Source organism: Lactuca virosa, chromosome 1, assembly GCF_052849685.1.
Source record: "Lactuca virosa cultivar CGN04683 chromosome 1, Lactuca_virosa_CGN04683_v6, whole genome shotgun sequence".
NCBI classification, from domain to species: Eukaryota; Viridiplantae; Streptophyta; class Magnoliopsida; order Asterales; family Asteraceae; genus Lactuca; species Lactuca virosa.
Window position 1 is genome coordinate 70,301,612 of NC_136426.1, and position 72,089 is coordinate 70,373,700.

Here is a 72,089-nt window from a genome sequence, read left to right on the forward strand (position 1 = left end):
AATGGAAATAAATGACAAGGAAGGACCATGCATGCAAAGTGGAAGGCACGTGGGTACGCCCAGCGTAAGCTGGGTTACGCCCAACGTATAAAAGGAAATGGTCGCGGGTGTTTTTGGCGTACGTCCAGTGTCCAGAAACCCTAATTTTAAGGCCAACCTCTATATAAAGAACATAATGGCTCAAACCCTAGCCTCCTTATCTGTCCCCCAACCTCAGAGATAACCTAGAACGCCTCATCCCCTTATTCTTGTGTGGTTTTAACCTTAAGAAGCTCATTTTAGTGGTGTAAGCTTGGAAGAGGAAAATAAGAACTTGGCAAGGAAGAACTTGGGAAGTTAGACTCATAGATCTGGGATAGCATCATCCTTTGGGACTCTTTGGAGGTATAAAGTTCATAACTTTACCTAAGAATACCATGGTTGTAGAAATCGCTAATCGGCCACTAATCAGTGGACTAGCGATTAGGGATTAATCGGCTAGGCAGGGATTAATCGGGAGATTAATCGGGGACCATTAATTATTAAGAAAATTATTAAAAAATTTGTAAATCTAATTTTAATCCTACAAAAAAGCGATTAATCGGTGATTAGGTCCGATTAGGCCCGATTAGGGCAGATTAGGTCCGACTTTGACCTGCGTTGACCAAACCCGATTAGGTCCGATTAAGTCCGATTAGGTCTGATTAGGCCCGATTAGGTCCGATTAATTCCGACTTTGACCTGTATTGACCAAACCCGATTATAGTGACCGATTAGCAATAAATCTCATCGGTGGAGGTCCGATTAGCGATTAATCGCCGATTAATCGGCCGATTAGGCCGATTTCTACAACACTGAAGAATACTTAGATCTAGTGTAGTTTGGTTTTGGAGTCATTTTGGTCCCAAGAATGGACCTTTATGGTGAAATCTTGTTTGTGATCTTAGGGTTGCCACCCTCAGAGCTAAAAGGGTCCCATAAGCAGTAAAGTCTCCATCTTGAAGGTCTTAATGGGATCATGCATGCGATCTAGCCCTTTTCATGGAAGTAGAACATCATTTTTGGAGTTTGGGCTTGTTTGGGCCAAGTAAAGTCACCAAGTCAGTACTTTATGGATTAAGACGTGGAAAAGGACCAGGATCTGTGATTGTAGCTTCTGAAGTGAAGTATTAAGCACTTAATGAGAAATGGAATTAAAAGGAGGTTTACGCTGAGCGTACGTGAAGGTACGCCCAGCGTACGCACCACTTAGTCAGTACGCTTAGCGTACGTGGATGTACGCCCCGCGTACTCTGTCAGTTGGGCCTTGTGCTATTGGGCCACGGTTTGGGCCATTCTTTGGGTCTTTGGGCCTTAGTAGGCCTTCAGAAGTGAGATAATTTAGGCCAAGAATATGTTTGGGCTTAGGGTAAGGCCAATTAGAGGGATTGGGCCTAATTGAGCAAATTGGGCCATTAGTGGACCACTAGTGGGCTTGGAAAGTCTACCTAGTGTTGGGTTTTGTTTTGAGATTTGGGCCTTAGTTTTGGATCATACTAGGCCAGGGGTAAAATGGTCATTTTACCCCATGCATGGATTAAGGATTATGGTATGGGGGCCAGTTGCTAATTAGGTATATTGATCGGTATTGATGGTTTAGGAAGTGGGCGGGGCAGCAACTAAGTATTTCTTCAGGAAACTTCTGCATTCGAGGTGAGTCTTCTCACCATACCAATGGGTCTAAGGCACCAAGGTCGACCCATTTTATGATAGTTGGTATACTTGCTGTGTAGAGGTGTGTGGCATTGTTATGCATTGATATGTGGTAGAGATAACTTTTACAACTAGTGGTAGAGATAGCCTCCAAGGCTAATGGTAGAGATAGCCTTCAGGGCTAGTGGCAGAAATAGCCTTTAGGGCTAATGGTAGAGATAGCCTTTGTGGCTAATGTTAGAGATAACTTTTATAGCTAATTGATATGCATTACGTGGTAGAGGTAGCTTCCTAGCTAATTGATATGTGTTATGTGGTAGAGGCAGCTTTTATAGCTAGCATGTTATGTGGTTTGTGTGTGGGGTATGCTCTGGGGAACTCACTAAACGTCGTGCTTACAGGTTTGTTTATGGTTTCAGATACTTCAAATTCCAAGGGCAAGGGCAAGGCGTGATGGCGCAACGTGCACTCTCTCTCAAACATTTTATGGGACGCTCTGATGTTTGGAATAAAAGTTGTATTGGACTTATGTTTTGAAAACAATCATAACTGGATCTCTTAATGTATGAGAATATGTTTGCTTATTCTAAAATGAAAAATTTACTTTGAAAATTGGGTCGTTACAAGTTGGTATCAGAGCCTTGGTTTGAGGGATTCCGGCACACTCTCGGGTGTGTCAGGACTCAAACTAAGGAAATGGTAAATTTGTTTTAAAAAAATGATATAAAAAGCTTTTGAAAGAAAGGACAAGATGAGAGTGCAATGCGCGTGATCAGCCGAGCCAAGTAAGTAGTTCCCCAATGTGCTAGCCATGTTATATAACTGGATCTCTTAATGTATGAGAATATGTTTGCTTATTCTAAAATGAAAAATTTACTTTGAAAATTGGGTCGTTACAAGTTGGTATCAGGGCCTTGGTTTGAGGGATTCCGGCACACTCTCGGGTGTGTCAGGACTCAAACTAAGGAAACGGTAAATTTGTTTTAAAAAAATGGTATAAAAAGCTTTTGAAAGAAAGGACAAGATGAGAGTGCAATGCGCGTGATCAGCCGAGCCAAGTAAGTAGTTCCCCAATGTGCTAGCCATGTTATTATGATATTTGAGCTTTGATGATTGATGATATATGGTCCATTGGCATGGCCTAGACTGCTCCAGCGCGCTAGCCTGGCCTGGCGCGCTCCTGATAGCCTGGCCTGGCACGCTCCTGCCAGCCCTGCCTGGCGTTCCCTTGCCAGCCTTGCTGGGGACTCCCTTGCCAGTCCTGCTGGGGACTCTCCTGCCGGCCCGGCCAGGCGCTCCCTCGCCTGGCACTCCCCTGCCATCCTTTCCTGGTATGCGCCCGCCAGCCCCGCCCGGTGCCTCCGGGTGGCCTTGCCCAGCTCCTTGCTAGTTGGGCCTGAATTGGGCTGGCCCAAGGCCTGACCCAATTCCCCTTGACCTAATTGTCCACTATAAATAGAATAGTGCCTCCTCCATGAAGGAGGACTCCTTCCCAAGTGGTTCAGCCGCCACTAGACCTTCCCCCATGGCTCAGCCGCCGTACTATACTCCGGCCGGGTGGCTCAGCCGCCACCCGCCGCCGTCAACCACCATTAGCACCAAGATGGTTCTCTCCAGCTATGGAGGACCATCTCAGATCTTCTAGCTGATCTAACTTAACCGTCGGAGTCTGCTCCCGGGGCACAGTCCCTGGGACGGCTCTAACGACTTTGCACTGTGATATCCAGATCTCCGCCGCAGCAGAAGACTAGAAGAGTCGTCGGAGGTCGATGTCACATCATTTGGCGCCATCCCAGACTTTAACAAGTAGCCATCACCTTGTTCTTCCTAGACCTGTTCAGATCTGTTGAGTTCCACATCAGGTTTTCTCAGATCTGTCCATTCTTATCCCTCTTTTGTTCAGATCCGTTTAGCTTTTGCCAAGATCTGTTCAGATCAATTTGGTTCTTGAAAAGATATTTTCAGATCTGTTTAACCATCATTTAGATCTCAAGAACTACTTCATTTTCAGTTAAGATCTTTAGATTTAATCTCGTTTTTATGTTCAGATCTCAAGATCTGTTCAGTTTTTAGCTCATATGAGCATTCACGAAGTTTGCATAGACACTTTAGATCTGCTCTCGTTTTTAGCTCAGATCTCTAGATCTGTATGTTTTTTGTTAACTTCATCACCTCTAAAGTTTAAAAACATCAAATTAGACCCGTTTTTACTTATAATCTCAGAGTGGAAAGAGGTTCTCACGAGTTTTACTCCATCTTTGTTCATATTTTGATGTTTTATCCAGCCAACTTGAGAGTTGAAGAACTTTTTGGTAAATATTTACTTTATTCTCAGTTTATGTTGTGGAGAAATCACCTTCAGTTTGTGGTTTCCTTTACAAACTCTTTTAAGGCTGTCTATTTTCTTTAGATGCTTAGAAAAGGAAATGAAAATTTCTCAGTTCTGTTTGTTGTTGATACTTTAATAGCTTGTTGAGCAAGCTGAAAAGAAAAAAAGTTTTACAAGAAGAAATCCTTCTTAAATCCGTTTTTGTTTATATTCTGGTGTTTGCTCAGCAAGTTTAAGAAGAAGACAAGTTTTTTTTACCTCATTTTAAGTTTATATTACCAAGAAAATCTCTTTAGTTGATCTTCATGCACAAAACATTTGCTTGTAAACTCAGCTGTGATTTTTATACATCCCAAAACCAGTTAAACCATATTTTTTTATCTCAAAGTTACCCCATATTTTAGTTACCATTTTAATAATGGTTTTACAAAAGAAAAAAAAGGGGGTGTATATATTTTATCGAAGGAAAAAGAGACGTTCAAAATGGTGATTCCTTTTCACCTCAACAAAAACAAAACATCAATTACAAGAGACAACTGTTGCTGTCGTTTCTCGGCCTAACAAAACAAAAAGATGTGAGGGGGTGGTAACTAGTTGTAGCACCTATACCTATTACTCTAGAGCTTACAGACAAAAAAAAAAAGAAAAAAAAAGGGGCATATAGTGTATCCACTATGAAAGAAGACAAAAAGCAGAAATGTTGGTGGGGCCCAAGCGGTTTGAAAATCTACAGAAGAGACTAACCAGGACCCATTTGGTCAACTCTCCTTGGAGTCATCCGACTCATCCCTTCCAGTCAACCACCAGCAATCCCAAATCAATTCACCGGTAATCGGAGCCCATTCATCACCGACTGCCATCATCTTCGGTTAATCGAAGCTGCCGCCCTGAAAAATAACTCTAACAGTGGCCACCGGTGTTACTCCTTCGACCCGCCACCAACAATTGGAACCAAGATGCCACAAGCCGACTAACCCTTCTGACCAGCTCATCCCAGGGCTGCGAACACCTTCAAATAGTGACTTCCGGCGAAACATAGCCAATCACCGATTTCCTGCAGCAACATCCCCTACAAAGTAGCGTTTGCCAGCTACCTGTCGGGCTGCCTGACGTCTCTTGGCAACAACAACCTAGCAAGTCATTGTCGGCACCCCTACCTCGACTACAGTCGACCAATTTCAATACCGTCAATTGTTGGCATCATCAGGGGAAAGAGGGGCCTCCCTCTTCCTCGATTCGCTGCAGCCAAGCGACCACCGTTGCCCCACAACCTGGCAATGCAAACCCCGACCAGTAGAACCTGATTAACCATCTCTTTCGATGGTAACTTTCCCCGTAGCGCCAACAACGTTTGTTGGTCCCTGTTTCTTGATCCAATGACAGCACCTTCAACACCGGTGACCCAACGGAGCAGTTTGGTGCCAACCACCACTGTGCCACCTCCTGTCGACCATTGCCATCTCTGGCCACCTTCAAACTTTTATCCAACAGAATCGTGTCATCATAGGACGTTGCTCCGATCTCCTTAACGCGACGAGCGACCTCCGATCTTTACAGGGGACCAAAAGGAAAAGAAGAGTAGTAGAAAAAGAACCATCTCTGATCCTGTCGACGTTTCTCTCTTTTGGGCACCTCATGACCCAATTAGCTAACCCTAATAACAATTGGGCTTCCTCTAGAAAACGGGTTGTATTGTTATATTTGGGCTATAACATTCGGTTGGGCTTCTCACAAATTGGTATCTGGGCTACCTAAAAAAACATTTTCAGAACACGCGTTGTGGCCCGGATCACTCGACATTTTCAAAAAAAAAAAAAGAGGGGGAGGGAGAAGAGTAGTGCATTATTGCTACCACTACTACTCGTGAAGCATTTCGAAAGAGCCCTGGAAGAAAATCAATTAGTTTATGATTTAAATAAAATACTAACTATTTGATCGAGTTGTCTTTTCAGATAATCGTTCCAGCATCGCGACACTCAGAGCGCGCCAACAACAAACTCGCGGAGCAAAGCTCGGACTGTAAAGCATTTACAGGGGACTTGTGAAGTGTGCACCCCTGACCAGTCACTCAAAGTTCCCATCCAGCGGGCATAGAAATATAAATCCCCACCCGGTGTTGGTTGTGTGTCTCGTCCCCCTCACCGAGGTGCGCGCGCGACGCTCAGAGCGTCTATTTCTATTAACAACTTTCAGCTGTGACTGGAACGCGGGAATCATGGACCAAGTGCGTTGTATCTATTTACAGACTTTGGAGCTCGACAACAGTCTTAGAGACTGTATGGCAAGGTTACACCTCTTAGCTACCCCGGCCCGACATTCCATCGACATCAGTGTCGCGTAACACTCTTTAGCAGCCTCGGTCCGCATGATCGCAGCAACAGTTACGTTGCATCGCACCGATCGGCTTGCACTCCTCTCAAGAAAGGAGTATCAAGTCAGCTCAAGCTGCATAAGCAATGTTTGGCTCTTCGCACAACCCCACGACTCTCGTGGGCGAGGTTCAGTCATTCTCTCTATTATTTAATGCTTTGGTGCTTTATCTAGTCCGATCTGATTGTCAGCAACCCAATCGCATCAGACTAGGGGGACTTGACGACGCACAATTTATATGACTAGTTCCAGTCCGATGTCATTGGCCGCGTACCAATAACACCAGACTGGGGGGACTTGATGATATATGGTCCATTGGCATGACATAGACTGCTCCAGCACGCCAGCCTGGCCTGGCGCGCTCCTGCCAGCCCTGCCTGGCGTTCCCTTGCCAGCCTTGCTGGGGACTCCCTTGCCAGTCCTGCTGGGGACTCTCCTGCCGGCCCGGCCAGACGCTCCCTCACCTGGCACTCCCCTGCCATCCTTTCCTGGTGCGCGCCCGCCAGCCCTGCCTGGGGCGCGCCCGCCAGCCCCGCCCGGCGCCTCCGGGCGGCCTTGCCCAGCTCCTTGCTAGTTGGGCCTGAATTGGGCTGGCCCAAGGCCTGACCCAATTCCCCTTGACCTAATTGTCCACTATAAATATAATAGTGCCTCCTCCATGAAGGAGGACTCCTTCCCAAGTGGTTCAGCCGCCACTAGACCTTCCCCCATGGCTCAGCCGCCATACTATACTTCGGCCGGGTGGCTCAGCCGCCACCCACCGCCGTCAACCACCATTAGCACCAAGATGGTTCTCTCCAGCTATGGAGGACCATCTCAGATCTTCTAGCTGATCTAACTTGACCGTCGGAGTCCGCTCCCGGGGCACAGTCCCTGGGACGGCTCTAACGACGTTGCACTGTGATATCCAGATCTCCGCCGCAGCAGAAGACTAGAAGAGTCGTCGGAGGTCGATGTCGCATCAATGATCGTATGGAACTTGCTATGTGTATGCTTTTAAAATAATATACAGTTAGGAGCTTATAGCCTTAGAATGATTGATTTGGCCTTATTTCCTGTTCCTTGTCTGGTTGTGGTCCTAGGGTAGAATCTTTTATTCGAAAGTCTATTTGATCCTTTCTGTGTATAATTTGCATGCATAAAGGCAACCTGTTATGATTGGTCTGATTGATATAAGTAGAGAAAATCTTAGGACATCCTGAGATTGATGTATGCGGTAGTTTGTGGACTATGGTTTGGTTTTGGGATGAATCAGAGTTATCAGGTAGAGCATTGGGGAAAGGTACAGGTAAGTGTGGAAGGTAGTATTGGGCCCGTACTACTAAAAGCACAGGACCTGTACCCGAACCAATGTTAGATCTGACGACTTCAAGGAGGACCGGTGTGGGAAGATCCCTTATATGGAAATCCAGATCGTTGTGATTTATGACATTTCAGTTCAGCATGGTGATGACACGATTTGGAGCAGGGGGATCAGGATCGGGATCTAGATACGGGGCAGGGCATGCGACACTACCGATGTGATTGATGAGAGGCTGTGCGAGCTTATTGCAGCCGAGGTTACAAAGGACATCCTTGACGCTACCCCAGTCATCTTTGGGACGGTCAAGGAGGGCATGCTGGAGATCATGGAGGAGAGATTCAGGGCATTCAGGGCTGAGATTGCTACGGGTCAGGTTGGGGCCCGAACTCCCTCATTACGGGATTTCAAGGTGTGTGGGGGCGCAGAGTTTTTCGGGGCTAGGGACCCCATTGTTACCCGACGTTGGGTGGTGGAAATCGACAACGCCCAGCGCACGAGTTCTTTCCCGGATGCGGCAAAGGTGGGATTTGCTTCTTGTATGTTGAGAGACAGGGCCCGGGATTGGTGGGGCGAGGTTACGAGTCAGGTGGGGGTAGCTGGTGTGGATGAGATGACCTGGGCCGAGTTTTTTCGGTGATTCGACTTGGAGTTTGCACCAGCCATTGAGGTGCAACGACTTGTGAGGGAGTTTCATGACCTTCACCAGACCACCGAGACTGTGGCGGAGATCACCGCCAAGTTTCAGGAACGAGCTTTGTTGATCCCGCAGTATGCTACCGATGAGGAGATGCGGAGGACGAGATATCATTCCATGCTAAGGGATGATATCCGGGAGTTTGTGAGCTTTACAGGGTGCAAAACCCTGAATGAAATGGTAGAGAAGGCCCGGGAACGGGAGATGGATTTGGACTTCCACACCAAGCGGAAGCCGGAGCAGACGCAGGCAACAGGGGGTCAGGTTAAGAAGCCTAAGACCTCAGACACTTCCAGCAGGGGTCAGCAGGGTCAGGGCCGATGTGCCAAGTGCAGTAGGGTGCATGGTGGAGCTTGTCGTATCACAGGCACGGGATGATATGCATGTGGCCAGTAGAGCCACTTGAGCAGGGACTGCCCCACGAAGGGCTTGATTTGTTTTCACTGCAACCAGACTGGCCATAAGCGGGTCAACTGTCCGAGGTTGCAAGGAGGAGGAGGAGTGATGACGGCTCCTGCAACCACCATGTTGAGGATTACTGATGGCCGCCCTGCAAAGACGGATACTTCAGCGGTGAAGAGCCGCGCGTTTCAGTTGACCACTGAGGAGGCTCAGACAGCACCAGACGTTGTGGCTGGTACATGTCTATCACTCTATGCTCTTTATTATTCGTATGACTTATGTGTACGTTATGTTGGTATAAGTACCTTGTCGGTCAATGGTATGTCGGTACATGTTTTGTTTGATTCGGGTGCTACCCGATCGTTCTTGTCACTTGCGCTTAGCAAGAAGTTCCGGGACGCGCCTGGAACTCTGGATTCCTGCACGAGGTAGAGATTGCGGATGACCGCACGACAAGTGCCGCGAGAGTGGTATTAGGTTGAGCAACTAGAGTCATTGGCATTGTTGGGATGCGAGAAGTGTTAGCTGGTTTTCAGGAGTCATGTTGTTTGGAAGAGTTATTCATGGTGCTTTAGCTCTGTTAGGCGCCGGCCGTTAGCAGATTGTCGATTGGGACGGGAGAGGGTTTGGGGAATCCTTCAATTCTCGTGTGTCGAGCGGACTTAGTTGAATCTAAGTGAGGGAGAATCGTTTAGATATCCAGGATGGAAGCGAGTGTGAATCGAGGATGCGTTTCACATCCCCATTGGGGGAGGAAAGGTGGCCTTAGGGGTCGACTGAATGCAGGATATCGAGGGATGGGAGTTCGGGAAACTCCCCAACATTGGAATCGCATCTTCTTGACGCTATATAGCAGGATTTGGAGGGGGAACCAGGTAGAGTTCCAATCAGTATTTGATTTCAGCTGGGAGGATGGATCGCATGGGCGCTCAACGCTGAGATGCGTTCGAATTCGTTCAGATGACTTAGACCAGTTCGCAAGGTCATGGGGAATCCACAACTTAGGTGGAATCAGAGTTGGAGATGATTATTTGATCGGATATCTGTGGGCGAGTACAGATGGTTATGGGAATTCAGAATGGAATTGGTAGAGACTGTTGAGGCAAGGGTTGGGACCTCGAGTTGCAGGATCTTGTGGATAAGTGGTACGTGACGCAGGAGGGCTATGGCTGGGTGGTCCTGATATTTGATCTCTTGGGAACATGGTGGTTGGACCGGGTGGAAGACTGGTAATCTCGAGGATCGGCTAAGGGTATCTATTTACCGGTCAGGTAAGGGTAATCGGATGTTATGATGCATAATGGATCTCAAGGTAGTGGTGGAGTATCGACCCATTTCGGAGAGGACTCCGAATCGGGGTTCGCGTAGATTCAGTACAGGATTTTGATTCCGTGAGATGGGATTTGGGAGCATAAGGATGCCAAGGCCATCACATGCAGTATACCAGGGTAATGAATGGGTTTGGTTCGATGGTAGCTCAAGCCATCACGATGTGTCTCAAGTTGGTTCTATCAGTAATGGGGCCACAACATGTTGGAACTGGGAAAAGACGGGCCAAAGGAGGTCAGGTATGATGTAAAACTATAGTTGTTCTTGTAGCATTCATCTTTGCGTCAGATTCAGTGGCGATAGATTGTCAGCCTGTCATGATCGGATGGATCAAGGATTGAAGGAGTTGAGAGAAGAGGTATCGGCAGGGCAGTTATTGTCAGACGAAGTGTCCTTCGGAGGTCATGTGGTACTGCTCAGCGTGTGTCTCTGACTCAGCAATGGGGAAGGTGCCCGATGTTTTGGATAGTTGGCAGGCGAGTTGGGACCAGGAGGGTCCCGACCGTTCTTCAAGAAAGCAGCCATGTGGCAGCAGGGGGAGTGGGAGCGACTTCAGTGATTTGGAATCTGTGTGTGGAATTGCGGGTTATTCGGTAGTCGCAGTTGATCGGTGACTTTTGTTCTTTAAGAAGCCTCAAGGTATTACGAGTGGGAAGTATTCTATCTAGGCTAGTCTCTTGTGGAATCAGTTCAAGGATGATTCGATGTGGGTAGTGATGGGTTTTGAGCATTCTAACACTTCCTAAGTGTACATGCAACCCTAATAACCTTGGATCTATGTTTGTCTAATTTTCATGCAAAGTTGATTTCCAAGGTTATGATTCTATCTAGCATACATGGGGAACAATTTTAACTTGAATGAAAGATAGAACTACATACCTTGTTGTTGATTTTGATCCTTGAAACCTTGTGAGCCTAGCACCCCAAGTGTGATGCCTCAAATGCTTCACACAACACCAAATGCTATGGAGTAAAATTGGAGAGAAAGTATAACACTCTAAAATCGGCTCTAGCCCTCAAGTATGCTTTTTCTTAGTGTAGCCTATTTTGGTGGAGAATGGGTTTCTTATATAGTGTTGACACATCTAGGGTTACACCATGTAAACCCTAATGTGTCATGACTCTTCATTTCCATGACCCATGGGTTTGTAACTCCAATGGAGCATCCATGGAGCATCCTATGGGTGGAACCCAACTTGATAATCCACGGAGCCTCTTAGCCCACTATATAAGATATGGAAGATTTACATAATCTACCCATATATTTAATTAGTTATCTTTTGATCACTTAATTAATTCTTGATCAAACTAATTAAATAATATTATTAATATATTAGAACTTATAATATATTAATAGACCATAAGTGTTATTTCTCTCATTTTAGTTTATCCAATTGCATGGTGCCATGCAACCCAAATGGACCATGCCGGGTCGGGTCAAGTACATACCAGAAGAAGTTATGGACTTAGACACCTTATCCAACAGTCTCCCACTTGGATAAGTCTAATAACTATAACTGCAATACTTCAGGAACCGATCGGCAATCGTAGCTCTTTCAAGGTCTCTCGGAACTGAGAAGATGATGATACGCCATTTAAGATAAGTGATCATATAATCCTTTGTTCTAGATATCAGCCGGACAAATACATGGAACAGTGTCTTACTCTGTGTCCAACAGTTTGTTTCCCGATTTCCGATTTGTTTGACAAAGAACTTAATTGAACACATCAACTTAGTTCTGACCGGGCCCAGTACATAGGTCAAAACAAAATCATCGAGGGGCCCAGATATCAGCTTCTAATCCAAGAAGGAACAGATAAACTTCGACTCATATGTTTGTTCTACTACTCATTAAATTATACACAAGAGCACGTTTTATAACATCGAGTTACCAATGCGTTTTCGTACAATCAATGCATAACCAACTCATAAGTAACAAATCATATATCTAGGTTTGAAGACTTATATGATATTACCGTCTCACGATCACTCGAGATAAATTCCATGAAGTGATTCCAGTGAGCGTGGGTTGAGTCCAATGCTCAGAACTTATGAGCACTCATGAGTGTTGTAGCCATGTCCAACAACTTAGACCTCTGCAACCAATCATGACAGTCTTGATTCATACCTACTTCCGACATATGACCGACTGTGGAGGTTTGAATAATATGATATACCAAACATAATTATTCTGGAAGTCAAAACATGCAAAAGAAATATAGTAAACGATCGACAAGAGATAGCAACACTTTACTCATAAATAAAACACCTTTTATTCATCATCTAATGTCAATTACACTTTACAAATTTCAAGGTTATCTAACTACTAAATCTAATATCATCCTTCCGCCCTATGCTCCGAGCATGCTGGAGATGCTTAACCCGAGTCAGTCCCTTCGTGAGGGGATCTGTTGGATTCTCATCCGATGATACCCTCTTTGCCACGAAGAGTCCTTCTTCTATTCGATGTCTGATGAAATGGTATTTTCTGTCGATGTGTCTGGATCTCCCGTGATCCCTTGGTTCCTTGGCTAAGGCAACTGCACTTTCACTATCACAGAAAATTTCCATTGGCTCTTTAATAGCTGGTACAACTCCAAGGTCTCCAATGAAGTTCTTCAGCCATATCGCCTCCTTTGCTGCCTCGCTAGCTGCTATATACTCTGATTCACAAGTTGAATCAGCCACTGTCTCTTGCTTGGAACTCTTCCAAGAAATTGCTCCTCCATTTAAGGTAAAGACCCAGCCTGACTGAGAGCGGAAATTATCCCTATCAGTCTGAAAGCTAGCATCACTATACCATACAACTCTCAAGTCTTCACTCCCACCGAGGGTAAGGACCCAGTCCTTAGTCCTCCGTAGGTACTTGAGGATATTCTTTACCGCAGTCCAGTGTGCCTTGCCAGGGTTCCCCTGATACCTGCTAACCATGCTCAAAGAAAAGGCTACATCAGGACGAGTGCAGGTCATAGCATACATGATCGAGCCTACTGCCGAATCATAAGGTACTCGACTCATTTCTGCTATCTCAACCTCTGTACTCGGGCTCTGAGTCTTACTCAGTCTAACGTTACTCTGGATGGGTAACTCTCCTTTCTTGGAATCTTGCATGCTGAATCTCTTCAGCACCTTCTCCAAGTATGTACTCTGACTAAGTCCAATTAGTCTTTTACTCCGGTCTCTCAGAATCCTTATCCCTAGAATATAGGCAGCTTCTCCAAGGTCCTTCATAGCGAAACACTTCCCAAGCCAGGACTTAACTTCCTGCAAGGTTGGGATGTCATTTCCTATGAGTAGTATGTCATCCACATACAGTACCAAAAAGCTAAGTATACTCCCACTAGCCTTGACATATACACAAGATTCATCTTCACTCCTCGAAAAGCCAAACTTTTTGACTTTCTCATCAAAGCAAAGATTCCATCTGCGAGGTGCTTGCTTTAATCCATAGATGGATTTCTTGAGCTTACACACTCTATTAGGGTACTCTGTGCTGACAAAACCCTCTGGCTGGTTCATGTAAACATCCTCAGCCAACTTCCCATTGAGGAAAGCGGTTTTGACATCCATTTGCCATATTTCATAGTCATGAAATGCAGCTATGGCTAATAGTACTATAATAGACTTAATCTTGGCCACTGGTGAAAAGGTCTCATCATAATCAACTCCTGGAGTTTGAGAAAAGCCCTTTGCAACCAGTCGTGCCTTATAAGTGTGTACCTTACCATCCATGTCGGTCTTCTTCTTGAAGATCCACTTGCACCCAACTGTCTTACGACCTGGTACATTGTCAACCAAGTCCCAGACTTGATTGTCATACATGGACTGTATCTCTCTATCCATTGCCTCTTTCCATTTAGCAGACTCGGGGCCTGCCATGGCTTCCGCATAGCTGTTAGGTTCATCCAGACCTATCAGTGTCTCATCACTGATAAGTGTATCACCTTCCGCAGTAATATGGAATCCATAGTAATGCTCAGGTGCATTCCTAACCCTTGTGGAACGCCTCAGAGGTACAGACTTGTCAATTGGCTCAACAAGAGTTTCCTCCTCAAGTTGAGTGCTAGGGTTTGAAGTTCCTTCACCACTTGACTCTTGAATTTCTTTAAGGTCAACTTGCCTCCCACTGTCTCCTTGGCTTATGAACTCTCTCTCTCGAAAGAAAGCCCTCCTAGCTACAACGACCACATTCTCACTAGGTCTGTAGAAGAGGTAACCAAAGGATTTCTGTGGGTAGCCGATGAAAATACACCTCTCACTTCGAGGTTCGAGCTTATCATGAGTCTCGCGTCTCACGAAAGCCTCGCAACCCCAAATCTTAATGTGGTCTAGTTTGGGTACTTTACCAGTCCACATCTCATGAGGAGTTTTGGCAACTTTCTTTGTGGGAACTAGATTAAGGATATGGGCGGCAGTCTCTAAGACATACCCCCAAAATGAGATTGGTAGCGAAGCTCGACTCATCATGGAACGAGCCATATCCAACAAGGTTCGATTACGCCTTTCAGCTACACCATTCAACTGCGGTGTCCTGGGAGGTGTCAATTGTGAGACAATCCCACATTCCCTAAGATAGTCGAGGAACTCTGAACTAAGATACTCACCACCTCGATCGGATCGAAGCATCTTAATGTTCCTTCCCAATTGATTCTCGACTTCCTGTTTAAACTCTTTAAACCTCTCAAAAGTCTCTGACTTATGCTTGATTAAGTAGACATATCCATATCTACTATAATCATTTGTAAAAGTCACATAATAACGATTAGCATCCCTTGTGGCATGTTTGAAGGGTCCACACACATATGTGTGTATGAGATCCAACAAACCTTCACCTCTCTCACAAGAACCTGTGAAGGGTGACTTTGTCATTTTTCCAAGTAAGCATGATTCACAACTATCATCTGATTTTAGGTCAAATGATTCCAAAACTCCATCCTTTTGGAGTTGGCCTATACGTTTCTTGCTTATATGTCCAAGACGACAATGCCATAATGATGCTTTATCCAAGTTATTATCATTAGAATCAATACACAACACATTATTTCCTAAGTTATTTACAACAGACACAGCTTCATACACACCATCACAAGGTAATGCTTTAAAATAAAACACATTATTAAAGAAAGCATTTATTCCACCATTTTCATTATCAAAGGAAAAGGTAAAACCTTGTTTATACAAAGCATGAAAGGAAATAACATTTCTTGCCATTTCTGGCGAATAACAACATTTATTCAAATCTAAAGTAAATCCACTACTAAGCAACAAAGTATAAACTCCAATCTTGGTGACAGGTGAAACTTTCCTATTCCCCATGATCAAGTTTATTCTTCCATGCTCCACATTCTCACTTCTTCTTAGTCCCTGCAAATCAGAACATATATGAATACCACAACCGGTATCAAGGACCCAAGAGTTAGAATGGGGTGAGTTATTAGATAAGATAGTGTAAATACCTGCATGGTTGGGTTTAACTTTCCCATCCTTCACATCTTGCTGGTACTTTGGGCAGTTACGCTTCCAGTGCGCCTTTTCGTGGCAGTAGAAGCATTCAGCCTCTTTGGGATCAGAAGAAGGTGTAACGAAACCTTTCTTGGTTCCGCTAGAAGATGATCCATCAAGAGTCTTACCCTTGGTACCCTTCGAAGGGTTCTTCTTCTTCTTCCCTCTACCTTTCCTGATTGCCAGGACAGGTGCTGAGTTTGGAGTAGTAGTAGGAGTGGTCACAACCGACTTACCTTTAAGACCTGATTCTGCGGTCTTTAGGAGTCCTTGAAGTTTGCTAAGTGTAACTTCCTCCTTGTTCATGTGGTATGTCATGCGGAATTGATCATAACACGAAGGTAAGGAGTGCAAAATAATATCTATTGCTAACTCCTCAGGGAAGTTCACATTCAACTTCATCAATCGGTCCACATACCTTTGCATTTTCTGCATGTGGCTTGTGATGGGTTCACCATCTTTCATCCGGGTTGTGATCATAGAGGAGATGATTTCATATCGCTCTTGACGAGCACTCTGATGGTAGCGGTCCATCAAATCCTGGTGCATCTCAAAAGGATAGTAGTCCTCATAGGACTTTTGGAGCTCGGCTGTCATAGTGGCCATCATGATGCATGCCACTTTGGTAGCATCTCTTTCATGTGCCTCATATTCAGCAAACTCCTCAGGAGTAGCAGTTGGCTCGGGTACCTTAAGCTCCTTATCGAGAACATATTCCTTGTTCTTGTATCGAGTGACCATCCTGATGTTTCTGATCCAGTCAGTAAAGTTGGATCCATCAAAGATGACTCTCCCACAAAGGTTCATGAGACAGAAGGAGCCAGTAGGGTTTGAACCAGGAGTGGCAGTGTTGGAAGACATCTGAAAAGAAGAAAACAAGTTTAGTTTAGATATAGGGATGGTCCTTAATAAAACACCCAAATGTAATATTAAGGCTAGGATCCAATCACAATATATTATAACTTAGAAGAGGGATGCCGTAATCCAAGCTATAACATATTTGAAAGGTAAGTGAATGACGATTCACCAATTTCCACCATGAAAACGAAATATGAATTATTAGGTTTTATTTGGTTTTTAAGAAATTCCTAGATTCTTTTGAGATTCATTGAACTTTTCAATGGCATGTTTCAATCTCGAGTGTGCCCTTCATGTTTTGTGACTGGGATACCGAGGATCACAAAACAAGGTGTGAAGTAACCATGCAAATTACTTGGTACCCTTAATGTTTTTCACTTAATCGATGTGCCGGTAAACCACACGCGCTCCACCGACCCTATGGAAAACCTTAAGTCACCCTTTGCCTACCTTGTTAAGTCCAAGTTAGTGTGCCGGTAAACCACACACGCTCCACCAACGACTTAAACAAAGTGCAAAGTGTAATTTCATGGATTAGCACCTTATTCACTTTTTTTCCTAAAGTAACTAAGATTGGGAATTTAATAAAACATTTAGTTACTTTATAATATTCATCATACTTTTAATGAGAATTTATAAGTCATTGTCCTACCCGTTCGGCTAACGACCCTCCACCAGTCAAGGAAGCGGTGGGTGAGAGTGGACACCCATTAAGTTGTCATTTTATAGGCAACAACCTTATACCCCCCTTATAGACCGGCTTCGTGAATGAGGCGTACTAGCGGTAAGACGACTTGATCTTATACATACATATATATATATATATATATATATATATATATATATATTAACTTATAATATAAAGTATAAGGGTTGAATATATATTAACTTATATATATATATATATATATATATATATATATATATATGTATATTAACTTATAATATAAAGTATAAGGGTTGAATTTTAACTTTTAAAATTCTAAGGGTTGGAACTAAAGTTTAAATATGACTTTACTTGTTCCAAAACTTGAGGGCAAGTTTTGTAAACTTTCAAAACTTTTCATTTCTCATAACTTATGAATTTTATTAGAGTATTAAAATGAAGACTCTTCATTTTCATAACTCTTGTGTTCTTTTAATGGTTATAATTCAAGTGCGACTCTTGGTTTTCCATAACTTGAGGACAAGTTATGGACTCCATTAAAACACATTATGATCAAGAATTAAACTACCAAGTAGGTTACAAAAAATTCCTATGATCATCTAATCTTCATAAGTTCAAGAACATGAATATGAACACTTTCAAGAATCATAAATTACACTTAAAACTTGTAATTTTGATAATAACCATTGAAAATGGATTAGCATAAACATTACACCAACTAAAACGAGTTTTATAGTACCAAAACAGCTTAGGGTAATGTTTCTAGTCCGTTTCCAGCAGCAACACACGAGAAACTGCATTCTACAAGCTAAACTCGTCGAGTTTTGCAGTCTGTGCAGTTTTTGGTTTTGAAAAATCAAGTTTTGCATCAAGCATCATACAAACAAGCCTAGGCTCTGATACCACTGATGGGTGAGCATTCTAACACTTCCTAAGTGTACATGCAACCCTAATAACCTTGGATCTATGTTTGTCTAATTTTCATGCAAAGTTGATTTCCAAGGTTATGATTCTATCTAGCATACATGGGGAACAATTTTAACTTGAATGAAAGATAGAACTACATACCTTGTTGTTGATTTTGATCCTTGAAACCTTGTGAGCCTAGCACCCCAAGTGTGATGCCTCAAATGCTTCACACAACACCAAATGCTATGGAGTAAACTTGGAGAGAAAGTATAACACTCTAAAATCGGCTCTAGCCCTCAAGTATGCTTTTTCTTAGTGTAGCCTATTTTGGTGGAGAATGGGTTTCTTATATAGTGTTGACACATCTAGGGTTACACCATGTAAACACTAATGTGTCATGACTCTTCATTTCCATGACCCATGGGTTTGTAACTCCCATGGAGCATCCTATGGGTGGAACCCAACTTGATAATCCACGGAGCCTCTTAGCCCACTATATAAGATATGGAAGATTTACATAATCTACCCATATATTTAATTAGTTATCTTTTGATCACTTAATTAATTCTTGATCAAACTAATTAAATAATATTATTAATATATTAGAACTTATAATATATTAATAAACCATAAGTGTTATTTCTCTCATTTTAGTTTATCCAATTGCATGGTGCCATGCAACCCAAATAGACCATGCCGGGTCGGGTCAAGTACATACCAGAAATAGTTATGGACTTAGACACCTTATCCAACAGGTAGTCTGTTAGGGAGACATACCATCCCGAGGCTTGAGGTTTCAGATGGAGCGGATGTGATCAGGTTTCAAGGAAATCGTTCATCTTCAGATTCTAGAACCTTGCGAGGGTTGGTTTTGATTGCCTTGGGAAGACGAGGGTATTCCCGGGTTTATGGCCATGGCGCCCAGGTAGTCTGGTATGTCGGGAATGGCGATGCATGACTTCGAGGACGAAGTCTAGTTTAAGTGGGGGAGAGTTGTACCACCCTGTTTGAAAGTACTCGGTTGAGGTCTCGGAAACCAAAGGGTTGGGGCGATTCGGTCTTTTATGGGTCCCGGGTTTCATCCGGAAAGTTTTGGACTTGGAGGTGTCGATGGGAGTGTAGGGCTTCCCGCCACCTTTTCGTGGATATAAAGTTCGTCGGAAACGGACTTAGAATGAAGGATTTATGACTCTTTGAAGTTATTGGCGAAATGGCCCCTAATGGAAATAAATGACAAGGAAGGACCATGCATGCAAAGTGGAAGGCGCGTGGGTACGCCCATCGTAAGCTGGGTTATGCCCAACGTATAAAAGGAAATGGTCGCATGTGTTTTTGGCGTACGCCCAACGTACATCCAGTGTCCAGAAACCCTAATCTTAGGGCCAACCTGTATATAAAGAACTTAATGGATCAAACCCTAGCCTCCTTATCTGTCCCCCAACCTCAGAGATAACCTAGAACGCCTCATCCCCTTATTCTTGTGTGGTTTTAACCTTAAGAAGCTCATTTTAGTGGTGTAAGCTTGGAAGAGGAAAAGAAGAAGTTGGCAAGGAAGAACTTGGGAAGTTGGAGCTCATAGATCTGGGATAGCATCATCCTTTGGGACTCTATGGAGGTATAAAGTTCATAACTTTACCTAAGAATGCTTAGATCTAGTGTAGTTTGGTTTTGGAGTCATTTTGGTCCCAAGAATGGACCTTTATGGTGAAATCTCGTTTGTGAGCTTAGGGTTGCCACCCTCAGAGCTAAAAGGGTCCCATAAGCAGTAAAGTCTCCATCTTGAAGGTCTTAATGGGTTCATGCATGAGATCTAGCCCTTTTCATGGAAGTAGAACATCATTTTTGGAGGTTGGGCTTGTTTGGGCCAAGTAAAGCCACCAAGTCACTACTTTATGGATTAAGACGTGGAAAAGGACCAGGATCTGTGATTGTAGCTTCTGAAGTGAAGTATTAAGCACTTAATGAGAAATGGACTTAACAGGAGGTTTACGCTAAGCGTACGTGAAGGTACGCCTAGCGTACGCACCACTTAGTCAGTACGCTTAGCGTACGCGGATGTACGCCCCACATACTCTGTCAGTTGGGCCTTGTGCTATTGGGCCACAGTTTGGGCCATGCTTTGGGTCTTTGGGCCTTAGTAGGCCATCAGAAGTAAGATAATTTAGGCCAATAATATGTTTGGGCTTAGGGTTAGGCCCATTAGAGGGATTGGGCCCAATTGAGCAAATTGGGCCATTAGTGGACCACTAGTGGGCTTGGAAAGTCTACCTAGTGTTGGGTTTTGTTTTGAGATTTGGGCCTTAGTTTTGGATCATATTAGGCCAGGGGTAAAATGGTCATTTTACCCCATGCATGGATTAAGGATTATGGTATGGGACCCAGTTGCTAATTAGGTATATTGATCGGTATTGATGGTTTAGGAAGTGGGCAGGGCAGCAGCTAAGGATTTCTTCAGGAAGCTTCTGCATTCGAGGTGAGTCTTCTCACCATACCAATGGGTCTAAGGCACCAAGGCCAGCCCATTTTATGATAGTTGGTATACTTGCGGTATAGAGGTGTGTGGCATTGTTATGCATTGATATGTGGTAGAGATAGCTTTTACAGCTAGTGGTAGAGATAGCCTCCAGGGCTAATGGTAGAGATAGCCTTCAGGGCTAGTGGTAGAGATAGCCTTAAGGGATAATGGTAGAGATAGCCTGTATGGCTAAGGTAGAGATAGCCTTTGTGGCTAATGGTAGAGATAGCTTTTATAGCTAATTGATATGCATTATGTGGTAGAGGTAGCTTCCTAGCTAATTGATATGTGTTATGTGGTAGAGGTAGCTTTTATAGCTAGCATGTTATGTGGTTTTTGTGTGGGGTATGCTCTGGGGAACTCACTAAGCTTCGTGCTTACAGGTTTGTTTATGGTTTCAGGTACTTCAGATTCCAAGGGCAAGGGCTAGGCGTGATGGCGCGGCGTGCACTCTCTCGCAAACATTTTATGGGACGCTCTGATGTTTGGAATAAAAGTTGTATTGGACTTATGTTTTGAAAACAATCATAACTGGATCTCTTAATGTATGAGAATATGTTTGCTTATTCTATAACATATCAGGATAACAATCCAAAAAGGGTCGGCCTTAGTGCCTTCGACCCTTAAGTATAGTGAGGAAAACTCACCTCACACTGCTGAAATCCCACGGGAAAAAACCCTAGCTGCTGGATGACAGATTCCCGAACTGTCGATATCAAACAACACCTAATTAATAATTGGATTCTAAGCCCAAGGTCCAACTCACACTCCAAAGGCCCAATAGTGAACCAATGGAACAAAGCCCAACATACGGAAAATTGGGCCCAAACCCTTCACATGGGCCTTACCTTAAGGCCCAACCACCTATTTTGGTCCAAACACTTGGCATTCCAATGGTCCAATATCTCATAATCATAAAGGCTCAATTATGGCCCATCTATGGCCCAATTTTCCAAATTGGGTCCAAGTCCCTCACATGGGCCATACCCTAAAGCCCACCCAAATATTTTACTCCATTTACTTGTTCTTGGATAGCCCATCAATAGCCCAATCACCAAAGCCCAATAGAAAGGTCCAACTCAACGCCCAAGCAAAATTAGGGTTTTCACATAAAATGACGATTAGGGTTAAGTGTTCCTACTTAACCCATTAAGGACTTAATCCATTAAGTCCAATATTGTCTTAGGTTAATTGCAAATGATTATTAATTAACATTTTCAGTCTAATAAATAATTCCAGTGCGAGTCCCAATCAAATCCCCAAAATTAGGGTTTCATGACATTAGGGTTTTCCAAACCCTAATTAGGGTTTCCAACCTAAATACTAGCCCATTAGTCACATGGTTAGGCTTTTAGGTCAAATAGGGCTTCATTGGGCCCATTACGGTTAAACAAGTCGGGCACCACCCACTACCACCTCGGGTAGTGGTGGTCAACGGCGGCGGACACCACCTCGTGGTGGTGGTTATGACTTTTAACTAAAAAAATATCCAAGCATCCCAAAATGACAATCAGACACACAAAAGCACACAACCACCCAAGGTGGCGGTAGAATGGCCACACGAGGTGGCAACCACCACCTCACGGTGGTGACGGGTTGTTTTCTTTGATTATTCTGGCCATACAATACATTTTACAACAATATCCAAATACATACACACACATAAAATAACACACACACACACACAACCGCTCTGTGACGACAGGCGGTGGTCGGAGGTGCTAGTCACCACCTCACGGTGGTGGTGGTGGTCCTCTTGTGATTTCCGGCCAACTAGCCACACACACACACTGACACATCTTTTCTTTATATAAGGAACCCATCCACCCACCTGGTGGCGTACGGCGGCGGTTGTGTTACGAAATGGCGGGTAGCAGCGGTGTTGACGGCGACGACCACCATGGTGGTTCTTCACGGAATTTTTCTCTGGCCAAACAAGCTTCCACAGTCGAACAACAACCACAAAACGCACACACGCAAGATCAGAACACACCGAGCTACTACAACTGATTCATGGCTGTGGGTGACGACGGGGTGACGACGAATGACGGGTAGTAGCAGCGGCTATCGGCGGCAGTTGACGTTGGGATGAAGCAACAGGAGAGATGGGAGAAGGGAACGTACGGGAACCATGGCGAACAACAGCGTTGTAAGCAACCCCGCACCTCCAATCTTCCCGGCTGACTCACATCGGTAGTACAGCAGTGGCAGTAAGCTTCCTCGGCACCAATAAGAGGAGGTGTTGGGTCAAAAATATGGTTTATACTTTGCTTTTCTAAACATTTATTGTTTTTATTATTTGGGCCGAAAATAGTATAGGATTAATTGTAGCTTGGACCGAAAACCCATGTGTTTTCGGTCTAGCATTGGATTATTTGTATTTTGGGCTTGGCCTTAGGTCTATATATATATATATATATATATATATATATATATATATATATATATATATATATATATATATATATATATAGGGTGAGTAGTGCATGAGAGGAAAAGAGCCAAGGAGCTTAAGTGTGTGTATTCTAAGGTGTGAGAGAATATAGAGAGAGAAGAAAGTGTGTGTGAATCTTGTGTATTGTTCATCATTCCAATCTTGAATACATCATAGATTCATCTTCTTCTTCTCCTTCTATTCTATTAGATCTGAAATCATCCGTTTGATTGGGATTCCGCACCATCAAACGAATCTGATTGATACACAAGCAGATTTGGGGACTTACAAGTGCTTTTCGGTCACTTCCAACCGAGAACAATAGCCTAGACCGAAAACGTCAAATACACACAAAAGACTCCAAAATACATTGACAAATGCCCTAACTCATCTATACATTGTTGCCTAGCCCAAACCATATATATTGGCCCTTCAATCTCCCCCTTGGTTTGGGGTTAGCATGATTCAGTCTTTATCAACCACCAGCACGTCTATCTTTCCCATGGCTCCATTCCACATCTCCTTTTGAATAATATCAGCAACCATGGCAGTGTACTCCTTAGCAGCAGACTCAAAAAGGTCTTCAGCCACCTTGATCTGATGATGAAAAAGCTGATGTATATCCCACCTTCCAAACTGTAGCAGATCCCTCTTGTCATACAAACGAATACATCCATGTTCAAGTTTGATGACAGCGGAAGCTGTAGTTTCATCAAACACCCAGTATTGCATGGATTTTAGAGATCCATCTGGATGGTTCTGAAGGATAGGAATCTGCTTTACTTGATTAGTAGCAGGCCACATCACAGACCGAAGAGGCTGATTGGTTTTGGGATCAATGACACTCGGGTATATCTTGATGATAGACTCTGTAGTCTTCATTGAGGGAAAGCCCTTTGCCACTTGACCTTCCAAAAATAACTTGAACTGTGTCGCCTTGGGTTCATTTGATGGATTTGCAAAAGGAGCCTTAGACAATTTCGTAAGATCAACCCTGGTCCAAGAGTGGAAGTCGTGAGCATCTTTATACAATTCGGTATTTCCACTCTTCCTTCTCACGATCCACATTTTCAGAGTGTCGTGGAATCCCCATGAGATGATCCCTGGCCTATCACCATATACGTCCCTGAAGCGATTTTCTCCAAGATCCGTAAAGGTGATGTTTGGTTGATCCCCGGGAGCATTCTGATCCGAGCTCCTCTTGAATAAAAATTAACCCTTCTCAGCAGACTTGGCTAGTTTAGCACGTTTTAACGCCACGAAATTTGGAGCCTGCGCTGGTTCTTTGTCAAAACGATTGACAATCGTGGTTGTTCTTGTAGGAGGTGGACTTACGGGAGCGTCTTGATTGGGAAGATAGACCCTTGGCTCATCGACAGATGATTTGAATTTGTCACCAAATTCTTCTTCCAGCTTCTTCTTCAAATCATAATAGCTGGCGGTCAACAAACCAAAATGTGTCTGAAGATCGGTGATCTGCTTTGTCTTCAGAGCTTTATCTTCAAGAAGATCGGCAACTTGAATATTGAGCTTGGCGTTCTTAGTTTGGAGGTCTGCAACCTTGATATCAAGCTCGATATTTTTCTGGTTCAGCATACCAATCTCCTTTCTCAGGTCAGGCACTGAGGCATCATCATCTCCAGATATACCTTCCTCAAAGGATATTCCTTTTCCGCATGAGGAGTGAGTTGGACTTGATTGCTGGACCAAATGAATGGCTAGTCTCTTAGAGACAGCATCATGATAAGGCCTTGGAGGAGACGATCTCAGGCCAACAGACGAACCACCAGTTTCATGGATAGAGCTGGGATTCTCTTGAATGGGCACAGATGAGGAAGGGGCAACTGTTGTAGATGGAGGAGTCTCTGTGGTTTGAGTTTGATCAGGAAAAATTACTCCCACCCTTGGATCAATTCTGCGTCTTTTCATCGGGGGCTGGGAGGTCAAGACTGTCTGGGTATCACTTGTAATTGGCTCGGATGTAGGAACCACATTATCAAGGGGAGGAATCCCTGATGATGTGTCCATATGAGTTGAAGAATCAGCCACTTGAACGGTAACCGAAGGCTCAACTTCTCGATCGTCAGCTTTCTCCCTTATCTCCGGTGTTAAATTGGCACCATCATTGATATCTTTGAGGAAGTCATCGAGGTTTTCATTTGACAATGGGTGCTCAAGTCCAGTAAAATGCATCGAAACATCATCTTCGTCGTAACCAGATAGATCAAGATTCTCATACTCATCCTCTTCTCCTCCTTCAGTCTCAGTGAACTCTTCTGTTGTACCCTCGCTAAAATCACTCTGAACTGTCACATTCGTTAGGTCATGCTCCTCAGTAACAATGATGAACGGAGCAACAGTTTCTTCCTCATGGTCTGACGCATCAATAACACAGTCATTCACGTTTGCATGTTCTAACGATGCTTGATCAGTTGACATTTGTTCAGACGACCCATGGGATTCTGAAGAGTCTGACAACTCAACAAACTTTCCAAATTTTATGAGAGGGTACTTCCCTTGGAACATTATTTTCTCCTTACGGTTCTGATTGATTAGCCCCACAGTGTTAGGTCCGAAAGCTTTCATGTCAAGTATTTCTCCTGTCTTGACCAGATCGGGAAATAGGCTGTTGATGAAGATTTGAATAAATCTTGGATAGAGCAGGAATTGATCCTTCGACTTCTTGTTAGCATTAGTAACCATCTCCTCCAAGATAAACTTTGAGAAGTTGAAGTCAATCCCGGCAGCCAATGCAACGATCGCCTGAGTATTTCTCGAGGATATTTCGTCTGAACCACCCTTTCTCCCAGATATGCAGTTGACAAAAACGTGAGCTAGAAACCTGCAGTAGGGAGGTAACAGCTTCTTTAGGGTTGGTGGAAAGACTCCTTCGTATCCCATCTTCTCGAGATACTCATCAACTAGTCTCAGATCTATATCAGTCGGATAAGCAGCTTTGTCATCAATCTTTAAAACATCTCTGATGATTTGCTCAGAGATAACTACTTTGCAACCCCTGACAGAAGCTTCAATTTTCACTGATCCAGTGTCTCCATTCTTGACACTTGCAGATCTCCAGAAATCATTGATCAGGTTCAGATAAACAATGGGGTTCCAAGTAAGTGCGGTCGAAATGCAGCATTCCCTTAGCCTGTACATCATTGATTTGAACTTGTTGTGTGCTACTGGAGGATCATCAAGAAGAATGGACACGTTGTGACTGTCTGCGATTTTTAGACTTGCCATTTTACCTGCACAAAACTGGCCAGGTGAGAAAACATTTGATAATAACAAATTAAAAATTATTTTCTCAATTATATCAATTAATTTTGGCCATTTCATATGAATTTTATTAGTCAAAAATTTGGTTCTCGGTCAAGACAGTCAGACCGAAAGCTCATGGACCGAACACTAGTGTTGACCGAAAGCCATTTGGGACCGAATACAGCTCAAGCGAAAGTCGTCTGAGCCGGCTTGACCGAAAACGGCTCGGCTTGACCGAAAGCCGGGAAGGACCAAAAGCTCGCCGACAATCATGTTTTCGCGATTTTGCTTCGATTTCACGGTCGATTCTCGGTAAAAGTTACATAAGCATGGTCGAAATCTTCATACCTTCAAGAAAAACAAGTCGATTTGAAGAAATAACACAAAATTGTTTTGAGGGTTTGAGAGAAATCTTAGAGGTATTCGGTCAGAGAGGATGAAATGAGGGAAGAACTGAATTCGGTGTCCCCTTTCCCTTATATACCTGGCCCAAACCCAGTTCTTCATCCATGGGCTGATCCCAATTTCAATTAGCATTAAGCCCAATACTCAAAAATTTTAAAAATAAATCATTTTGAGGATTAATTTCAAAGTAAAATAAAAATTTTCTAAATTTTACCAATCCTAAAAATTTAAAGAATAAAAATAAAAATAAAATAAAATAAAAAAACATTTTCTAAAATTTATCAATCCTAAAAAAATGAAAATAAAATAAAATAAGATAAAAATACCAAAATTTTTAATCCAAACTAATTTTAATCCTCTATCTTGAAATTGATTAACTTTTTGTGATATGGGATCAAAGTTGTTAGACAATCATTTTCCATTTATCAGTACCTCTCCTTTCATGAATAGATCTGGTCGATCGCCGGTATTGTGGTCCACTTAAGCACAAAAAATTGTGACAAGTTTTTAGGAATGCTATCAGTGACTAGACAGATTGATCCTAAGTTACTAGATAAAAATTCCTAAAGACCATTTATCTGACGACGACCAAGGATATTGTTGTCCACCTAAATTGAGCAGCGAGATCTACAAAAAATCTAGAATTGTTCAATTTTAAGTGTACTAGAACATGTTTCCCGCTTCCTGACATACCCTAATAATCAAGAACTTCCGAGATACTCCTTACTTTAGGTGAGCAGACGATTATTCATAGAGAGGATAGATTTAGATTGCATATGCTGTACACTCAGGTCGGATCTTTCAATCACGCAGAGAGTGAAACATATTACTGACTAGAATTTCAGAGGGATTGAGAAGTAGAAGGTTGCATATGCTGTGTACCAGGTCGGATTGTTAATCACGCAAAGGAGACAGCATATGGCTAACAGATAGGAAGAATTGCCTAGATAGAAGATGCAGAGAAATAGAGTTGCATATGCTGCATTCCAGGTCGGATCTTTCGATCGCACAAAGGATTCAAATGGACTAGACATTGATTGACCATGAAAGGACTAGACAATATAGACTTAGATAGTTTCATTTGGACTGACCATACGACGCTCGGGTAGATTGAGCAGTGAGATAAACATGGGAACCTGCGAGATACACTAAAAGTTAATTATCTAGAACTATTGCTCAATATTTCCTTGATGTATGGACTTATGTCCTTAATTCCGGTATTGATAGGGCAACTGGGGGGTTCTGATAAAGTAGGTCTGTAGGAAATTATTTTCTTGCTTTCTATCTGTCAGTCATATGTTGCTTCCTTTGCGTGATTGGAACATATCCGACCTGGATTGCAACATATGCAACTCTAATTCTACGCACCTCCTTATCTATGAAATTCTTTCTATCTGTTAGCCATATGCTGTCCCCTCTGCATGATCGGAAGATCCGACCTGGGACACAGCATATGCAACATTCTACCTCTCAATCCATCTATCTCTTTTAGTCATATGTTGTTCCCTCTGCGTGATTGGAAGAGATCCGACCTGGGTGTACAACATATGCATTCTAAATCTATCCTCTCTCCTAATAATTGTCTGCTCACCAGAAGTAAGGAGTATCTCGAAAGTCCTTGATTATTGGGGCATATCAGGAAGTGGGAAACATGTTCTAGTACATCTAAAATTGAACCATTTAATAGGTTGTCTGTAGATCTTGCTGCTTAATTTAAGTGGACAACAATATCCTTGGTCGTCGTCAGCTAAATGTCCATTTAGGAAGATATATCACAATGTCTTGTCACTTGTAGTATGTCCTAAATTTGTCACTATCTTTCGTGTTTAAGTGGACCACAATACCGGCGATCGACCAGATCTATTCATGAAGGGGGAGGTACCGATGAACGGATTAAGGCTGTCTAACAACTTTGATCCCAAATATTTTTGTTTTTGCTAAATTTGTTCATAGTTTTTCTCTATGCACAAATTTAGGGGGAGTATTAAAAATTAAACAAAAATCAGAAAATTCAACAATAAAACAAAATTCAAAAAATTCAAAAATCAAACAAAAATCAGAAAATTAAAAAAAACCAAACAAAAAATCAGAAAATAAAAAAAAAATTAGTGTTACCTCTATTTTATTTCTTGTTCAGAAAAATCAAAAAAAAATTTCAAAAATATTGTGTGCTAACCTTGTTTTAGTTTTGTTTTTATCTTTTTGTTTTGTTTGTCTTGAAAAGTGAATCCAGGTGTAGATGAGACTCGTGGAGACTGTATTGAAAATTTCTGAGCCGAGGCTTCATCCGTGAGCATCGAAGAATTCTCATTCGAAGGAGCAAGAAATGAAGATTATTCTTTCGACATTCAATGTTTCAACCCCAGAAGCAAGGTGAAGCTACACTTGAAGATTGTGTGACAGATTGCATTGAAGCCTCCTCAATCAATTTGCTGATATCTATGTACCTGCTGAAGTGATCCAGAAGATTTGTTCTCTCTGAAGATTCTCAAGCTGAAAGCACTATCTTTCAAGAATCTTTTCAAGAAGCCTCCTCACCCAATGCGCGTTCAATGTCAAAATTTGAAGATAAGCCCAACTGCTCCAGATGAAGTCATTGATTGAAGATTCATCAAGTTCATCTTGAAGTTGTGAAGAATTTGAAGATAAATGCTGAAGCCAAGCTCACAATGAAGATTAACAAGAAAAGCCAGCTACCTTTTTAGGGGGAGCTTGTTGGGTCATTTAGAAAAGAAAGCTATAAACCAAGGGGGAGATTGTTGGGTCAAAAATATGGTTTATACTTTGCTTTTCTAAGCATTTATTGTTTTTATTATTTGGGCCGAAAATAGTATAGGATTAATTGTAGCTTGGACCGAAAACCCATGTGTTTTTGGTCTAGCATTGGATTATTTGTATTTTGGGCTTGGCCTTAGGTCCATATATATATATATATATATATATATATATATATATATATATAGGGTGAGGAGTGCATGAGAGGAAAAGAGCCAAGGAGCTTAAGTGTGTGTATTCTAAGGTGTGAGAGAATATAGAGAGAGAAGAAAGTGTGTGTGAATCTTGTGTATTGTTCATCATTCCAATCTTGAATACATCATAGATTCATCTTCTTCTTCTCCTTCTATTCTATTAGATCTGAAATCATCCGTTTGATTGGGATTCCGCACCATCAAACGGATCTGATTGATACACAAGCAGATTTGGGGACTTACAGGAGGTGGCGGTGAAGACTGGAGGGAAATCTAACGAGCAAACGGCGGTAGCAACGCACGCAACTTTGTTTTCCCGGCGTTAGGATGAGCACGAGGTGATTGGCTCCGGTGGTTTGGGACCTCAACCGAGGTGGTGGCGGCCGGAAGTTAGGAGGGTGGCAGCTGCAACATAAACTAGGTTTAAGGTTTGGGTTTGAGAGGGTAGCGGGTTTACATACCCCGACTGCCTTAGAACATTATTCCATAATAACGAAATCAGCCCCTCCATCTTCTTTTTCTTTCAAATTTAATCCAAATGTTACCAAACGGCCCTTCCTATACAAAACCCTTTTCAATTTAGGTCCAGAATTCACCATTTAGTCCCTGCCCCCAAGGATCTATTCAATGTAAGTCCAAATGATACCAAACACCCCCTGACTACTGAAAATCTTTACAAAACAAGTTCTAAAATTACACTTTAACCCCCGAAAACCCAATTTATATCGTTTGGCTCCCCGAAACCAACACCCCGCTAAATATTATGGGTTTTAGGGCTACTGTTCGCTTATAAATTTTTATCCATTTATTTATTTAATAAACGGGATGTTATAACTCTCCCCCACTTAAATTAGATTTCTTCCTCGAAATCATTCCTTATCATTCCTTACATGCCAGACAACTGGAGCTACATGGCCACAACTACAAGCATACCCCAGCCTTTCCAAGGCAACCATATCCAACCTGTTTGGTTTTAGGTACTATAACACTCCTATGGTGCACATACAACCCTAATAGCTTTGGATCTAAGTTTTCTCTAGTTATACATGCAACAAAAATTTCCAAAGCATGAAGCCTACAACTAGTATACAATTTGACATATGAATCATAAAAGTAAGTTAGAAGATTACCTATTTGTTGTAGCTTGTAGAACTTGGCCTTTCAAGAGCTTAGTACCCCAAGTGTTGTGCCTCAAAAAAGTCACAAACACCATGAACAAGTGGTGGATAATGAGAGAGAGGTTAGGAGCTTAAAATCGGCTAGGTGTTAACCTTGGAGTACTAGTGGCTGATTTTGCAAGTTTAGGGGTTCAATTTATAGTTTGGAATCCTTAGGGTTCAAACTTGTAAACCTAATTCACTTGGGCTTTTAATCCATTAAATCATTAGCCTTATGGACTAACTCTTCATGGACTCACATAAACATTTATTCCATACCTAATCAATATGGATCATTAGCCCAAACTATAAATATCACTAATTTATATAATCAGTCCCTGTAAATTTAATTAGTCTCTTTTGATCACTAAATTAATTCCAAATTAATTCTTGATCAATACTAATTAAATAATATGATTTCTCAATTAATATATTATACTTATAATATATTAATAAATCACAAATAACCTCTTTCTAAAATATCCATCCTATCAAATTGTCCTAGTAAAGGCAACCCGAAATGGATCATGCTACTCTCGGGTCAAGTACATAACAATTATAGTTATGGGCTTAGACACCTAATCCAACAGTCTCCTACTTAGATAAGTCTAATAACTATAACTGTAAGTACGACTTCACTAATCGACTAGCAATCGTAGCTCTCAAAAAGCCGCTGTCGAGCTCTGAACAAATCAAATGACGCATCTATTAGATAATGGATCATATATTCCTCCATTCTAGATATCGTATGAACTGAGACATGGATTATAATCATTTTCTCTGTTCATGTGTTGTTTCCCGATTTCTGATTTATGACGACTGACTAATTGAACAAATCAAATCAGTATAGGCTTGGCCAAGCACTTAGTGTTGTCATCGCTAAATCATCGAGGGGCCCACAGATATCGCTTTTATCCCTCCAAGGGTAAAAGGAATGGATAAACTTCGACTCATATTATTGCTCTATTTACTCATCAAATCACACACAACAATATGTTTTATAACACAAAGTTACTCGTGCGTTTTCATATTATCAATGTGCAACCGACTTGTAAACTGCAACTCATATCTCTCAGTTTCAAGAATATAAGATATTATCATCTCACAATCACTCGTGATAAAATCCATGAAGTGATTAAGTGAGCATGGGTTTAATCCAATACTCAAATCTTATTATAGGAGTACTCATGAACACTGCAGCAAACTAGACGCTATGTCAAAACACCTTAGACAATCTACAGTCGGATTCATGACAGTCTTGCTTCAATACCTACCTCCAAAGTATGATCGACTATGGATGTTTGAATAATCATATTATTCGGGAAGTCAAAACATGCAAAGTGAAACACAAGAATAATCGAATCCAATATGGTCTCAAAACTTTTGAATATAAATAAAACACATTTTATTTAATCACCATATTGATTACACATTATTCATTGTATAATGTTTCGATTAATCAACTTAATACTTGAATTAAAACAATAGTTATCCCATGCTCCAAGCATGCACACTATGTTTACCTATGGTTCTTTCTTTGTGAAATAGATCAATTAAAAGCATTTCAATGATGCTCATTTCACAATTCCAAATCCTTATTACTTAGTGTAAGAATGCCTAATTCTTGCCACTATAATAACGTGTTCGATTCTAAACTATCATGCAATGTACCTTTTGTAATGCCATGGTACCAAAGTCACAAAGACTTTGCCAACGATATTTCAAAGTATTCCACTAGAGATTGATAACAAAACAATTCCAAGGAAGTGAAGTCTCACATACAAAGTACATTCCTTTGAACATCCTTCTTTCACAAAAGTTTCTAACTTTCACATAGATTCTTAATATCCAACTCCCAATGTGGAAACATTTCCATATTTTCCATATGACAACTTATTATTAATAGAAACCTGTCTATTCATAATAATATCAATATGGTCCATCCATTACTATACTTCCAACTGTCCTTAAGCGACCAATCCTTGGCGAGCCTTAGATTGTCCTTAACAGTTGTTTAACCAATTTAGTCATACCGGTTCTAGTCATTTTTACCTCTTAATTCCCTAGGCATTTGGCAATTTAGAACACGTTAATATTATAGCATATGCAATCGATCCTATACCCGAAGTATATGGACGCGATTCATAATGTCTTACATAAAGACGTGAGTCTTTTGCTATAATACTTCCATATATAGAATTTTCAATGTTGAAACATTTCAACATGATATTCATATACACTCATGACTAATTTTGATTAATACTTCAATCTAAACTTTTAGATTCGAAATAAAGTAAAAGTATCCTCTACTTTATTATAGCGAAACAACTTTTCAAATTTTGCAACTTTGCAAATTTGTAACCTTTGTTTCCTATAACTAGTATTGCTAGCTTGCAACACTTCACATAATAATCATTCTCCAACTATCATGATAATTATATTTTTACCAGAATAACACTTATGTTCCCACTAGCTTTAACATGTACCCAGAAATCAGCTGGACTTCCAGAAATCAATACTTATTGACTTCCTTACCAAAGTTCATATTTCTGATACGAAATGCTTCGATAAGCCTTTATCTAAGCTCATACACCTTTTATAAGAAAGCTTATATATGTGTCTAAACTATTTCAGAACTTACAACAATAAGTCCCGAATGTTCAAACTATTTTCCATTTCTCACAATTCGAACTATGATGAGGGATGCCGTAATCGTAATCGAAATTGAGAATGCAATTAACACAACTACTATCACCTCAAATCTACTTAGTGAAAGTGTTTCCTCACAATCATTTTCATGAATTGGAGAGAAACCTTATGTCACTTAGATTTTATGGTGTATGTGTTCCTATCCATGTGAATTTGTCATTTCCAACCATTACCATAAGATAAGGTCTATGATAAATTCAAACTCATATGGACTGAACCTGTTTAATCTTCATTTCTTTCCACTTGGCAGCACAAGGGCCTACCATGTCTTCCAATTTGTTGAGCAGATCACCCTTATTGATGAACTTTCACTGATCAAGGTGCTTTGCCTTATGCAAACCATTGAGAACTCATAGAACTCACATGCATAGTCAACTTTAACTGGAATGAGCACAGAAACAAGAATATGTCAATACGATAGGTTATAAACCTCAAGTCGTGCGCTAGTGTTAAACACTTGGTTTATTCTTGATTAGTTCTTGAAACCTTTCAAGGTCTTTAAGACTCCCACTATCCTCTTGATATATAAGATTCTCTTGTCAGGAAACATTCCTTGACAAACAAATATTCAAGAGTTAGTGCAGATTCTTATCAAGAATAACACTTCACATAATTGGTCTTAGTTGGTCTTTGTTTTATCCAAAACATCACAACTACCAATTTGAATGTGTTATAACCTACTTAAGATATGTCACTCAAGGCACAATCTCGGAGTATGACTCTAAGACTTGATTTTGGAACGAAGTATGATTCACCTTAATTGATTTAACCATTTCAACAATTCCCGATTCCTCTTCTTAGCCATATAAATGCACTAAGGTGTCCTAAGAGGGTTAATTGTGATATGGTTTTCATAATCATTAAGATGATCATAAAACATGATACTAAAGTATTCTCCTTTCCTTTTAGACTGGAGAAACTTTCAATCTTTCTGTCTGTTTGATTCCTTTTATTCGTTCTACTATATATTGAAACTTTTTCAATGATTCAGAATCACACTTAAGCATAACCATATTTACCAAAATTTTAGTAAATCATAACGAATAGTCTTATTGTTCTTTGTGGTGGACCTGACCAGTGCACAATGATGTGTACTAGATCCTTAGTCCTTCACTTTACTCACATATACATGTAAACAAGGAATTAGTCTTAATTTCCCAAAGACAAAGGTTCTCATTCATCGCACAATACAAGTTGCATGATTCCAAGTTTATATCCAATTGAAACTTGGGTGATGAGAATCTTTCCTTATTTGGTAAATTTTTGACACTACCACAAACGAAAGAATCAAATCCATTTTATTGCTAAAGAATAGATACATACAAACATCAATTTTCACAAATGCCATTGTAAGGAAATATAAAATAAGATAAAAACAAAATTTTTCTATATTTAGAAAAATTGCGTAAAACTTGTCCTTACAATGCAAATACATATGAAAACTATGTTACTAAAAATTTCTAAGCAATCTATCATAACTCCTAAGTAGCAGCTCAAAAATCTGATCATCGAACCATGCGATTGAAATCCATCTCTTCGCGGTCAAACTCTGCTTACTCTTCCTTTAAGTTTCCTTTCTTTTCTTCAATCCTACAAAAACGTTAAAATGCAATCTTATCACATCATGTATTAAGAATCTATAAATAGGAACTTAATAGAGTTAGACAGTGGGCTTACCTGAAGCAGAGTCAAACATTTTGACTTTACCAACCTTGTGGTCCTTCAGGTAGATACGTCAGCTTGGCAACCAATGCCCCTTCTGTTGGCAGTAGAAGCAAACAGACTCTTTTGGAATGGCACATGGAATAATCTCAGACTTAGCCTTTCTCTTTACCATTTGGTCAAATGGTTTGACCATGGCCGATCCCTTTCCATTGGGAAGAGAAGTCTTTTCTGGACTTCCAATGTTTCCATTGTCAATGTCCATGGAAGTTTGGGAAGAAGATCTTCCAATCAAATTTGTTTGACCAGTGCGTCAAATCATTGTTGATTCAACAGCAATTAGCAAATATGTAAGATCAATAAGGGTCATGTCGCGGTCTGTCATATAGTAGTCTTTAATGAACTCACTATATGACTTAGGAAGTGATTGAAGATCAACAACCAACTTCCTTGACACAACGACCCCTATCATTCCCAACCTTTCAATGTGTGACTTCATCTCCAAGACATGTGCACACACAGACCTTCCATCTTGGTGTTTGCTTGCCAATAGGGTTTGAGTGACCTTAAACTTTTCAAGTCAACGAACATGTGGGTTAGGGAGAATTATTGGAGGAGGTGGAGGAAGTGAAGTATGATATTGTGGAATATCATCTTCATGTGGAAAGCTTTTTCCAAAAGATTCAGGAAGACCATAGTTGTCAGAACTCGACATCTACAAGAGAGAAATTTAAGTTTAATTGATTTAAGTCAATCCTTAATATAGCACCCAAAATGAAATATTAAGGCTAGGACCCAACACAATATTCCATAATTCGAAAGATGGATGCCGTAATCCAATTGCAGAATATTTGATGGTAGGTAAATGACGATTTACCAATTTCCACCATAAAAAACAAAAATGAACATTAGGTTTTAAATGAATTGAAATTCCTAGATTCTTTGAGATTCATTGAACTTGTCAATGACATGTTTAATCTCGATTATGCCCTTCAAGTTTGTGACTGGGATACCGAGGATCACAAACAAGATGTGAAAAAACATGCAAATATGCTTGGTACTCTCGATGTTACATATCACCTAATTAATGTGTCGGTTAACCACACACGCTCCATTGATCCATGATTAACATCAAGCTACCGTTAACCACCCTTGTTAGTCCCAAATTAGTGTGACGGTTAACCACACAAGCTCCACTAACAACTTAACAAGGTGCAAAGTGCAATTTCATGGAATAGCACCATTTTCACATTTTTTTCTAAAGTAACTAAGATTGGGAATTTATAAAAGTTTAGTTACTTTGTATTTCATTATACTTTTAATGAGAGTTTGTGTCCTATCCTACACGTTCGGCTATCGACCCTCCACCAATCAAGGAAGCGGTGGGTGAGAGTGGACACCCATTCAATTGCCATTTTATAGGCAATTTCCTTATACCCCCCTTATAGATTGGCTTCGTGAATGATGCCTACTAACGGTAAGACTGACTTTTTAATTATACATATATCATATATTAAACTTTTAATTTTATATAGTATAAGGGTGTATTTTAAACATTTAAAATACTAGGTGGTTTAATCTATTAATTAAACTAGGCTTTTAATTTAATTAAACTCAAACCATATAATTATGGATTTATTAATATTCTTTTAATTAATCTTTTAATTAGTTATCAACAAGCCATAATTAAACCCTTTAATTCTCAATTTAAGTTATGAAGTCAAAAGGTTTAGTATTTAATATTTCTCAATTAAAACTTTTTTAATCAAATTTTAAAATTCCAAAACTTGAGGGCAAGTTTTGAAACTCTCTTTGTTCCATAAAATAGACTTTCCAAGCTCCATAACTTGAGGGCAAGTTATGAAACTCTTCAAAGCCATTTATATCAAATTTGTAACCTTTCAAGACTCTTGGATTTCATAACTTAAGGAGTTAATGTTACATAATTTGAGACTTTTCACATCCATAACTTATGGAGGTTTTATAAACTCTTTAGATCAAACTTTTAAACTAATAAAATAATCATATCATTCTATCTTTTACTAAATTGGCCTAACTCAACTTTTGTAGCAAAATGATTCAAATTTTACAAATAATTAGTTTTTCACAAAATCAAGTAATTATAAATTTTTTTTGGCAATCATCATGTTATTGGATGGGGATACTCATTACCATATTAACAAAATCAAATTTTATGAACCAAAACAGTTTGTGGTAATGATCCTAATCCAAAATAGACCAAAAAACTTGAAAATCCTGCCTACAGACTGTCCAAGTCGTCGAGTCAGGGCATGGACTCGACGAGTTCATCCCTAGATGATCCAAATTGACGAGTTCCCTTATGGACTCGTCGAGTCTAGCACTCAGAATGCAGTTCTTCAATTTTTCCAGCTTTGAACAATTAATCAAGGAACAATATAACAAAAAACTACCCATGGCTCTGATACCACTGTTGGGTTTTAGGTACTATAACACTCCTATGGTGCACATACAACCCAAATAGCTTTGGATCTAAGTTTTCTCTAGTTATACATGCAACAAAATTTTCCAAAGCATGAAGTCTACAACTAGCATACAATTTGACATATGAATCATAAAAGTAAGTTAGAAGATTACCTCTTTGTTGTAGCTTGTAGAACTTGGCCTTTCAAGAGCTTAGCACCCCAAGTGTTGTGCCTCAAACAAGTCACAAACACCATGAATAAGTGGTGGATAATGAGAGAGAGGTTAGGAGCTTAAAATCGGCTAGGTATTAACCTTGGAGTACTAGTGGCCGATTTTGCAAGCTTAGGGGTTCAATTTATAGTTTGGAATCCTTAGGGTTTAAACTTATAAACCTAATTCACTTGGGATTTTAATCCATTAACTTATTAGCCTTATGGACTAACTCTTCATGGACTCACACAAAGATTTAGTCTATACCTAATCAACATGGATCATTAGCCCAAACTATAAATATCATTGATTTACATAATCAGTCCCTGCAAATTTAATTAGTCTCTTTTGATCACTAAATTAATTCCAAATTAATTCTTGATCAATACTAATTAAATAATATGATTTCTCAATTAATATATTATACTTATAATATATTAATAAATCACAAATAACCTCTTTCTGAAATATCCATCCTATCAAATTGTCTTGGTGAAGGCAACCCGAAATGGACCATGCTACTCCCGGGTCAAGTACATACCAATTATAGTTATGGGCTTAGACACCTAATCCAACACAACCCTCACAAGGTTCTAAACCTGAAGATAAACGAATTCCTTGACATATGATCACATTTACTCCGTCTGAAATCTGTAGTCTCGAGCTGGTCTGGCTCCCTGACGGACCGCCCACACTGAATCATTGTCGAATTCATTGCACTTATCTCCCAACTGGATACTCAACTTCTGATAACCTGAGGTTCCTACTGGAAGACAGAGTCGCATGCCAAATTTCCCTGCAATACACTTATACTTGACAGAAAGCTCATCTGGAATACCGGATTCCTGCCCGGTTGTTGAACCAACGAGCAATCTTACAGTCGCTCTACGCGACATCCGAAGGAAACTTCGACTAGCAATAGGTACCTGTAGTGACTAAAGAACATGGTATGGCATGCAGAATTAAATATTGCACAATGAACATTGTGATTTGGGTGATCAAGAGATGTATTGAATATGTATGGTGTTACAAAAAGGGACATAGATCTACATCTACATAAATAACACACACTCACACACTCAACTTTTACACCTCTCAAGCACACCTCTACAAGTGGACTAAACCCACCTTATATAGAGGTGTTTACATGTCTCTCTCTCACTCTCTATCTCATAAGTCAAAAGGCTAATGCACCACATGCAAGTGGGTTTTACAAAAGTCAACACATTACAAAGTCATACATGGAAAACTTTGCACCCCAACATTCTCCCCCTCAAAGTTAGGAATGGATGACCCACTTCAATTCTTCCAAAATCGAGCAACTACGTGGCCCGAGCCTCAAGGGTGACACATGTCGAAATGAACTTCAAATCTTCAATTCTTCCATGATTCTTCAATTTGGAATCTAGGATGTGAGACCATACAAACCAAGCATCAACGAATGATCAAGAGCTTCTCAAACTCCAAATAATCACCCAAAAGTTGGGCATAAAAACACACCCCGAAAATCTTCAATAAAACCAAACCCATTTCGAAACGAAATCACTTCCAAACTTCCAATTGCATCATTTCGTGTACTTCAAAAATTCAAGGTCACTTTGGTCTTCAAATCCGCGTAATATGAAAAATTCAAGTTCGAATTTCCATATAAATTTCTCCCCCTTTTTATAATCGAAATTTGATTACAAAACCTTCAAGGAAAGAGAACGTGCTCTATTTGGAATTTTTCGTGTCAAAACTCCCCCTTAACACGTGGCATAAACTTTGTGCTTCAATCTGCAAAACCGAAAAAATCTTCAATTTTTAGCTTCGTTCACGGACCGCCTTTGACAAAATTTCTCAAAAATGGGTAGAAATTGTCAATTTCAAAATTCTGCAGTGACCCGGTGCGCCCAAAACAGCCAAAAATGCGAAACTTTCCCCCTTTTTCAAAGCTGGGTAGAAATCGTCAATTTGCATAAACTGCAGGGGCCTGAAATGCCTTTTCTTCAATTTCTCAAAAAATCAGTCCATTTTCGAATTTGGGCAAAAACTGCCAAACTTTCGAAACTTTAATGACTGATTTCGAAAATTCTGCCTTTTGTCCTTCAAACATTCGAAAAATACCCCAATTGTCGAAGTTGGACAAAAACTGCCAAACATTCGAAAGTATAGGGACTGCTTATGAAACTCTTCCTCCTTTCTTCAAAACTAACGAAAAATTGCCTATTCGTACAAAAGTTTTAAACTGTGTCAAACTGTCGAAACTTTAAGGGCTATTTACGAAACTTTGGGTTTCTTCTTCCCTTAACGAAATTATAGGCAACGTACGGAACTTCATCCATTCGTATGAAATCATCTGCCCATTTTCGTTAATCAGCAACAAAAAATTTTCTTCCCTAATTTCGTTAGTTTCAATCACGAATTCACAGCCCATTCTAACGAAAAATTTTCCAACACCATTTTAACGAAAACACAAACTTTCGTTAGTCATCTCCTTTTTCGTTAGTAGGTACCGAAAAATTTCATAGCACCATTCGTCAATCCCAGTGAAAGAAAACCTTCGTTAGTCAACATAGATGCTCAAATTTTCGACAGTAAGGCGCGATCAAACAAAAAACTTCGACTATCGCGATCAAAAATCTTCGTTAATTGATATCGATTCCCAAATTTTCGTTATTACCCGTCAAACCAAATCGTGATTTCGTCTGCCTTTGTCTGCAATCAACCAGAGTATCGATCAACGAATCCCAGTCTTCGCTTTTAACAAATCTCCATCGACCATCTACCCAGGTTTCGCTTTTAGTCAACAGGTTTTCGAAATCAAGAACTTACAACCAACAATCTTAAACCTCCGATTGTTCATCTCGTTCAGTTAACAGTCGAGTTTATTGAAAACTAAGGCTTCGTTAACAAGCCCATCGTTGTTAGCCAAAAACCATCGACATCATGTTAGGACTTTAATCATCGAACCCAAAATCAGTCATCACACAAGATCGATTCCTTCATCCATTGAAATCGAATCATTCCTTTTTCCAAAACGAATTCAACTTCAATCCATTCAATTTTCAAATCTCGTTCAAGAAGCAAATATGAACGAACTTACAGTGTTCATCATCAAGAACACACTCCCAATCAATATCAAAATAAAACTCCAATTAAACCCGATTTTGACTTTCACAGCCTCAAAACAACTTGTATTAACCAATTTCAACTTTCAATTCACTGAATTAACGCATAGAAGTCGAGTTTGACTTTTTCTGGAATTGACTTTTCGAAGTCAAACATTAAGAAACACGAAATTGAAGATTCCAATGCCTAATTTCAGATCAAAACTAGTTCAAAGACATGAACTAAACATGTTTTTGACAATAATTTGAGATTTCTTGATCAATTTCTTCAAACTCAAAGATTCAGTTATCGACTTCTAAACAAGACTTGAAAAAATTTATTTGAAGATCGAACATATAACACAAAATCGATTCAGAAAGCTATTTTACTGATCAAAACAAATGGCAATCGATCACCCAGAATGATAAATTTGATGGAATCGGAACATTGGAAACAAGAACACAACAAGTCAAGAACATACAACTCTTTTATGCATATGATAATATCGACTCAATCAACAAATCGTAGAAATTGGATGGAATTAATCACCTCTTGGGCTCGTTGTTTGAAGATATTGGATTGAAAACAAGTTTGGGCTCAGTATTGGATAATGAATAGTAATTGATTTCCATTTTGTGCTCAAGATATGAAATCGATATCAGATGCAAACAATTTGTTCACAAATTTGATTTAATGATCAATTAACAATAATGGATAGTTTTTGGGCCAACACTCAATTCAAATGAACATTAGCAATTTTGAGAATCGAATCAAACAAACGAATATGAGATTGGATCGGACTTGATCAACGAAAATTTTTATTGGATCATAACAAATGGGTTTTTCAAAAAAAAAATTGATCCAACGAATCAAAATGATCAAAAATCAAGAACGCAACGCACGAATCATCAAGATTAAGAGAGATCATAGAGAGAGACTCACCAAAAATGCTCCAATTGTGAAAATTTTTGCCAAACCGAGAATCGTTCTTCAAAAAATCACGTTGATCTTTGAAGACCAGCTCTGATACTAATTGTAGTGACTAAAGAACATGGTTTGGCATGCGGAATTAAAGATTCCACAATAAACATGGTGATTTGGGTGTTCAAGAGATGTATTGAATATGTATGGTGTTACAAAAAAGGGACATAGATCTACATCTACATAAATAACACACACTCACACACTCAACTTTTACACCTCTCAAGCACACCTCTACAAGTGGACAAAACCCACCTTATATAGAGGTGTTTACATGTCTCTCTCTCACTCTCTATCTCATTAGTCAAAAGGCTAATGCACCACATGCAAGTAGGTTTTACAAAAGTCAACACATTACAAAGTCATACATGGAAAACTTTGCACCCCAACACTACCCTAGCTATATCACCACCCAGGGCTCCATCAATCTTTCTGGTCCATCTGATCATAATAGCCTGACAACCTGTCGCCATCGAATCAAATACAAAAAATGAATGCTACCAGAATACTGTAGTCTTACATCATGCCCGGTCCCCCAACGACCTATCGTTTCCCGATTCTAATCATGTCGTGGTCGACCCACAATCTTACGAACTGGCCCACCCTGGCCTAATCATCTGAAAGAGTCTGTGAATGCTACAATTCATCCCGCAGTCTCACAACACTTCCCACACTATCTGACCGCTAGTGAATGCTATGGCTACCCCCGCAGTCTTACAATACTTTTGCCCTAACACAACCGCAGCCCGATACCTTACCCTCAATCCATCAATCCAAATACCCTCAGAGTCCAGCACACACTCGACCGAACACCCGAACTGAACTCTATTCATGACTAGAACCCCAACCAAATTTGCTAAATTCTGCTATCAAGCACCGAGAAGATGCGTACACATGCTGGGGAGTTTTACCGAACTCCCAACTCACACAACCCTCAAACTAAATAGCCATTTGGGCCACTATCCTTCCCGACGGAAATGAGGAACTTATCCCAGTTTCAAAACCGCTCTTGCTTCTACATTCCGGGATGATTCTCCGCTACTTATATTCGACCAAGTCTTCACAATACATGAAAATTGGAGAATTCCCAATCCTTCTCACTTTCCAATGATCGATCCGATGACGACCAGCTCTTTCCAACTAGTACTCCATTACTAGCCAATCCCAAAAGATCACATACTACTAAGAACCAGACAAACACTTCCTGAATCCCAGTGAAACTGACGGTCCCTAATGCTTGAATGATCCCACACTCAAATCTTGAAGACCAAAAGATAGATGCTCCAACTAATAACTCAGCAATGAGCTACTTCCCTTGGTGCTTTCATCCGCCATACAATAACGGTTACTAAAACCACTGAATCCTGACAATGCTGAATAACCATCCTGTGGGACCCTATCTGCAGACCTCCCACATAATACCCCTCTTCCCAAGGTGCTCCAAACAAACCTCCCGCTCTCGGGCTCTGTAAATCGTATCATTCAGGGTCTCGCACCCTGACTCACTCACCAGCTCAGTCGTCCACAAATGAACTGCAGTAACTGAAGCAACCTCTGCCCTAATCTGGGCTACAAACTACTCCCAAGACATAGTCTCCAATCCAAAAAGTGCAATACATCGCACAATCAATCCTTACTGCCTGATATAAGAGATCCAAGGCGAATCAGATCTTAGCTCCTATGGGTAGGGACGGTAATCGCGTACACCTCACAAGATACTCATGTTACATAGACCCACCTGCTCTTACCCGCACTGAAATACTATCACCAACCGCTGCGACCAACTAACACCGAGCTAGAATACAACCTGACCCAGGGGACAATCCTTGCCCTAGGAAACGACATTCCAATCCATCAATTAACCATTCTACTTCCAGTTGTAAAACTCCAGCTGATCATAATCATCACTCCCTTCCGGAATCCCCGCGACTCGAATCCCAGCCTCGAACAAAACCCCCGAAGTCTCAGATCCAGAAACTCCTGCACCAGCCTCTCCCGCTCAACCCACGGAATGTAACGAGTACAGAGCATCTCCCTAATACCAAGTAACTGTAGCTCTCTGCTCATCAGAATACATCCCAGTAACAAGTTCCACCAGTCCTGCGCCCCGAACCTCAGCAGGTTCAGAGCGTGCCTGACCTTCTGGTCAGTAGAACATGAACAAGTGAAGCAACATCCCTCGACGTCAGATGGCCATCTCATGGCTATAACCGTGTCCTGAACCCTATCGAAAGTCGGGGGCTTCACGTTATCGAAGTCCCGATATTAGAAAGCCCGACTGGCTCCTCCCCCTGCCGTTGTTACAGCTGTTGTAGCTACTGCGGCAGCCGTCTCGGCAATGGATGCATAACGCTCATCAAAATACTCAACCACGGAGGTCTTGATAGACCCAAACCTCTCCGACAATTGTCCCTGGACAATCTTGATCACCTCCTCCCGGATGATCTCGCTGACACGATCCTCTGATAATACTGGCCTATCCTGGCTGCTAGCTCCCGATCCTGACACGGATCCGGTCTCAAGACGTCTCGTAACCACCATTCTGATAATACACCAGAAAGATCTTTGATAACCCATTTAATGACAGGGAACCAACTCCCAACCAAACCCTAAGGGTTGTGACTTCCTTGCTACGCGTATAGGTCTTGTGCTTTCAGTAGTATGGGCCCATACTACCTTCCCCACCTACCTATATTTGTCTCAAGTATCACCACAACACCCTAACAATATACATAAACATAGCGAGCACTCAATCCTCACTCCTAGAGGAATGCTAAATATCTCATACTGGCCTACCGACCTCGCACAACCCACCCATAAAACTTCCACCAACCCTGCAGCACTCGTGTATGCTAGCCATTCATAACGTCGGACCTTATAGACTTTCAAAAACCTGATACTACCCTAAGCCCTTCATCAAACAAGAACAGGAAATAAGGCCAAACCAAACATTCTCTAGATATAAGATCTTTATTATGTACGGTCGTGATGCATACACTAAGCAACTATAGTAATGATGTCAATTTCATATAAGGAAAAACCCTACGCTATCAGGCATCATACAATCAGACAGTTCTATCATGCAATTCCTGAAGATCCCTAGCCTAGTACTAGCATGCTATTTTATCATATCATAATATCAAATATCTGTATGGTATTTTGGGGTCTACTTACTGGCTCCGACTGATTGTACACTCTGCATCCTCCTTTAGTATTTTGAAAACCATTTAAAAAATCATTTTGAAAATCTTTTCCTTGACTTGAGACTGGATTCACACGAGTGTTCCTCCAATTCAATAAAACCAAGGCTCTGATACCAACTTGTAACACCAATAAAATTCAAGCCAATTTAAAACTTTTTCAAGCAATTAAAAACCATTAATTATTACAAAGTGTTTTCAAAATGGTTTCATATCAGAGTATCCCAGAAATCAAAAGCATAAAAATGTGAGGAGCTGTACGATCACACCTTCGCCTTCCCACGATCATCCGAAGTACCTGAAACCAAATCTGAAACTGTAAGCCCGAAGCTTAGTGAGTTCCCCTAAAATACACATACACACAACAATACACATATAATCACAAACAATATACTGTGGGTCCAATCAACCATCGGGTTGGAATACCCCAGGCCCTCAACCATCGATTTGGAATGCCAACATACTATGGGTTCAATCAACCATCGGGATGGAATACCCCATGCCCTCAACCATCGGGTTAAAATGCCAACATACTATGGGTCCAATCAACCATCGGGTTGGAATACCCCAGGCCCTCAACCATCGGGTTGGTATGATGCCCAAATACTAGGAGAACAATCATTCTCGGGACGGAATACTCACGGCCCACAACCATCAGGTTGGAATGCCCACATACTACGAGTCCAATCATCCTCGGGATGGAATACTTGTTGGATTAGGTGTCTAAGCGCATAACTATAATGAAACGTCCCAAAAATACAACCCAAAATTTTCGTTTTTAAAACATTATTAAAACCATCATTTCATTACCAAAACATAAACTCATAAACCATGTGTTTCAAAATCTCATAATATCCATCACACATCAAAACTCATGTAAAATATCATCTCAAAATATCAGAGTAAAACTCCCAGGCTGAAGACTGTGGTGTGTGGCATGCGATCATTCCGAGCTCTTCCCCTTGCTACCGGAAGTACCTGAAACCAAAACTGAAACTGTAAGCACGAAGCTTAGTGAGCTCCCCCAAACTACCCCACACCATACAATACACATATAATAATTAACATAACTCTGGGACTACTCCCAACTGCATCAGAACGAATCCCGACATCGGCTTACCCGACATCGGACTCCTGCCCGGCATCGGGCTCACCCCGGCATCCGACCGCATCGGGCATCGGGCTCACCCCGGCATCGGGCTTGCCCCGGCATCGGGCTTACCCCGGCACATACACAACATAACATATATCATAAAAACATAATCCGCATCGGGCTTGCCCTGGCATCGGACCGAAGCCCGGAATACAAATCATAACATATAAACTAGCATACATCGGGCTTGACCCGGAACATATAATACATGGCATAATAATTAACATACATCGGGCTTGCCCCGACATCGGGCTTACCCCGGAACACATAACACATAACACATAAACATGCATGAATCACAAAGACATAAGGCATACATAACTACTTCTCGGGACCGCCCCGGCATCGAACCGAAGTCCGAAACATATATCTGCATCGGGCTAACCCCGGCATCGGGCTCACCCCAACATGCTCTACTACTTAAACGGGCCGGCATTGTGGCCGTAGACCCGTTCCTACTGGAAGGAAACTCACCTCGTGTGACTGACTGCTGCAACTCTAGGGGGAAATCTCTGTCAGCTGCTCCGGCGACTCTCCGACTATAAATTTCCATAAAGGTACTTAGTCAAAAAACTGATAACTACTCTTAGGGTAAAATGACCATTTTACCCCTGGCTAAAGTCAACATCCTAGTCAACGTCAACACCTAGTTGACCTGACTCGCCGAGTTGGTTCGCCAACTCGTCGAGTCCCTATTCTTTCATCCGTTCCCAACCCCGACTCTACTCGTCGAGTCTAGCAAGAACTCGATGAGTTCCCTTCCAAACATAACATCGGGACAATCTTCATCTGACTCGCCGAGTTCCTCCTGAACTCGTCTAGTTTATCTTCATCATATGATCGTGTCTAGTCTGTGACTCGCCGAGTTGTATGAACAACTCGTCGAGTCCATCTTCATAAGTTGGGAGATGACCTTGGACTCGCCGAGTACGTTCCTGCACTCGTCGAGCCCCATGGTTTCCAGATCCATGGCTTTGTCCATTTCATTGAGTCCCTTCCCTGGACTCATCCAAATTCCTTCTGAACTAAAATGGGTTCCTCTGAGTCATAATAGTTTTGGGAACCAACTCACGACTCGCCGAGTCCCAAGAACGACTCGTCGAGTCCATGCATGTCCAAGTCTATTAATTCGATTTCTGATGTGCAAAACTCATCCAGAAGGTAGATCTAGGCTCCTAAGATCGGTATAACACGTAAAGCAGGAACTGTACGTTCATGCATGGGACTTTTAAGCTCAAAGGACCAAAATGGAGGTTTATTTCATTCTTGGGGTTCTCATGGCCATAAAGATGGCATCTTTATGCCATGAGGACCCTCCAAGGTTCCAGATCTGTGTGTAAATCGACTTGGGACGTCCAAGTCCCAAGGATCAAACTCCTTGGACCCAAAACCTCATTAAGATGACCACAAGGAGATCAAAGAAACTAGAAGTCAAGTATGAAGCTTGATTACCAGAAAGTGAAGAGAAGCTGATGTTGTTCTTGGATCTACAATCTTCTCTTGAATTCCTCTTTCTTCCTCTTCTTCTCACAATCTTCAAATACACCAAATAACTCTCAAAATCACAAAGAAAGCTCAAGTTCACTTATGGAGGATTAAGGTTTCGGGATTACTACTCTGGAGGCGATGGAGGCTGGACAATAGGCCTATAATGTTGCTTAAATAGGGTGCAAACCCTAAATATTAGGGTTTGCCCCATACTGGCCTACTCGTCGAGTCAAGGCGCGGACTCGCCGAGTAGATCACTTAAAACCCGCGTCCAAGCCTGGCATCTACTTGACGAGCTAGGGCTACTACTCGTCGAGTAGATCTTATAAAATGACATTTAATGAATTAAATACGTACCAGAAACGGGGCGTTACAATTCTCCCCCACTTGTCTTAGACTTCGTCCTCGAAGTCTGCTGCATCTGGAAACAACTCCGGGTAGTGCTCTCTCATCTCCTCCTCGGGCTCCCATGTCCACTCCGAGCCCTTGCGGTGCTGCCAATGTACCTTCACTAACTCTACTCTCTTGTTCCTCAGCTCTTTCACCTTGCGATCTAGAATCGCCACTGGTCTCTCGATATAGTTCAGGCTATCGTCAACCTGGATGTCCTCCAGGGGCACTACTGCTGAATCATCCACTAAGCACTTCCATAACTGAGAAACATGGAACATGATATGGATCTGGCTGAGCTCTGCTGGAAGATCTAACCGATAAGCAACCCATCCTACCCAAGCCAAAACCCTAAATGGACCAATGAACCTGGGGCCCAGCTTGCCCCGCTTCCGAAATCTGATAACACCCTTCCAGGGTGACACTTTCAGGAGGACCATATCGCCCACCTGAAACTCCAAGTCCGAACGCCGCTTGTCGGCGTAACTCTTCTGCTGACTCTGAGCAGTTTGGAGCCTGCTTCGGACTTGCTGAATCCGCTCCGTAGTCTTGAGTACCACCTCTGTACTCCCCATGACTCGTTGACCGACCTCACCCCAGCAGATTGGGGTTCTGCACTTCCTCCCGTAGTGCATCTCGAAGGGAGGTCGGTCTATACTGGAGTGATAGCTGTTGTTATACGAAAATTCCGCCAACGGAAGATACGTATCCCAACTGCCACCGAAATCTAGTACACATGCCCGAAGCATGTCCTCGAGAGTCTGAATCGTCCTCTCGCTCTGTCCGTCCGTCTGAGGGTGGAAAGCGGTGCTGAAATGGAGACGAGTACCCATCTCGTCGTGAAACCGCTTCCAAAACCTGGAAGTAAACCGGACATCTTGGTCTGACACCACCGAGACAGGCACTCCATGACGTGCCACTACCTCTCGCACATAAATCTCAGCCAACTTCTCAGCCGAGATGCTCTCCTGGATCGGTATAAAATGGGCGCTCTTGGTCAACCGATCCACGATGACCCATATCGAATCAACCCCACGTGCGGTCCTGGGAAGCTTAGTAATGAAGTCCATGGTGATATCCTCCCATTTCTACATGGGAATGTCTAGCGGCTGCATCTTGCCGTGGGGCCTCTGGTGTTCTGCCTTGACCTTCCTGCAAGTCAGGCATCTCTCCACATACCAAGCTACGTCCCGTTTCATGTAGGGCCACCAGTAATCGGGTCGAAGATCTCTGTACATTTTCGTCGCCCCTGGATTAATGGAGAACCGAGACTTGTGGGCCTCATCCATCAACGTCTGTCGTACTCTGCCCCAGTACGGTACCCAGACCCTCCCATGCAGGGTCAATAATCCCCGACTGTCATAATCAAACGAAGCTACTCGACCCACTATTCTTTCGCACTTCTGGCGCTCCTCCTTCAGGCCCTCAACCCGCGCCTCCCTAATCTTCTCCAGCACTGGAGTAATCACTGTCATCCTCATCCAGATATCTCGGATCGGAGCTGCTACCGCCTTGCGGCTCAGGGCGTCGACCACTATGTTGGCCTTGCCCGGGTGATAAAGGATCTCACAGTCGTAATCCTTCACCACATCTAACCACCGACGCTGCCTAATGTTCAGATTCGGCTGATCCATGAGGTACCTCAGGCTCTTGTGGTCCGTGTAGATAGTACACCGAACCCCGTAGAGGTAATGCCGCCAAATCTTGAGGGCGAACACTACCGCCCCCAGCTCCAAATCATGCGTCGGGTAGTTAGCCTCGTGAGGCTTCAACTGTCTCGAGGCATAAGCTATCACATGCCCCCGCTGCATCAATACTGCTCCCATGCCTATGATCGAAGTGTCACAGTAGACTACAAAGTCATCTACTCCCTCCGGAAGGGTAAGAATCGGCGCCTCGCACAGTCGCTGCCTGAGTGTCTCGAAGGCTGTCTGCTGCTCAGGACCCCAGCGAAACACCACTGACTTCTTGGTCAGTCGGGTCAGCGGAACTGCTATCTTGGAGAAATCCTGGATGAATCTCCTGTAATACCCTGCCAAACCCAGGAAGCTCCGAATCTCGGATGGAGACTTCGGGACCTCCCACTGCATCACGGCCTCTATCTTGGCCGGATCGACTAATATACCCTTCTGGTTGACGAGGTGTCCCAGAAACCGCACTTCGCGCAACCAGAACTCGCACTTGGAGAACTTCGCGAAAAGTCTCTCCCTCCTCAAGGTCTCTAACACATCTCTCAGGTGCTCCTCATGCTGCTCCTGAGTCTTGGAATAAACCAATATGTCATCAATGAATACTATCACAGACCGATCCATCATTGGCCTGCACACGCGGTTCATGAGGTCCATGAATGCGGCTGGAGCATTGGTGAGCCCAAACGGCATCACCACAAACTCATAATGACCATAGTGGGTCCTAAAAGCGGTCTTCTGCACATCATCATCTCTGACCCGCATCTGGTGATATCCGGACCGTAAATCAATCTTGGAAAACCACGATGCTCCCTGAAGCTGATCGAACAAATCATCTATCCTCGGGAGTGGGTAATGGTTCTTCACCGTTACCTTATTCAGCTCCCGGTAATCAATGCACATACGGTGCGACCCGTCCTTCTTCTTCACAAACAAGATCGGGGCTCCCCATGGTGAACTGCTCGGTCTGATAAAACCCTTGTCTAGCAGCTCTTGTAGCTGCGTAGAAAACTCCTGCATCTCGGGAGGAGCCAACCGATATGGTGCCTTAGCTATTGGAGCCGCACCAGGAACCAGGTCAATCCGAAACTCAACCTGTCTCTCAGGAGGTATCCTGGGCAAATCCTCCGGGAATACATCCGGGTACTCTCGTACCACCGATACATCATCAACTGTCACCTTACCCTTATCCCGGATATCCATAACATAGACGGCGTACCCCACACAACCCTGCTGGAAATAGCGCCTCGCTCTCGCTGCTGAACAAAGAATCGGTATGCGCTGTGGTCTCTCACCCTGAGTCACTAGTTCTCCCCCACTAGGAGTACGAACCCTCACTAGCTGCTGCTCGTAGTCAATCACTGCCCCGTTGGGGCTCAACCAATCCATACCTACGATAACCTTATTCCCTCGCAGGGGAATAGGAACCAAATCCACTGAGAACCGCTCGTCGAATAACCACAGTGTACATCCTCTATGAACTCTCACGACCCAGACGGTCCTATCATCTCCTATCTCAACGTCAAGTGAGCAATCAAGCTCCCCCGGAGCTCTACTAAATCGCTTGCTGAGAGCGAGCGACAGAAATGATCGGGTAGCCCCCGAATCAAAAAATACCATAGCTGAAATGCCGTTCACTAAGAACGACCCGTCACCACGTCAGGAGCTGCTCGTGCCTCCTCTGCAGTAAGCTGAAAAGCCCTGCTCCGCGCCGTAGGCGCCTCAGCCCGGCCCTGACGGCCATCTGTAATCCTCAAGGTGGCAGGAGAAGGTGCTGCCACCTTCCCTGCTGCTGCTAAACTCGGGCACTGGGACCGCTTGTGTCCCCTCTGATTGCACTGAAAGCAAATCAGGTTTGATGCTGGTGTGGTGGTGGTAGTAGCTGTACAATCTCGGCTCATGTGACCCGTTCGGCCGCACTTGTAGCAGCCCGAACTCCCTGCCTTGCACGCCCCCTCGTGCATCTTGCCGCATTTGCCACAACGACCGTGGCTCTGCTGGCTCCGAGATCTGTGATCTGATGCTGGTGTGGTGGTGGTAGTAGCTGTACAATCTAGATCCAACTCTCTCTCTCGAGCCCTCGCTATCATATCCTCCAACGTCTTGCAGCTGGATCGGCTCACAAACTGGCAGATATCACTCCGCAACATCTCATGGTATCGGGCCTTTTTCATCTCCTCGTCCGCCACATACTGCGGAACGAGGAGGTCCCTCTCCCTAAACTTGGCGGTAATCTTCGCCACAGTCTCTGTCCTCTGCTGGAGGTTCTGAAACTCCCTAGCAAGCTGCTGCACCTCAATAATAGGTGCGAACTCGGCTCTGAACCTGGTCGTGAAATCACTCCAGGTCATAGTATCCAACACAGTGTCATCTCCAATGGCTCTCCCGACCTCCTCCCACCAATCTCGTGCCCTGTCCTTCAGAAGACAGGATGCTAATCTGACCTTGTCCCCCTCGGGACATTTGCTGGTACGGAACGCGTTGGCGACATCTGCCAACCATCTGGTACTCGCAATGGGGTCCCGAGCCCCATGGTAGTCGGGAGCTCCACAAGCTCTGAACTCCCTGAAAGTCAATGTGCGCGATTGCATCATGGCTGCTATCTCAGTACAGAACGTGCTCAGCTTCTCATCCAGAAGCTCTAAGATACCCTCCTTGACTGATCCAAAAATCACGGGAGTCTGGTCTAGTATGCTGCGTGTGACCTCCGAGGAGATGAACTCCCTGGTCTGCTCATCTAACTGCCCGGCTCCAGAGCCTGAGCCCGATCCCTCTCCTGCGCCTGAACTACCATCTGCTGGTCTAGGGCGTAAAACCACCATTCTGAAAACACATCATATCAAACGTCAGAATACTAATATAACTGGAGGGATCACATACACTACAAGTTCCCTGGTCTTATCTTAGCCTTCCTTGATTCGAGTACGGATCCTCTACTTTCAGTAGTACGGGCCCATACTACCTTCCACATCTATCCGTACTTTCCTCAAGAACTGCCTCGACTCCACCAAGTCCCTTCTACTACTACTGCTCTCTGCTACTCTCATCCTAGGCTTGCCCTAGGGTAGTCACCAACTCACTCTCCGCCATCAGCTGCATAAGAAGTCCCTGTCTTCTTCCCCTAACTAGCTTGCAAATACTATTACATATTACTCAGACAAGAGATAATTCTTCGAATGAGAGATCCTACCCTACAACGGTTGTACTCAAACAAGAGATGCGAAATAGAGCTAGACCTAACCTTCTGAAATTATTTAGTCCTTGCAATATGTACTTAACATATTCGTTTACTAGTTAGCGAAAGACAACTAGAACTCCTAAGAGCACAAAGCAAGCAGCATTCGGACATCGAGCACACATAATCAACCATCTGCTATTCAGGCTATCATCCTGGCTAATTTGTACTAGCATGCAGTTCTTATAAAGCTGAACACATATAACAGGCACATAAGGCATCCTTCCTAGATCCTTAGTCCTAATCTAGCATGTTGTTCTAATAAAGCTGATAATCATAGCATAGCATAAACTTGTATGGGTAATTTGGGAGTACTTACTAGAGCTCGGCTGATTGCATGCACCACACCCTTTTCTCTTTTCAAAGTTCTTTTCTATTCTCAAAATCCTTTTTGTAAAAATGATTTTCTTTTGAAAATTTCTCTACCAATTCCTTAGTTTGAGTTCAGACACACTCGAAAGTGTGCCCGAATCCCTCAAACCAAGGCTCTGATACCAACTTGAAACGTCCCAAAAATACAACCCAAAATTTTCGTTTTTAAAACATTATTAAAACCATCATTTCATTACCAAAACATAAACTCATAAACCATGTGTTTCAAAATCTCATAATATCCATCACATATCAAAACTCATGTCAAATATCATCACAAAATATCAGAGTAAAACTCCCAGGCTGAAGACTATGGTGTTTGTTATGCGATCATCCCGAGCTCTTCCCCTTGCTACCGGAAGCACCTGAAACCAAAACTGAAACTGTAAGCACGAAGCTTAGTGAGCTCCCCCAAACTACCCCATACCATACAATACACATATAATAATTAAAATAACTCTGGGACTACTCCCAACTGCATCGGAACAAATCCCGACATCGGCTTACCCGACATCAGACTCCTGCCCGGCATCGGGCTCACCCCGGAATCCGACCGCATCAGGCATCGGGCTTTTGCCCCGGCATCGGGCTTACCCCGGCACATACACAACATAACATATATCATAAACACATAATCCGCATCGGGCTTGCCCCGACATCGGACCGAAGCCCAGAATACAAATCATAACATACAAACTAGCATACATCAGGCTTTCCATGGAACATATAATACATGGCATAATAATTAACATACATCGGGGCTGCCCCGACATCGAGCTTACCCCGGAACACATAACACATAACACATAAACATGCATGAATCACAAAGACATCAGGCATACATAACTACTTCTCGGGACCGCCCCGGCATCAGACCGAAGTCCGGAACATATATCTGCATCGGGCTAACCCCGACATCGGGCTCACCCCGGCATGCTCTACTACTTAAACGGGCCGGCATTATGGCCGTAGACCCGTTCCTACTGGAAGGAAACTCACCTCGTGTGACTGACTGCTGCAACTCTGGGTGGGAAATCTCTGTCAGCTGCTCCGGCGACTCTCCGGCTATAATTTTCCATGAATGTACTTAGTCAAAAAACTGATAACTATTCTTAGGGTAAAATGACCGTTTTACCCCTGGCTAAAGTCAACATCCTGGTCAACGTCAACACCTAGTTGACCTAACTCGCCGAGTTGGTTCGCCAACTCGTCGAGTCCCTATTCTTTCATCTGTTCCCAACCCCGACTGTACTCGTCGAGTCTAGCAAGAACTCGACGAGTTCCCTTCCAAACATAACATCGGGACAATCTTCATCTGACTCGTCGAGTTCCTCCTGAACTCGTCGAGTTTATCTTCATCATATGATTGTGTCTAGTCTGTGACTCGCCGAGTTGTATGAAAAACTCTTCGAGTCCATCTTCATAAGTTGGGAGTTGACCTTGGACTCGCCGAGTACGTTCCTTCACTCGTCGAGCCCCATGGTTTCCAGATCCATGGCTTTGTCCATTTCATTGAGTTCCTTCCCTGGACTCATCCAAATTCCTTCTGAACTAAAATGGGTTCCTCTGAGTCATAACAGTTTTGGGAACCAACTCACGACTCGCCGAGTCCATGCATATCCAAGTCTATTAATTCGATTTCTGATGTGCAAAACTCATCCAGAAGGTAGATCTAGGCTCCTAAGATCAGTATAACACGTAAAGCCAGGAACTTTACGTTCATGCATGGGACTTTTATGCTCAAAGGACCAAAATGGAGGTTTATTTCATTCTCGGGGTTCTCATGGCTATAAAGATGGCATCTTTATGCCATGAGGACCCTCCAAGGTTCCAGATCTGTGTGTAAATCGACTTGGGACGTCCAAGTCCCAAGGATCAAGCTCCTTGGACCCAAAACCTCATTAAGATGACCACAAGGAGATCAAAGAAACTAGAAGTCAAGTATGAAGCTTGATTACCAGAAAGTGAAGAGAAGCTGATGTTGTTCTTGGATCTACAATCTTCTCTTGAATTCCTCTTTCTTCCTCTTCTTCTCACAAGCTTCAAATACACCAAATAACTCTCAAAATCACAAAGAAAGCTCAAGTTCATTTATGGAGGATTAGGGTTTCGGGATTACTACTCTGGAGGCGGTGGAGGCTGGACAATAGGCCTATAATGTTGCTTAAATAGGGTGCAAACCCTAAATATTAGGGTTTGCCCCATACTGGCCTACTCGTCGAGTCAAGGCGCGGACTCGCCGAGTAGATCACTTAAAACCCGCGTCCAAGCCTGGCATCTACTCGACGAGCTAGGGCTACTACTCGTCGAGTAGATCTTATAAAATGACATTTAATGAATTAAATACGTACCAGAAACGGGGCGTTACATATAATTGGTAGGTACTGACCCGATAGTAGCATGGTCTATTTTGGGTTGCATTCACCAGAACAATTTGATAGGATGGATATTTGAGAAAGATGTTATTTGTGATTTATTAATATATTATAAGTATAATATATTAATTGAGAAATCATATTATTTAATTCATATTAATCAATAATTAATTTTGAATTAATGTAGTGATCAAAAGAAACTAATTAAATTAACGGGGACTGATTATGTAAATCGGTGATACATATGGTTTGGGCCATTGATCCATGATGGGCTAAGTTTATGTGAGAGTCCATGAAGAGTTAGTTCATATGAGTTATTGGATCATAAGCCTAAGTGTATGGATTAGGGTTTACATGTGACCCTTGGAATTCTACACTATATATATGTAACCCCTTAGCCAAAATCGGCACTCACAAGTGTTCTAAGAGAATCTATAGCCGATTTTGTGTGCTCCTAACCTCTCTCTCATAATCCTACAATTGTTGGTGGTGTTTTGTGAAACATTTGAGGCATCACACTTGAGGTGCTAAGCTTTTGAAAGGCCAAGTTCTACAAGCTACAACAAAGAGGTATTCATCTAACTAGTTTTGATGTTTCAAATATCAATGTTGTATGCTAGTTATAGGTTTCATGCTTTGGATAATTTTATTGCATGTATAACTAGAGAAAACTTAGATCTAAAGCATTAAGGTTGTATGTGCACCATAGGAGTGTTATAGTACATAAAACTTAACAGTGGTATCAGAGCCATGGGTGTTTTCTGTTATATAGATGCATTGGTTTATTCTTGAAGGCTGAAAAAAATGGAAATCTGTCTTCTGCCAGGGTGAACTCGATGAGTCCACTATGGAACTCGACAAGTTCATGATGAACTTGACGAGTCCATTTCCAGACTCAACGATTTGGACAGTCTCTTGCCAGATTTTCGGGTTTATTTGGCCAGAATTGGATTAGGATCATTGGCTTAAACTGTTTTGTATCATAAAATCTGTTTTTCTGATATGGTAGTGATTGTCTCCATCCAATTAAAAGATTAATTGTCAAATTTTAAGATAATTACTATTTTATATGATAAGCTAGTTATTTGTAATTTTTGATTTGAAGTTATCTTGCTATATGAGTTGCATTAGGTCAAATTGGTAAAAGATAAATATATATGATTATTTTATTAGTTTAAAATGTGATCTAAATGTTTTTGAAGAGTTACAAAACTTGCCATCAAGTTTTGGAATTCAAAAGTTTTTAAGGAGTTACAAAACTTGTCATCAAGTTTGGAATTCTAAAGGTTTTGAAGAGTTTCAAAACTTGCCCTCAAGTTTTGGCATTTGAAAAGTCTCAATTAACATTGAATTCTAAAACCCTAGTAATTGAAAAGTTTCAAAAGGTGCAACTCTTGGTTTCATAACTTAAAAAAAATTAACTAAATAGTTTTAATTTTGATCTTTTTATATTTAGAACCTTAATGTTTTTGAATAGTTTAAATTACACCCTTATGAATTTTATTAAATTAATTAAGTGTATAATTAAAAGAGAGAATTAATAAATCCATAATGACAACATGGTTTAAATTTAATTAAGTTAAAAGTCTAATTTATTAATAGATTAAACCATCTAATATTTTAAAACTTTAAAATACACCCTTATACTATATAAAATTAAAAGTTTAATATATTATATACGTCTGAGTAAAAGTCAGTCTTACCGTTAGTAGACCTCATTCACGAAGCTGGTCTATAAGGGGTGTTTAAGGAAGCGGCTTGTAAAATTGTAACATTCCAAAATTCAAGGCCAAATTTTTTTTGTTAAATAAGTTATTACATAAAACCGTCAGTATAAAAACATTCATAACAATATCTCGTGTCAAACCAAAGTGTCAGTAATCAAAACATGTTATCATAAAACCATATCAGAGTGTAATCCCAAAGATCTCTTGTGCGGAAAACATAGTGTGATGCGCTGCGATCAAGCCGACTTCTTTACTTTGAAAATGAGTACCTGAAACCAAAACTGAAAACTGTAAGCACGAAGCTTAGTGAGTTCCCCCATCATACCACATACCATACAATCATATAACATAAATATACTGTCAGGCATATCTGGGTACCCGACCTACCCCTTCGGTCCTCTCGACCGGATACTGCCTAGCATATCTGGGTGCTGGCCTCCCCTTCGGTCCTCTCGACCGGATACTGCCTAGCATATCTGGGTGCTGGCCTCCCCTTCGGTCCTCTCGACCGAATACTGGGGACTATTTCACCCCCTACCACTACCACATAAAACCCTAGCATATAAACATAAATCACATATTGCCTAGCATATCTGGGTGCTGGCCTACCCCTTCGGTCCTGTCGACTGGATACTGCCTAGCATATCTGGGTGCTGGCCTCCCCTTCGGTCCTCTCGACCGGATACTGGGGACTATTTCACCCCTCTACTACTACCACATAACATGTAACACATAATCATATTCTATCTCGCATGACTGGGTATGAATACCCCCTTCGGCCCTATCGACCGGAAATCCTGGGGACTATCTCCCCTACTGCTACTAGCATATAACATCATATCATACTAGCACATAACATATCAGGTAGTAGCAAACCTAGATGATATCACAAAGACAATCATCCAACATACAACTCCTACTGGTGGGCCGGCATTGTGGCCGTAGACCCACCGCTACTGGAAGGTAACTCACGAAATAACACACACACACACACACACACCGGCGGCACATGGTGGCAGCCACCATGGTGGTTTTCTTCTCCATTTTCCGGCCATCAAAACACACACTTGCTCGGGAATGCACAAGACCACCCACCTCACGGTGGCACACGGAGGCTCGATAGCAACAGCAACATGACGGCGATCATGGTGCACGACTGTCGGGGGATATGACAGCGGCTAGGGCTTAACAGCGCCTCCCCTTGATCTTGACGGTGCCTCCCAACAACCCCGCTTAACATGTCGTCGGTGAATGGTGATTCCTCCACGCTGGCAGCGGAGGCTCGCGGTGGCGGCTTCGGCGGTTTGCCGGCTCCAAACAATGTCGGCGCCAAGAGTTGAGTGTAGAAGAAAATAGGGCGGCGAGAAATGAGAGCAGCGATCGGTCGTCGTCGTTCCAAGCCTTGAAGGCTTCTTCTGCAGCACTAGGCATCGCTGGTCGGAGGATGAAAGTGGCGGTCGGACTCGACACCGACGATGGCGAGACGGTAGAACAGTGGCAGAGGGACTACGACCACGGTTTGGAGGTTAGATCTCGACGGCTCTATATTTCCGACAACAGCGTTGTGGCGGCATCTGGCGGTTGGCAACCTCAACGGAGGTGGTGCGACGCCGGAGTTTGAAAGGATGAGAGCGGCGGCTACCGGAAGTGAAGAAAGAGGGAAGGTGGTGTCTGGAACATAAGGGAGGGTTTAGGGTTAGGGTTTGCCCGTTAGTAGAGTTATATGCCCGGTACCTCACATATCTTTGCCATAATGACAGTTTCGGCCCTTCCTCCATAAAATCCTTTCATTGGAAGTCTATAAATTACCATTTAAACCCTGCCCCTTCACTTCCTCTACAATTTAAGTCTAAATAATTACCATGGAGTCCCTAACTTCAAATATTCTTTATAATAAATTCGGAAATCATATCTTTAACCCCCTAAGCTTTCAATTATTTATTTTAGGGCTATTATTCACTCATTAATTAATTTATTTATTTAATAAATAAATAGGGTGTTACAACTCTCCCCCACTTAAATTAGATTTCGTCCTCGAAATCATTCCTTACCATTCCTTACTCGCCTAACCACTCTAGCAGCATGGTCACCAACCTGGGCACACCCCAGCCTTCCCAGGGTAGCCATGACCAATCCTCGTAAAGCCCTAAAATCTGCAGGTGAACAAATTCCTCGCAACAAGATCTCGTGTACTCCGTCTGAAGTCTGCTGTCTCGAGATGATCTGAATCCCTAATAGACCACTCATACTGAATCATTATCATTGAATCGAGTCTGTTTATCCCTCAACTGGCTACTTAACTACTGATAACCTGAGGCTCCCACTAGAAAACGGAAATCACAGACCCAATTATCTCTGCAGGTCACTTATACTCGGCTAAAGCTCAGATAATCCCGCTGTGATTGACTTAGCATAATCCAAATAATCTACTATTCCGTCCGAACTTGCAACCCAAAACACAATACTAATACTGCCCAGACGCTGAAACTGCCTGAAGCAGTATGCTGCCACATGGCTGCTTCCCAAAAGCTACCGAGACCTCCTGGGTCTCAATTCGCTCGCCAATCATCTGAAATATCGGGTCCCAGCCTGGCTGCGGAGCCAAGGGACTCCCACTTAGTCCCCTCACACGACTTCCGAACGAAATCCTTCTCTGGAACTAGTTTCCACTAGTTATCATGCCACCGCGACTCTAACAACTTTCTGATCTAACTGATCGGGTCCATGCATCGAATCCTGTCATCATCAAATCTAAGGCTAAAAGTGATTGCCACCTAACCGGTGGTAGCCTTATATCACAAGCAATCTTATACAGTGCATTGCTTCCCTGATCTCATAACTGTAGTAGCGCTCCTACAGTCTTATCACTGGCTCAACCAGATCTGATCCATCTAGGTAATTCCGAGATCCAATCCGTGGATTTCCATATCCTCACTGCTGCACTCGAACTGGTGGGTACTATTGTTCCTTCCGCGTTCTAACAACACGCTCATGCCATCTACCAACCTAGCGAATGCTACGGCTACACCCGCAGACTTACAATACTCTGTTACTATCTAGCTGCTAGTGAATGCTATGGCTACACCCGCAGACTTACAACACTCTAATACTATCTGGCTGCTAGTGAATGCTACGACTACACCCGCAGACTTACAACACTCTAACACTATATGGCTACTAGTGAACGCTACGCCTACACCTGCAGACTTACGACACTTCCCATGCTAACTGACCACTAGTGAATGCTACGGCTACCCCCGTAGTCTTACAACACTTTCCATACTAACTGACCACTAGTGAATGCTACGGCTACCCCCGTAGTCTTACAACACTTTCCAAACTATCTGACTGCTAGTGAATGCTACGGCTACCCCCGTAGTCTTACAACACTTTCCAAACTGGGTCGAACACGCACTCGACCTAACACACAACTGAACTCGGGTCCTAACCGGAACTCTAACCTGGTTCCCGAAACCTGCTATCACGTGACCCCACTGTATCAGTACCGTACCCATGCCCGTGATCAAAGCGTCATAGTAACCCACGAAATCATCTACACCCTCTGGCGGGGTGAGAATCGGTGCCTCGCACAACCGCTGTATGAGAGTCTCGAAGGCTGCCTACTGCTCAGGCCCCCAGTAAAAGGCCACCGATTTCTTGGTCAGTCGGGTCAAAGGAACCGCAATCTCGGATAAATCCTGTATAAATCTCTGGTAATAACCTGCTAGACCCAGGAAACTCCGAATCTCAGATGGAGACCTCGGAATCTTCCACTGCATTACGACCTCTATATTGGCCGGATCGACTAGAATACCCTTCTGGTTGACAGGGTGCCCAAGAGATTGCACCCCGCGCAACCAGAACTCCCAGTTGGAGAACTTTATAAAAAGTCTCTCCCCACTTAGATTCAACTATGTCTTCACATTACATGATAATTGAAGGATTCCCAATCCTTCTCGCTTTCTAATATCCCACTGATGACATCCTGTGCCTGCCAATGCTAGCTCTTGATCGCCGATTAAACCTTGAGATCTCCCATCCTCAGAAATCTCGATGAGTACTCTTGAAATCTGATCCAGTCTGACACCTCAATCCATCTAACATGCTGTCAACTGAAGACCTTAATCTTCACTCTAGCTGACGAATCCTCGTTCCCACTCCCAATCTTGCAGTACCACTGAACTCTAACCGAACACAACCCATGCGAAAACACAATTCTCTTGAACATCCAGTGACCAACCACTTATACATCTAACACCCGCGACTGACACTACCCTCTTCCTGTCACCAGTACTGTCCTAGAAACGGTAGTGCCTTGAACTTCAAAGTTCATCCATAAACAATTACCGACCATACCTGAACAATGATAGAACCTCTGAACGCTGACTTCATTGGAGAACAATCACTCCAACCCTGATCGAGTATCCTCTAAATAATACTCCTGCATAGATCCCGACAAAGATCCGAAATGATAACGGTATGCGCGGAACCCACTCCGCAAGATGCGTCCCTCTTTGGGTTCATCAAGGACCTTTCGGCATGCAGGATGGCATATATGATCCTTGGTAACCCAAACACTAGCAGAAAAACCGACCCGAGGTCTGACTTGTCCAAACTCACTCACAATTCCAAAGCGGTACGTATTCCAAACATCCACCTAATATCATAGAAGATGACATACCCGCAACATCTGGAGGAATATTGACCCCCTTCTGCTGATATGACCAATCCTGCTACCCTGTAGCAGCCTAAACCCTTGGAGTGACAAACTCCCTCGTGTACTTTCTCGTACGCGCTGCACTGACTCAGGCCCTGCTGGCCTTTCACCCGATGATCAGAAGTCATGGGTCTCTTCCCGGGACCCTCTACTATACGCACCTGGCACGCACCTCTCTTTCCAGGGTGCTCCCAAATCGGTCCCGCATCTGCAACTCTTGGAAATCATATCCTTCAGGGTCTGACACCCTGTCACGCTCACTAGCTCGCTTGCCAATGGATAAGCTGCAACAACTGGAACATCCTCTGTCCCCAAACTGGGTCACAAACTCTTCCCTGAAGCTTCTTAGATTCTCCAAGACTCTCACTGATTCGAGTATGGATCCTGTGCTTTCAGTAGTACGGGCCCAATACTACCTTCCACACCTATCCATACTTTCCTCAGCAATCCTCCCAAATCCTCCAAGTCACTTCCTCAAACTGGTACACCCAAGTCTCACTGAACCTTACTACTAACTCACTGAAATATATCCTAGGCTTCCCTAGGTTCCCGAACTCACCGAGTCCTCAGCTGCTGAAAGATTCCCAGTAATGTCAACTAGCTACCTCATGAATATAACCACATGCAACAGATATCAGATAATCCTTCGAGTAAAATACCCATCCTTAAAACGGTTGGACTCAGACAAGAGCTGCGCAATAGGGTCAAGTCTCTCACTCTGAGATTATCCGACCTGTGTCCCATGTGACCTAGCATATTCACTTAATAGTTAGCTCACATTGCTAAGAGTCCCACAAAGCACAGAGCAAGCAGCATTCAGACAATGGAAAATCTAACCATCATATTCCAATCAGATCATTCTATCCTCTAATCAGGAATCTGTACATGCAATTCAAAGGCTCATACAATCAGGCATAACCTAAACAGGCTATCCTATCACTGACTGATCAGTACTAGCATGCAAGTCTACAAGCACATACAGTAGGCATATAAGGTATCCTCCTAGATCCTCAGCCCTAATCTAGCATGCAATTCTCATAAGCATATCAGATCATAACATAACATGTATGGGTATCTTGGGGAAAACTTACTTGAGCTCGGCTGATTGCACGCATCACACACTTTGTTCTTCTCAAAGTTATTTTCTCTTTTCAGATTCTTTTCAAACTCATTTTTATAAAATGGTTTTACTTTTGAAAATTTTCATACCAAGCCCTTAGTTTGAGTTCAGACACACCCGAGAGTATGTCTGAATCCCTCAAACCAAGGCTCTGATACCAACTTGTAACATCCCAAAATTCAAGGCCAAAAATTTCATATTTAAATAAGTTATTACATAAAACGTCAGTATAAAAACATTCATAACAATATCTCGTGTCAAACCAAAGTGTCAGTAATCAAAACATGTTATCATAAAACCATATCAGAGTGTAATCCCAAAGATCACTTGTGCGGAAAACATAGTGTGATGCGTTGCGATCAAGCCGACTCCTTTACTTTGAAAACTAGTACCTGAAACCAAAACTGAAAACTGTAAGCACGAAGCTTAGTGAGTTCCCCCATCATACCACATACCATACAATCATATAACATACATATACTGTCAGGCATATCTGGGTGCCCGACCTACCCCTTCGGTCCTCTCGACCGGATACTGCCTAGCATATCTGGGTGCTGGCCTCCCCTTCAGTCCTCTCGACCGGATACTGCCTAGCATATCTGGGTGCTGGCCTCCCCTTCGGTCCTCTCGACCCGATACTGGGGACTATTTCACCCCTACCACTACCACATAAAATCCTAGCATATAAACATAAATCACATATTGCCTAGCATATCTGGGTGCTGGCCTACCCCTTCGGTCCTGTCGACCGGATACTGCCTAGCATATCTGGGTGCTGGCCTCCCTTCCGGTCCTCTCGAGTGGATACTGGGGACTATTTCACCCCTCTACTACTACCACATAACATGTAACACATAATCATATTCTATCTAGCATGACTGGGTATGACTACCCCCTTCGGCCCTATCGATCGGAAATCCTGGGGACTATCTCCCCTACTGCTACTAGCATATAACATCATATCATACTAGCACATAACATATCAGGTAGTAGCAAACCTAGATGATATCACAAAGACAATCATCCAACATACAACTCCTACTGGTGGGCCGGCATTGTGGTCGTAGACCCACCGCTACTGGAAGGTAACTCACGAAATAACACACACACACACACACACTATACTAAAATAAACACACACACACACACACACACACCGGCGACACATGGCGGCAGCCACCATGGCTGGCGACCATGGTGGTTTTCTTCTCCATTTTTCGGCCATCAAAACACACACTTGCTCGGGAATGCACAAGACCACCCACCTCATGATGGCACACGAAGGCTCGGCAGCAACAGCAACATGGCGGCGATCATGGTGCACGACTGTCGGGGGATATGACGGCGGCTAGGGCTTAACAGCGCCTCCCCTTGATCTTGACGGTGCCTCCCAACAACCCCGCTTAACATGTCGTCGGTGAATGGTGATTCCTCCACACTGGCAGCGGAGGCTCGTGGTGGCGGCTTCGGCGGTTTGCCGGCTCCAAACAACGTCGGCGCCAAGAGTTGAGTGTAGAAGAAGATAGGGCGGCGAGAAATGAGAGCAGCGATCAGTCGTCATCGTTCCAAGCCTTGAAGGCTTCTTCTGCAGCGCTAGGCATTGCTGGTCGGAGGATGAAAGTGGCGGTCGGACTCGACACCGACAATGGCGAGACGGTAGAATAGTGGCAGAGGGACTCAGACCATGGTTTGGAGGTTAGATCTCGGTGGCTCGATATTTCCGACAAGAACGTTGTGGCGGCATCCGGCGGTTGGCAACCTCAACGGAGGTGGTGCGACGCCGGAGTTTGAAAGGATGAGAGCGGCGGCTACCGGAAGTGAAGAAAGAGGGAAGGTGGCGGCTGGAACATAAGGGAGGGTTTAGGGTTAGGGTTTGCCCGTTAGTAGAGTTATATGCCCGGTACCTCACATATCTTTGCCATAATGACAGTTTCGTCCCCTCCTCCATAAAATCCTTTCATTGGAAGTCTATAAATTTCCATTTAAACCCTGCCCCTTCACTTCCTCTTAAGTCCAAATAATTACCATGGAGTCCCTAACTTCAAAAATTCTTTATAATAAATTCGGAAATCATATCTTTAACCCCCTAAGCTTTCAATTATTTATTTTAGGGCTATTATTCACTCATTAATTTATTTATTTATTTAATAAATAAACAGGGTGTTACAAAAATGATCGTCATTGGGTATCCACTCTTACCCACCACACTCTTGACCACTGGAGGGTCGTTAACCGAACGGGTAGGATAGGACACAACTTCCATTAGAATTATAATGAGATACCAAGTAACTAAATGTTTTATAAATTCTCAATCTTAGTCACTTAGGAAAAATGTGAATTTGGTGCTGACCCATGAAATTGAACATTGCACCTTATTGGTCGTTAGTGGAGCATGTGTGGTTAACCGGCACACTAATATGGGACGAATTAAGGATGGCAATGGGTAGCTCGTAGTTTTTCATAGATCAATGGAGTGTGTATGGTTAACCGGCACATTGATTAGGTGATAAATGTCTTCGAGAGTACCAAGCTAATTTGCATGGTTATTCACACCTTGTTTGTCATCCTCAGTATCCCAGTCACAAACTTGAAGGGCATAATCGAGATTAAACATGCCATTGAAAAGTTCAATGAATCTCAAAAGATCTAGGAGTTTCATTTAAAACTTAATTCGTTTAAAATTTCGTTTTCGTGGTGGAATTGGTAAATCGTCCTTTACCTACCAACAAATAGTTTGCAATTGAATTACGGCGTCCCTCTTCCGAATTGTGAATTATTGTGTTGGGTCCTAGCCTTAATATTTCATTTGGGTGTTATATTAAGGACTTAAATTAACTAAATTAGAATTTCTCCCTTATAGATGTCTAGTTCTAACAACTATGGTCTTCCCGAATCTTTTGGAAAAAGCTTTCCTCATGAAGATGATACTTCACTTCCTCCACCTCCTCCAATAGTTCTCCCTGACCCACATGTTCGAAGACTTCAAAAGGTCAAGGTCACTCAAGCCCTATTGGCAAGCAAACACCAAGATGGAACGTCTGTGTGTGCACATGTTTTAGAGATGAAGTCACACATTGACAGGCTGGGAATGTTAGGAGTCGTTGTCTCGAGGAAGTTGGCTGTTGATTTGGTTCTTCAATCACTTCCTAAGTTATATAGTGAGTTCATTAAAGATTAGTATATGACAGACCGTGATGTGACCCTTATCGATCTTGCATATTTGTTGATTCCTGCTGAACCAGAAATGATTTGGCGCACTGGTAAAACAAATTTGATTGGAAGATCTACTTCCCAAACTTCCATGGACCTTGACAATGGAAACATTGGAAGTCCTAAAAAGTCTTCTCTTCCTAATGGAAAGGGATCAGCTATGGTCAAATCATTTGACCAAATGGTAAAGAGAAAGGCTAAGTCTGAGATTGTCCCGTGTGCCATTCCGAAAGAGTCCGTTTGTTTCTACTGCCAAGAGAAGGGGCATTGGATGGGAAGCTTTCGTATCTACCTGAAGGATCACAAGGATGGTAAAGTCAAAGTTTATGACTCTGCTTCAGATAAGTCCACTATCTAACTCTATTAATTTCCTAATTGAAGATTCTTAATACATGATGTGATGAGATTAAATTTTGATGTTTTGTAGGATCAAAGAAGAGAAAGGAAGCTTAAAGAAACAGCAGGCTGAGTCTGATCGCGAAGAGATGGATTTCGATCGCATGATTCGATGATCAGAATTTTGAGCTGCTGCTTAGGAATTATGATAGATTGCTTAGGAATATTTAAAAACATAGTTTTCATATGTACTTGCATTGTAAGGACAAGTTTTATGCATTTTATAAATAAAGAAAAATTTTGATATTATCTTATTTTATATTTCCTTGCAATGACATTTGGGAAAATTAATGTTTGTATGTTTCTATTTTTAGCAATATTGATTTGATTCTTTCGATTGTGGTAGTGTCTGAAGTTACCAAATAAGGAAAGATTCTCATCACCAAAGTTTCAGTTGGACAGAAACTTGGAATCATGCAACTTGTATTGTATGATGAATGAGAACTTTCATCTTTGGACTAATTCTTTGTTCACATATCGATGTGAGTCAAGTAAAGGACTAAAGGATCTAGTACACATTGTTGTGAACTGGTCAGGTCCACCACAAATAACGATAAGTCTATTCATCATGATTTACTAAAAGTTTAATGAATATGATTATGCTTACAAGATTAAGTATAATTCTGAATCATTGAAAAGTTTCAATGTAAAGCAGAACAAATAAGAAGAATCAATTAGGCAGAAATATAAAAGTTTCTCCAATCTGAAAGGAAAGGAGAGTACTTTAGTATCATGATTTATGATCATCTTAATGATTATGAAAACCATATCACAATTGATCCTCTAAGGACACCTTAGTGCATTTGTATGGCTAAGAAGAGGAATCGGGAATTGTTGAGATGGTTAAATCAATTAAAATGAGTCATACTTCGTTCCAAAATCAAGTCTTAGAGTCATACTCCAAGATTGTGACTTGAGTGACATATCTTAAGTAGGTTTATAACACATCATGAAATATGGAATGTTTTCTAACTCCTGCATATTTCAAATTGGTAGTTGTGATGTCTTGGATAAGACAAAGACCAACTAAGACCAATTATATGAAGTGTTATTCTTGATAAGAACCCGCACTAACTCTTGAATATTTGTTTGTAAAGGAATGGTTCTTGACAAGAGAATCTTATATGTCAAGAAGTCAGTGGGAGTCTTAAAGATCTTGATAAGTTTCAAGGACTAATCAAGAAAAAACCTATTGTTTATCACTAGCACACAACTTGAGGTTTGTAACCTATCGTGCTGACATATTCTTGTTTCTGTCCTTATTCCAGTTAAAGTTGACTATGCATGTGAGTTCTATGATTTCTCAATTGTTTGCATAAGGCAAAGCACCTTGATCAGTGAAAGTTCATTGATCAGTAACGGTGATCTGCTCAACAACTTGGAAGACATGGTAGGCCCTTGTGTTGCCAAGTGGCAAGAAATTAAGATTGAACAGGTTCAGTCCATATGAGTTTGAATTTGTCATAGACCTTGTCTTATGATAATTGTTAGAAATGACAGATTCACATAGATAGGAACACATACACCATAAAAACTAAGTGACACAAGGTTTCTCTCCAATCCATTAAAATGATTGTGAGGAAACACTTTCACTAAGAAGGTTTTGAGGAGATAGCAGTTGTGTTAATTGCGTTCTCAAATTCGATTATGATTACGACATCCCTCTTCATAGTTCGAATTATGAGAAATGGAAAATAGTCCGAACATTCGGAACAAATTTCTGTAAGTTCTGAAATTGTTTAGACACATAAATAAGCTTTCTAATAAAATGTTTATGAGCTTAGATAAAGGCTTATCGAAGCATCTCGTATCAGAAATCTGAAGTTTGGTAAGAAAGTCAATAAGTATTGATTTCTAGAAGTCCAACTGATTTCTAGGTACATGTTAAAGCTAGTGGGAGCATAAGTGTTATGCTAGTAAGAATATAATTATCATGATAGTGGGAGCATGATTATTATGTGAAGTGTTGCAAGTTAGCAATACTGGTTATAGGAAACAAAGGTTAAGAATTTTGCAAAGTTGCAGAATTTGAAAAATTGTTTCTCTATGATAAGGGAGAGGATACTTATACTTTATTTCGAATCTTAAAGTTTAGATTGAAGTATTAATCAAGCTTAGTGAGGAGCATATATGAATACCATGTTGAAGTGTTTTAACACTGGAAATTCTATATATGGAAATATTATAGCAAAAGACTGGTCGGGCATCATGTCTTTATGTAAGACATTATGAATCGTATCCCATATGCTTCGGGTATAGGATCGATTTTATATGCCATAATATTCACGTGTTCTGTTTTTCCAAATGCCTAGGGCATTAAGAGGGGAAAATGTTTAGAACCGGACATGACTAAGGTAGTTAAACAACTGTCAAGGACGATCTAAGGTTCGCTGAGGATTGGTCACTTATGGGCAGTTGGAAGTATAGTAATGGATGCACCATATTGCCATTATTATGAATAGACAGGATTCTAGTAATAATGAGTTGTCATATGGAAAATATGGAAACGTTTCCATAATGAGAGATAGATATTAAGAATCTATGTGTAGGTTAGAAACTTTTGTGCAAGAAGGATGTTCAAAGGAATGTACTTTGAATTTGAGACTTCGCTTCCTTGGAATTGTTTTGTTATCAATCTCCAGTGGAAAGTTTTGTAATATCGTTGGCAAAGTCTCTGTGACTTTGGTATCATGACATTACAAAAGGAATCATTGCATGATAGTTTAGAGTGTGACACATTCTAATAGTGGCAAGAATTTGGTATTGTTACACTTAAGGATTTGGAATTGTGAAATGACTATCATTGAAAATGTGTTTATTTCACAAAGTAAGGACCATAGAGTGAACATAGTGTGCATGCTTGGAGCATGGGATAACTATTTTTTTAATTCAAGTGTTAAGTTGATTAATCGAAACATTATACAATGAATAATGTATAATCAATATGGTGATTAAATAATAAGTGTTTTTTTTATACTCAAAAGTTTCGAGACCATATTGGATTAGATTATTCTTGTGTTTCACTTAGCATGTTTTACTTCCCGAATAATAAGATTATTCAAACATCCACAGTCAATCATACTTTGGAAGTAAGTAATGAGGTAAGACTGTCATGAATCCGACTGTAGATTGTCTAAGGGTTTTAGACATAGCAAAAGTTTGCTGCAGTGTTCATGAGTACTCCTCTAATAAGATTAGAGTATTGGATTAAACCCATGCTCATCTGAATCCCTTCATGGATTTCATCACGAGTGATTGTGAGACGATAATATCTTATATTCTTGAAACGGAGAGATATGAGTTGCAGTTTACAAGTCGGTTGCACATTGATGATATGTAAACGCACCAATAACTTAGTGTTATAAAACATATTGTTGTGTGTAATTTGATGAGTAAATAGAGCAAGCATATGAGTTGAAGTTTATCCGTTCCTTTTACCCTAAGAGGGATAAAAGCGATATATGTGGGCCCCTCGATGATTTGGTGATGACACCCTAAGCGCTTGGCCAAGCGTGGACTAAGTTGATGTGTTCAATTGTAGTCTATTGTCAGTCGTCATAAATCGGAAATCGGGAAACAACACATGGACAGAGAGAATGATTATAATCCATGTATCATGTCCATACGATATCTAGAGTGGAGGAATATATGATCCCTTATCTAAAGGACGCATCAGAGTTCGACAACGGTCTTTTGAGAGCTATGATTGCTAATCGGATTTTAAGTCGTACTTGCAGTTATAGTTATTAGACTTATCCAAGTGGGAGACTGTTGGATTAGGTGTCTAAGCCCATAACTATAATTGGTATGTACTTGACCCGATAGAAGCATGGTCCATTTTGGGTTGCATTCACCAGAACAATTTTATAGGATGGATATTTGAGAAAGAGGTTATTTGTGATTTATTAATATATTATAAGTATAATATATTAATTGAGAAATCATATTATTTAATTGGTATTGATCAAGAATTAGTTTGGAATTAATTTAGTGATCAAAAGAGACTAATTAAATTAACGGGGACTGATTATGTAAATCAGTGATACATATGGTTTGGTTCATTGATCCATGATGGGCTAAGTTTATGTGAGAGTCCATGAAGAATTAGTTCATATGATTTATTGGATCATAAGCCTAAGTGTATGGATTAGGGTTTACAAGTAACTCTTGGAATTCTACACTATATATACGTAACGCCTTAGCCAAAATTGGCACTCACAAGTGTTCTAAGAAAATCTATAGCCAGTTTTGTGTGCTCTTAACCTCTCTCTCATAATTCTCCAATTGTTGGTGGTGTTTTGTGAAACATTTGAGGCATCACACTTGCGGTACTAAGCTCTTGAAAGGCCAAGTTCTACAAGCTACAACAAAGAGGTATTCATCTAACTAGTTTTTATGTTTCAAATTTCAATTTTGTATGCTAGTTATAGGTTTCATGCTTTGGATAATTTTATTGCATGTATAAATAGAGAAAACTTAGATCTAAAGCATTAGGGTTGTATGTGCACCATAGGAGTGTTATAGTACATAAAACCCAACAATACTCAAGGCCCACAACAATCGGGTTGGAATGCCCACATACTACGAGTCCAATCATCCTCGGGATGGAATACTCACGACCCACAACCATCGAGTTGGAATGCCCAGGTCTGTTGGCTCTCGCACAAAGCAGATAAGCCTTAACCACCAATCAAACATGTACACCGAACAGTCTATAGACAGACAAACTGATCTAACATATCATAACAGCATAATAACATCATATCTACCAGGATACCGATCTAACAGATCATAATAGCATAATATCATCCTATCTACCAGGATACTGATCTAACAGATCATACGATACTCGAGCATATAACATATCAGGATAACAATCCAAAAAGGGCCGGCCTTGGTGCCTTCGACCCTTGAGTATAGTGAGGAAAACTCACCTCACACTGCTGAAGTTCCGCGGGCAAAAATCTGATGGGTTTTGAGCACGACATCATTCCTATGGTGTACATGCAAACCCTAAAGCTTTGGATCTAGTTTGTCTAATGAATCATGCAATAATCATCCAAAGCCATAAACCCTTAATCTAGCATGTGACAATCGATATTAACATAAGAATAGGGTTTAGATCTTACCTTGATTGTTATG